The 66259-nt window shown below is 36.0% G+C and overlaps 13 protein-coding genes across 17 annotated transcripts; 5 read left to right on the forward strand and 8 right to left on the reverse strand.

Moving 5' to 3' along the window:
* Window positions 1–2212: 2212 nt before the first annotated feature.
* Window positions 2213–3250, reverse strand: LOC18019966 (F-box protein At2g34280). Its single transcript, XM_024157168.1, has 3 exons — window positions 2803–3250; window positions 2652–2713; window positions 2213–2224 (listed from the first exon to the last, which is right to left on the reverse strand). The coding sequence occupies exons 1-3, from the start codon at window positions 3248–3250 to the stop codon at window positions 2213–2215; spliced, it is 522 nt and encodes a 173-aa protein (XP_024012936.1).
* Window positions 3251–8569: 5319 nt separating this feature from the next.
* LOC18019967 (DNA helicase INO80) lies at window positions 8570–16595 on the reverse strand. Its single transcript, XM_024157021.1, has 23 exons — window positions 16347–16595; window positions 16015–16102; window positions 15527–15911; window positions 15003–15435; window positions 14691–14891; window positions 14460–14570; window positions 13875–14302; window positions 13685–13793; window positions 13489–13569; window positions 13243–13415; window positions 12958–13083; window positions 12594–12755; window positions 12441–12498; window positions 11802–12032; window positions 11500–11646; window positions 10841–11401; window positions 10483–10743; window positions 10288–10395; window positions 10076–10170; window positions 9833–9989; window positions 9492–9701; window positions 9216–9371; window positions 8570–8993 (listed from the first exon to the last, which is right to left on the reverse strand). The coding sequence occupies exons 1-23, from the start codon at window positions 16404–16406 to the stop codon at window positions 8778–8780; spliced, it is 4557 nt and encodes a 1518-aa protein (XP_024012789.1). The 5' UTR covers window positions 16407–16595; the 3' UTR covers window positions 8570–8777.
* Window positions 16596–16891: 296 nt separating this feature from the next.
* LOC18019969 (eukaryotic translation initiation factor 3 subunit E) lies at window positions 16892–19698 on the forward strand. Its single transcript, XM_024157058.1, has 8 exons — window positions 16892–17221; window positions 17310–17464; window positions 17549–17776; window positions 17867–17988; window positions 18466–18685; window positions 18773–18915; window positions 19110–19247; window positions 19350–19698. Exons 1-8 carry the CDS (start codon window positions 17002–17004, stop codon window positions 19447–19449), a joined length of 1326 nt encoding a protein of 441 aa, XP_024012826.1. The 5' UTR covers window positions 16892–17001; the 3' UTR covers window positions 19450–19698.
* A 38-nt stretch (window positions 19699–19736) lies between these two features.
* Window positions 19737–21930, reverse strand: LOC18019968 (protein FATTY ACID EXPORT 1, chloroplastic). Of its 2 annotated transcripts, XM_006402833.2 has the most exons (6): window positions 21714–21930; window positions 21057–21285; window positions 20531–20698; window positions 20225–20271; window positions 20103–20143; window positions 19737–20009 (listed from the first exon to the last, which is right to left on the reverse strand). In XM_006402833.2, exons 1-6 carry the CDS (start codon window positions 21810–21812, stop codon window positions 19916–19918), a joined length of 678 nt encoding a protein of 225 aa, XP_006402896.1. In that variant the 5' UTR covers window positions 21813–21930; the 3' UTR covers window positions 19737–19915. The 2 variants fall into 2 exon arrangements, with proteins under 2 accessions (XP_006402896.1, XP_024012827.1); XM_024157059.1 differs by having other exon boundaries at window positions 20103–20271.
* Window positions 21931–25054: 3124 nt separating this feature from the next.
* On the reverse strand, window positions 25055–28013 carry LOC18019970 (UDP-N-acetylglucosamine--dolichyl-phosphate N-acetylglucosaminephosphotransferase). Its single transcript, XM_006402834.2, has 11 exons — window positions 27560–28013; window positions 27188–27275; window positions 26840–26931; window positions 26643–26761; window positions 26438–26553; window positions 26204–26331; window positions 25988–26074; window positions 25796–25856; window positions 25668–25708; window positions 25426–25546; window positions 25055–25337 (listed from the first exon to the last, which is right to left on the reverse strand). The coding sequence occupies exons 1-11, from the start codon at window positions 27910–27912 to the stop codon at window positions 25278–25280; spliced, it is 1266 nt and encodes a 421-aa protein (XP_006402897.1). The 5' UTR covers window positions 27913–28013; the 3' UTR covers window positions 25055–25277.
* Window positions 28014–28484: 471 nt separating this feature from the next.
* On the reverse strand, window positions 28485–31750 carry LOC18019898 (glycosyltransferase-like At3g57200). Its single transcript, XM_006402835.2, has 11 exons — window positions 31328–31750; window positions 30909–31058; window positions 30754–30806; window positions 30339–30447; window positions 30090–30224; window positions 29961–30005; window positions 29664–29851; window positions 29304–29445; window positions 29159–29205; window positions 28992–29079; window positions 28485–28909 (listed from the first exon to the last, which is right to left on the reverse strand). Exons 1-11 carry the CDS (start codon window positions 31673–31675, stop codon window positions 28658–28660), a joined length of 1557 nt encoding a protein of 518 aa, XP_006402898.1. The 5' UTR covers window positions 31676–31750; the 3' UTR covers window positions 28485–28657.
* A 1121-nt stretch (window positions 31751–32871) lies between these two features.
* LOC18019899 (peptide chain release factor PrfB3, chloroplastic) lies at window positions 32872–34796 on the reverse strand. Its single transcript, XM_006402836.2, has 6 exons — window positions 34573–34796; window positions 34137–34354; window positions 33861–34061; window positions 33579–33785; window positions 33334–33505; window positions 32872–33259 (listed from the first exon to the last, which is right to left on the reverse strand). The coding sequence occupies exons 1-6, from the start codon at window positions 34715–34717 to the stop codon at window positions 32967–32969; spliced, it is 1236 nt and encodes a 411-aa protein (XP_006402899.1). The 5' UTR covers window positions 34718–34796; the 3' UTR covers window positions 32872–32966.
* A 113-nt stretch (window positions 34797–34909) lies between these two features.
* Window positions 34910–37629, forward strand: LOC18019900 (GTP-binding protein BRASSINAZOLE INSENSITIVE PALE GREEN 2, chloroplastic). The gene is made up of 4 exons (XM_006402837.2): window positions 34910–35228; window positions 35315–36666; window positions 36900–37067; window positions 37156–37629. The coding sequence occupies exons 1-4, from the start codon at window positions 35114–35116 to the stop codon at window positions 37504–37506; spliced, it is 1986 nt and encodes a 661-aa protein (XP_006402900.1). The 5' UTR covers window positions 34910–35113; the 3' UTR covers window positions 37507–37629.
* Window positions 37630–37940: 311 nt separating this feature from the next.
* LOC18019901 (phosphatidylinositol N-acetylglucosaminyltransferase subunit GPI1) lies at window positions 37941–41507 on the forward strand. Of its 4 annotated transcripts, none has more exons than XM_024157259.1 (9): window positions 37941–38290; window positions 38405–38740; window positions 38844–38984; window positions 39070–39176; window positions 39262–39483; window positions 39801–40295; window positions 40500–40930; window positions 41042–41130; window positions 41218–41507. In XM_024157259.1, the coding sequence occupies exons 1-9, from the start codon at window positions 38117–38119 to the stop codon at window positions 41239–41241; spliced, it is 2019 nt and encodes a 672-aa protein (XP_024013027.1). In that variant the 5' UTR covers window positions 37941–38116; the 3' UTR covers window positions 41242–41507. The 4 variants fall into 4 exon arrangements, with proteins under 4 accessions (XP_024013027.1, XP_024013026.1, XP_024013025.1 ...); XM_024157258.1 differs by having other exon boundaries at window positions 38405–38744; window positions 38851–38984; window positions 41037–41130; window positions 41218–41467; XM_024157257.1 differs by having other exon boundaries at window positions 41037–41130; window positions 41218–41467.
* Window positions 41508–42156: 649 nt separating this feature from the next.
* LOC112087206 (cysteine-rich and transmembrane domain-containing protein WIH2-like) lies at window positions 42157–43103 on the forward strand. Its single transcript, XM_024157256.1, has 3 exons — window positions 42157–42264; window positions 42432–42591; window positions 42917–43103. Exons 1-3 carry the CDS (start codon window positions 42228–42230, stop codon window positions 42960–42962), a joined length of 243 nt encoding a protein of 80 aa, XP_024013024.1. The 5' UTR covers window positions 42157–42227; the 3' UTR covers window positions 42963–43103.
* A 1091-nt stretch (window positions 43104–44194) lies between these two features.
* On the forward strand, window positions 44195–47231 carry LOC18019902 (triacylglycerol lipase SDP1L). The gene is made up of 3 exons (XM_006402839.2): window positions 44195–46003; window positions 46089–46232; window positions 46608–47231. Exons 1-3 carry the CDS (start codon window positions 44585–44587, stop codon window positions 47151–47153), a joined length of 2109 nt encoding a protein of 702 aa, XP_006402902.1. The 5' UTR covers window positions 44195–44584; the 3' UTR covers window positions 47154–47231.
* A 5768-nt stretch (window positions 47232–52999) lies between these two features.
* LOC18019903 (regulatory protein NPR6) lies at window positions 53000–54955 on the reverse strand. The gene is made up of 2 exons (XM_006402840.2): window positions 54473–54955; window positions 53000–53980 (listed from the first exon to the last, which is right to left on the reverse strand). Exons 1-2 carry the CDS (start codon window positions 54941–54943, stop codon window positions 53042–53044), a joined length of 1410 nt encoding a protein of 469 aa, XP_006402903.1. The 5' UTR covers window positions 54944–54955; the 3' UTR covers window positions 53000–53041.
* Window positions 54956–64439: 9484 nt separating this feature from the next.
* LOC18019904 (lysM domain receptor-like kinase 3) lies at window positions 64440–66124 on the reverse strand. Its single transcript, XM_006402841.2, has one exon. It carries the CDS (start codon window positions 65877–65879, stop codon window positions 64581–64583), a length of 1299 nt encoding a protein of 432 aa, XP_006402904.1. The 5' UTR covers window positions 65880–66124; the 3' UTR covers window positions 64440–64580.
* Between the last annotated feature and the right edge of the window lie 135 nt (window positions 66125–66259).

Genomic DNA, 66259 nt, shown 5'->3' on the forward strand with positions numbered 1-66259 from the left:
GGAGAAGTCACTAAGTTTTCAAGACATGAAGTTCACAACACTAAAGCTCATCGCATTTGTGACGCTTATAATTCTGTCATCTCTAGTTCCAACCAAAGCAATCTCTGATAAAGATACAGTCAAGTGTTTAAGAGAGCTCAAGTCATGTTGGCCAGCTTTTCGCGCAGGAAACCAGCCATCGGCAGATTGTTGCAGGAAGTTGAAAGAGTCGCAATGTCTTTGTGTTTATTTAAACCCCCCGTTTAATAATGTTTTTTACTCCGAAAATGTTAGTAAGCTATAGCGACTTGTGGTATTCCTCATCCTCTTTGTTAAAATCATAATATTTATAAGATACGATGATGATGATTAAAGTTTTTCATGTCATGTTTCAAACTGATTCTAGATATTGGTCGTTTTTGAAAACAAATCATGTATAACCAACGACACAAAAACAACCTTAATTAGTAGCGTGTATAAAAGAAAATATTAAGTGTTTTCTATTTTCATGCATATCTGTTGTTATCTTTGTACAAGGTTTCTCCATCAAACCTTTTCACAATTCTAGAATATAAAAATTATTAAATCTCGTTTAGCACTTGAACACTACGAAATATGATATTTAGATCGATCCAGAAACATAAAAGTTTTTAAACAACGCAATATATTATCTATAATGAATTTATGTATTGCCTGAGACAAGGACGCAAGATGTCAATATTTACCACCTAAATTTTTAACTTCAATTTTCAATGTTCGGATTTGAATATTGGCAAATAGTTTTCGTTTCATATTCTTTTTTCTTTTTCTGTTTTCTATCGTAATGTAGGTTCAAAAAAATTCAGTTGAGTTGTTCCTTTTGTTTCAATACTTTCCGAAACCTTGTATTTTATATTTTATTGCTGCTGTCCAAAAAGATAAAGAAGACATAATTGCAAAGATTTCAGCTCTCCCTTTGATATCATCAAATTTGTAAAGGAAGTAATATGGTCAAAATCCATACATAGTATTGTTTTGATTTAAATGTTTTCAAGGAACTAAATACGCGTAATTGTTAATTCTTCGGTTTAGTTGGTTCAGGCTTGGATTTTGGTTTAGTTTTTAAGTTAGCTCGGATTAGTCTCAGGTTCTTTGCTGGGCTTATTTCATTTAAAGCCCAATGGAATTAGTTGAGACTTGGACAAAGTTCGTTGATGAATATAGATGGTTCTAATTTTTTTTTTTTTGTCATCTATGGATTTTTATTAATCAAATCTTGAAACTTACAAAGCCAGCAAGGATAAATATTTTTGGAGACTAAGCCGACGAACTCTCCGAAATTAAAGCCCTATGAGAGGGAGCCAACTTGGAATACATAAAACCTAGAGACCAAACACAAAGCCAAATTAGGAAACACAAACACAACTAGAAGAAATGCGTAAATTAGACCCCATATAAAAAAAGGGAGGAACAATGGAAAAAAGCTAATGAACCATAATCAGTAAGGCTGAATATAGTAGAATATATATATATATAATAGTTGGTGAACGTCATAACATTCGATTAGAATATGATAATATGCAATGTTCATCCAATAAAGAAGAAAACGTTCCACACTAAAACAAAAACTTTAACCCGTTGAAAAAAGAAAAACAACTTATAAACAAGGATCATCGGTAAAAAAAAAATGGTTTTGCTTAGATTGACACTCTTACGAGTATGAAGCTTGAAACACAAGAAATAGCTTGATAAGTTCTGTAATATGAAGATAGAAATATAGAATGAACCCATTCTTCCAAACTCCATCTATATATAATAGCTTTACCATATCCCTGAAAACTCTAAAACCAAAATCTCAAATAATCTTTGAGAGTTGAAATTGGAGAAGTCATCACTAAGGTTTCAAGCCATGAAGTTCACAACGTAAATGCTCAACTTAATAGAGAGCAAGCTCGGAATATAAGAAAATGCTAATTTGAAATGAGAACGAGTGAAAAATATAAGAGAATTAGAATATGTTTTACATTAGAAAGAGAAGTTTAATTGGTTGGAAAAAAAATAAAAAGCAACGTTACAATCTTCAACTAAATCGAGATCAAGCTTGGAACAAATGAAATGGCTTGTTCTAAACCATAAGTTCTGTAATATGAAGAATAAAATGAACCTATTCTAGTATCTTGTACCAATAAGGAATGATAGGTGGCCACCGGGTAAAGAAATAGTAACTCTGTTTTGTTGAAAAGTGTGATGGGTGTTATTGGAAAACCTGTGTCACCGAAAAAGCGACAAGTAAAGTTTAGATTTAAGCTGTAAGTCTTCTCCCATACCTTCTGTGAACTCAATGACCATATATCTTGACTGTTGATATTATTCTCCGATACGCAAAGACGATTATTCAGACTGCACATGATAATGCGATAAGGAGATGCATGGGCGATTGGAGTCTCCGGCATAACTTGGAAAACCTCTGTGTGAAGATCGAAATATATTATCATTGTTTCTCCATTGACTTGGACAGTACTAAACCAATAAAGTGATCCATCTAAATATACCGGCCGAGATTTGAAAACATCACAGCAGATCCGATGTGGAGAGCCAATCACATGTCTCCAAACATTAGTGGTAAACTCGAAAACCTCACATCTAATTTGATGACCATCTAGACCTAGTTCTAAAGAGTTATATAACCATACCATCTTGTATTTGTTTGTCACAGTGTCTTTACCGAATCCTAGACAATTTCGTGCGTAACAGCCTACAGTATATAGAGAAAAACAAGACAATTAGTATGTACTGTGAGCAAATTAATTAAGTAAAATAATACTGAGAAACGACTTTACGTACCAGTTAGATTTTCTCTAATGCGGTTAATTTGTTGAAAATTAGCTCGAGGAAGAGATCGACACCATCTCGTCGCTGGATTGATGACATAAATCTTTATTTGAAAATCGTAGACGCAAACAAGACCATCACAGCTTCCGGTCATTGCAAGACATGTTTTTGGTTTTGGAATAGTATGGATCTTTTTCGAGATTAGACATCCTAATTCCAATGTCCTTAGATAAGAATATGATGCTGAACGAGGAGATTCATACAACGAGCAACCGCCTAGTAGGATATCCGGATTCCGTGACTGCGCTCTGATTAGATGTGTCGACGCAAAGTACGTTGATTTGATCATCGAGTTCCATTGCTTCGAAACACATGTGAATCTTACAAGTGATTTTACACCAAGTCTCTCTAAGATCTCTTCTATAAGAACATCGGGTATTTTTTCCATACCATTACTCATCTTTTTGTGAGTCTCTCTTTCTCTTACTCATTTAAAAAAAAAAAATTTTGCGTCGTCTCTTTCTTTAATTTATATAAGACTTAGGGTTTCTCTTTTGCGTGCTTAATAAAAAGTTTTAAGGGGGTTTTCTCTGAACAATTATTCGGTTCACCTTTTATGGGGTGAACCTCTTTATTCACCCATTTATTTAGTAACCAATCAAAACATGCCACTTAATTTAAAATAAAAATCAATACTATTTTAAATAAAATCAATAATATTGATTTTTATTTTAAATTAAATAGCATATTTTGATTGGTTACTAAACAAGGAGTGAATAAAGAGGTTCATCCCTAAGGGTGAACTCAATTTTCGTTTTCTATTTCGTATATTTAAATTTCTTGTTCTTATCGGATGCGTCAATTTAGGTAACTATATTGTTTCCTAAACCCTATCAACAATATTGGTTTTTTTTACAGAAATAAATAAAAATAAAAATTTTCTATTTTTAAAAATGACAGTGGTCAGTGGTACATACAGTATTTTGTTTGTTTTGGTCTCAAGACTGCAATTATGTACGAGTATATTAAGAGGTTAAAGACGAGAATATATAGGATGATAGATGCTTAATCCAACAACATTTTACAATATTCTACTACATGTACAGTATATAGACACTCATCGGAGAAGAGGACTATATATATATACATATGTTCCATGTTACAAGCCTGATGATTAGTTCTCTAGAGAAGATGACAAAATATAGATGTTCCATTCTATCGTAATGTAAAATTAAGCTAGATTGGAACATGGTTCGAAGTAAGAGAGCTGTACATTGTCCCTGAAACCAGGAAATCGCTGCCAACTCCAAAGATCCGTGACCAGTGATAGATGCACTAATATCACCACAACCATTGTGAGTTATATACTCCGAAGAAAGAACAAACTCTACATACGAATTGGTTCGTACAAACCAATTATTGATCTATAATCCACACCTTTAATGAAATCTGGAAGCTCTGTGGTATTAAGATGAATGTCAATGAACGATAGATAATGAAAGTTTCACGGTTTATATTCTCAGTAACGAATGACAAAATACTGATGAATATTCCTAAGTTGCTTTGTTTTGTGACTATGTCCTGGAACCGAATCGGAGAAATATTTCAATGCGTACCTATATTCAGCAGAATCAAAGTTTTTGCTAAGGCGAACCATTTTACAAAAGAAGTGTTTAAATCTTGTTTACGCTTTAAGCTGACCCATTTCTTCTCTAATTTCAGCAAAACAACATCAAAACTCGTAAAAATACTAAACGATCTCTCAAATAAGAGGGTATCAATGAGTTTCACTGATAAATGCGTTTGGCGTTTCTCCATTTTCCCACATAACATCTTTAGGCGGAATCTGCAATCGGTTTGAGAAATCAGATGTTTCAGCTTATGTCTGATATATATATATAGAGTGTTGATTTGATGAAAGTAGATAATAATAACATATAACAGTTAGTGATTTACTTACCGCACTGAGATCCACCCAGAGTAACACTTCATCCGGGCATACGCTCTCTACGAGAGATAATTTCTACAGATATATATATATATATATATATATATATAAGTTGATTTCTGATGGAACAAATTAGCGTAAGAAACAAGTAAAATGGTTTTACTCACCTTTTTCGAGTCATACGCTCTGATGACGTATTCTTTCAATGGAGAATCATCAGAGCTTTTTATACAGAGATATTCAGCAGCGTTTTTTATACGGAGAAATTTTCCGACAAGAGCCGAGCTTAAGACAGATGCAAGAACAGAAGTTGGACTCAGAGTTGCATTTTTAAACAAGCTAGACAGAGATCACATCGTGGAAGTTGAAAGTAAAAGAGAAAAAAGCTTTTGATTATAGGACAAACCTTCGTTTTTGAGCCAGATCTTCTGGTTTAATCTTGTCTTCAAAGGAGAAGTCAGCTTCAGTGGCAATGTTCAACTCCTTCCCAAGGCTTTTCATGAACTGACACCTCTCCTTCACGTACTGAGACCCCTTCTAAACAAGACAAGACACCAGATAATGATAGATTCATCAGAGAATTGACAAAGAATATCTTAAACAAGGACAAGTAGTGAGTACAGGTGACAAGTGTTACGTCTGCTCCTATTAGGTTGATTTCTGTTTTGAAAGCCTCGCGGACAGAGAAGTAAGCTTGTGCTTTTATTTCTTGGAGTAGTTTCGTTGGATCTTCTGCAAGACGAGGAGGAACAGAATCAGTAAAAGCAGAAGAATCTGACACCATGAAATATATATATATATATATATATATATATAAACCCTAGCTACTCATGCAAGAACCCTAATCATCGGAGGTTGTGGGGACAAATTAACATACCATCTATAAGATGTTGTTGCATATCATTACTCATCTCTATTGAGTCTCTCTTTCTCTTACTCTTTTTTTTCGTCGTCTTTCTCTTTTCTCCTTAATTTATATGACTTAGGGTTTCTCTTTTGTGTGCTTAAAAAAAAAAGGGGGGGGGGGTTTCTCTCGTATTATTAATTTCTTGTTCTTATCGGATGCATCAATTTAGCTAATATTGTTTCCTAAAGAACCCTATCGACATTGTGTTTTTTTAATAAATAAATAAAAATAAAAAATTACAATTTTCTATTTTAAAATATAACAATTGTACATACGTTGTTTGTTTTGGTCTCAAGACTTTAATTATAAGTTTATTAAAGGAAATATGTAACTTTATCATTTTGATTGCTATAGCAAATTTCCATTTTTGATTATATATAGAACATTAAAAATGGAAGTGAAATCAGAAAAAGTGAGAATGTACATATATATTCTACTACATGTACAGTATATAGACACTCATCGGAGAAGAGGACTATATATATATATATATATATGTTCCATGTTACAAGCCTGATGATTAGTTCTCTAGAGAAGATGACAAAATATAGATGTTCCATTCTATCGTAATGTAAAATTAAGCTAGATTGGAACATGGTTCGAAGTAAGAGAGCTGTACATTGTCCCTGAAACCAGGAAATCGCTGCCAATTAATTCAAAGAAAAAAACCCTAGCAGCAGCCTTTAAAAGAGACGTGCATGGGAATAAATGAAGCTAACGTTATTAGTTATTACAATGCTTAACTATCTTCTAGAGGATCACGAATCTGCTAAAAAACAAGCTTTTGGAGGCAGCCATAAGCAACGAATCAGAATTTTGTTTACAAAGAGTGTGCAGCCAAAAAAAAAAAAAAAAGATTGGTGATTCTATATCAATCCTGCTTCTTCTTCGTCTTCTCTTGTGCAGCTTCGTAAGCCCTTCTTAACATGATCAGTATAGTTGCAGCAGCTGTGACTTCATCATCAGCGACTCCTTCCACAATATTCTTACCACACCTCCGTTCATGACGTGTTAAGTTGCATTGTGACTCGAAAAGTTGACCGCATCGTACGCATGATAGAGTCCGGTGATCTATATCCACGAAACCGTTCCGGTTTGTTTCGGACTCGACGCAATCGGCCTGAACTTTCTTCGGTGGTGTGCCTTAAACAGGTTTTGAGATGACTCGTGAGGTTGCTTTGTCTCTCAAAGCGTTGACCGCAACCCACGCAGGAGAGGTTCCGGTGATCAATATCTCCAGACCGTTCCGGGTTGTTCCACCGGACTCGACACGCTCTGCTGGGTCTGTCACCAGCAACAATCTGATCCTCAGAGGTTTGCAGAAAAGAGTTCCTGAAAAAACAGAGCAAAGCACTTTATAGACTACCGTAAACACTTTCGAAAGGAGAGATAAAGAAAAGATCACAACATTTCTTGGATTGGATTACAGGTTACCTTAAACGTTGGATTTGACTATCAGCTTGAAGCTCCTCCATATATCCGTCATGAATCTCCTGTGGAATGTTTAACCTGTTTTGCAGGTCATTAAGAATCCTGATTCTTTCCTGCAAAATAAGACATGACCAATCGTTAAGGGTAACCTAAAACTATTGAAATATTTGGACAATCTAACTAATCTTACGCTGGAAAGTGAAGCAGAGTTTATCAAGAAAGACTTGATAATCTTGTAGTAAGCATCGTAGGTACACTCTCTTACAAGATCACCACCCGAGTCTTCTTGAAGGAATCACGAGGTTATATCCGATTAGTCAATTGGATGAGAGAAAGAGAGAATAAAACAGAAGAAACCCTAATAGTTTTGAAGATGATTTACCATTGTTACGATCTGCCGATTCATCTTTCTTTTCCTTTTCCGACGACATTGGTGCAATGCGACTTTAATTTCTTCTTTCTTGTCCACCACTTGCCCGATGTCTTCCTTTAATTTCTTCTTTCTAACTTAATTTCTTCTTTCTCAAGTTTTAAAGAAACCCTAGAATTTGAATGAAGAAGAAAGTATAAGAGAGAGAAGAGAGACACACGCTTAGAGAGAGAGAAGAGAGACACACGCTTAGAGAGAGAAGAGAGACGATGAGAGAAAGTTTACGAAAGAGCCGTTAAATATACGCGATCTCTCTCTGTTACGAAAAGTTTAATAGCCATGTTCAGGTTGGGCCGGACTTTATAGGGTCGATATGTTTTTGGGCTGGACCGAGCTGGCCTCAAATATATAAAAACTTTATGGGTTCCGGCCGGGCTGGGCTAGCTCGATTGACATCCCTAAGACAGTAAAAGGCTTAGCAAATTTCAAACAGTTTCTTTCTGTGTGATCCATTCTAGAGACTGTCTATAGACCTCGATAAAGTATTGTAGTATTCAAATGCTATAAACTTAAGTTTCCATCTTCAGTTCAAGAAAACGATTGCTGATGCTGCTAAAATTGCTCCGAATGTTATAAAGAAAGTTAACAGAATTGCTCCACGTCAAGAAAGTCTACGAAATGTTTAAAGAAACAAAGTTATTTGGACTTAGTATTGGTTGAGTCTGATGGAACAAATTAGCATGAGAAATGGTTCACTGGCCTTTTTCGAGTCATACGCTCTCTGATGACGAATTCTAACAATGCCGCTTCATCAATTTTTTTTTCTAATTTTTTTTATACAGAGATTTATCAGCAGCGATTTTTCTAAGGACATATTTTCCAATAAGAGCCGAGCTTGAGCCAGGAACACAAGTTGGACTCAGAATTGCCAATTGTACATACTGTATATTGTTTGTTTTGGTTTTCAAAACTGCAATTACAAATGTATTATTAAAGGAAAATGTAACTTTCTCATTTTGATTGCTATAACAAATTTCAATTTTTCAATTGAAATTAAGAAATGGATATGAAATCAGAAAAAGGGAGATTACATTTTTTTTTTGAAGAAAAATGTAAATATTTGATAATATAAGAGGATGATTAATAATACTTGACGTTTATCGTTCAATCGACAATAATATTTATACATGATTATAAATATGTACCATTAGACCGATGTACGTTAAAAGAGTAAAACTTGAATAAAATCTGTACACTTGGCTCAAAATCTAGGAACCATTTACTAAAACCTGCCTAGAGTTAACATCTCTAAAGTTTTAGCCATCTTCGGGTTAGTTAGCATCTGCCTTGGAGCTACTTGGATCGAATTCTCCATTCGTTGAAGTAACTGATGCAGAGAAGACAGGTTCAAGACTCTCGTTTATGCTCTTTGTTTGTCTCTTTACCCTTTTTGTTCTTTGAGGCTGAAGAGGAGCATCTCCTTCACCATTAGCTTCTTCCTTTGCTTTCTGGGAAACTCTAGGTTTCGGAGTTGAAGCAGCTTTCCTCTGCAAATCACCACACGTAAACATATGCTTTTTTAGCAAATACTCAAACCGGAAGTTATCTATTAAACACTAAAACAAACTGCAGTAGTAGAGCAACTCATGTTTCATCATAATTTTCATTTGCCACTAAGCCCTGTAGTACAAGAACCCAACGAAATGAATCGGAAAATGATGGTCATGAGAAACGTGAGCGAAAGAGTCAAGAGTTTTGTAAGCATATACCTTTTTGTTAGTGGATTTTGTCTTTTCCGGTTCTTGGGAAGGTTCCTCTCCATTATCCTGTCGTTCAGCCTCTTCTAACTCTTCCAAAGTCGCATCTCCTTCAGCATCTATTCTTATACATTTCGTTGGCTGTTTTTTTTTCTGCCTGTCCTTTACCTGGAAGATAAACTGAACTTATGAGTGGCGGAAATCACAATCAGTTTTAAGTTACCCCCTCAGCTTCTTTTTAATTGTAGAGTTGCGAAATATTAGATGTAATAAGAAGGCTGTCCCCACCTGCAATGGTAGTTCTCTGAATTTCTGCTCCAGTTGTGCTGCCTCTGCATCATCCATAAGCAACGATACCACATCCGCAGGTCCAAAAACATCATCACCTTGAACATGACCTCCAGTCATAACAAGCTGCTGAACTGTATTTTTCTGACTTGCCCTGTGCAAAATTTTCTCTTCCACCGTTTCCTTGCAGATGAGCCGATAAACAGTAACCTAAGAGAAGTTTTAGTTTCAGAAAAAGAGATCAGGCGAGACAGAAAATCATCCCACTGGCAGATGCTTTCACTTGCATGAAGTTTTGGGGGTGTGAAAGAGATAAGAATAAAAGACAGAGAATCACTAACATCTTTTGTCTGGCCCAGACGATGAGCTCTGTCCATAGCTTGTAAATCCAAGGTGGGATTCCAATCACTTTCATAGAAAATGACAGTGTCTGCAGCCGTCAAGTTGATTCCAAGTCCTCCAGCTCTGGTGCTCAACAAGAAGACAAAAATATCGCTCCTGCAAGCATGTAAGGTTTACAATTGTGCACATATAGCCTCACCAATAAAAAACGAAAAGAAAGGCTTCAGAAAGTTATATCCTACCTATGCTGAAAATCCCTAACCATATCTCGGCGATCCATGATGGTGGAGGATCCATCAAGCCTGAGGTACTTGTACTTTCTATAGTTCATGTAGTCCTGCATAACCATGAAACTGAAAATGTAAAGGGAAGGTGTAATAGTGGATATTTGTAACTATTTAACACCACAAATTCATTCGCACAGTGAGGTTAAAGGCTTGTGTCTAGATACTACCTCGAGAATATTCAGCATCTTTGTCATTTGTGCAAACAGGAGCACCCTGTGATTTCCAGCACGAAGCCGCTTCAATAATATATCAAGTGTCTGCAGCTTCCCAGAGTCCTACAGTTCCAATTTTTATAGTAAGAAATAAGAGCTCATATCAAAGCCATTAAATGTAAAAGGAAGCTGCAGCAGAGCAGAAACTACCGTGAGCAACTTTGCTGGGTCAAAACTTTGCATTGGTGGGCAAGAACCAAATATTCTGTGCGTCAGTTGAAGAGCAGGTTGCACAACTGGAAGTTCTGAATCAATTTCTTGGATTAGAGGATGTGGAAGGCTGTTCGGCTTCCTAGGTCCATTAGCTTCTGACGTTCGTGCAAAACCAATTAATAGTCTCTTAAGCCATGGTTGATGTAATTCTTCTGTAGTTCTGTATGCAGAATTTCTGTCCGAGCAATGGACGCTTACCTGAAAAATGCAAGTTCAAATAAAGCATGTTTGAGAAGACTTGGTAAGGAACTACCAGGTTAATAGTTGGCAACTTCATGATTCATAGAAATCATACCGGTGGAGCTCTGGCTTTTGGGATAAAAGTATATGCAGAATGTAGGAGTTTGATATTTGAAAGAAGCCTATCCTGATGTGAGATCACTAGAGATTCAAATGAGTCACGGATTGGCCCAGTGCCTAGTCTCCCTTTCAGCAAACTCATTTCAACTTTTGATGGCATCAACAACATTCTTGTGACAGCTCTGGTTCTAACTCTTTTGATGTTATCTCCACTAAGATCATCATCCATGGATTCCATAGAAGATTCTAATATTTCATCCAAGAATTGCCGCTCCCATTTCAGCATAGAGAATAATAGCCTTTCCATGACGGAACACAAAGCCAGATATCCAAATTCTGATGGTGATAAATCCATCAAGCGCGAAAAGCCAAATGCTCCACTTCCACTAACCGCTTGATTTATCCTACTCTCAGATGGGAATATTGACCTAAGAATATACTCAGGTGAATATATATTAAAATTCTTCAGAAAGGATTCTCTTGATATGCCCCGCCCGATAGAAGAGCAAAATGTTTCAGAATTTTGGAGAACCTCTCTCTGTAGGAGTTTAGGTATCTGAAAGAGAATTAAAAGATCGAAACTAAAGTCAGGATTCAGTCAGATACTACAAGGAATTGTCGACCTCGGAACTTATTTAAGGTATTGAATTGCACCTTGTATGTTATGGGATTTTGACCACCCGAATAATGTACATCTTCGAGCTCACCAAAGGGAGGGGGCAAAAGAGAATTGGACATCACTCCAAAGTATAGATACGAGCTCCCTTCATTCCTCTCGAACAACTCTGGATGGTTGCAAACCTGACAACAGAGACAAATATATTACCACAAGCCACAGTCTTGCACCTATATTGTTTGAGAGATAGATACAACTTCGTGTTGAATAATGTATGAAAAGCAGGACAAGATGTTATAAGAAAGCAGGGAAGTAAAACTGGCTTGACAAGAGAGCTTGCCTTCCGAAGCTGAATGACGATATTCATTAAATTCAAAACTTTCTTTTCATTTAGATGCCCACGGTTGCTATCAAACAACTCAGCCAGAGAAATTTTGTTCTTAATAGCCTGATAAAAAGCTTGTTGTCGAGAACTGAGCTTGCAGTGTACTGTAACTTCTGTCTTTGTAGTTAGCTCAGAAACCACATCCTTTTTGACACGCCGGAGCATGAATGGCTTTAATATTGCATGCTGTTTGGGAAAAGAAACAAAATGTGAGTGACTCGATAACTTTAAAAGGTAAAAAGATGCATCCGGTGTGCAAACTTGAAGAATTGGAGAACCAAGAATCGCTAACTGGAATTAACAGAACCTTCTATTGGCAAAGCAAGGGACAGAAAGTTGACTGTCAGAAACAGAAAACAAGAACCAGAAGCTTTCCCGTTCATGACAAATGCATACACATCAGTGTCGTATTTCTAAATTTCTCGAGAGGAATAAAAACGAAAAGGAATAATTTCATGACTCGGAAATCAAAGCGGAACCCTAGTGTGAGAACCTACTCAAGGAGCCTAGCAAACTAAAAATAAGAAGCAGAAAAAACTAATAGAACTTGAGGTGTCACCATACTAATGCTGCAAACAGAAAGTGAAACCTCACCAGTCTGCTAAGCTGGTGCTCATTTAAAGTGCCTCCATGTTCAGCATGATTCTCGATTCTGTTATTCAATATGGATCATGTATTAGAAAGAATTTCCTAGATTGTTCACTATATACTTTTACATGACCATCAAACCAGAGGAATAGTACATACCCTTTTGAGAACCACTCATTAAATTGATCATGGCTGTCAAACAACATTGGCATAATGAAGTGCAGCAGGGCCCATAACTCTGCCATGTTATTCTGAATTGGAGTACCAGTCAGAAGCAATCGGTTCCGACAGTTGAAACTAAGAAGGGTCTTCCATCTTATACTGTCAAAGAAATAGGGAAAATGAAACTTGCATGAGATAACTAAGGAAAAGTAACATTCTCATGCATGGCAACGAAATCGCACAAGAATGACTATCAAGCACAGGGAATTCAACGTACAAAGGGGTAAAAAAGAGTTAAAGAGTGAAATCCTTGCGAGCACAAGCAACCCTGATTCAACTGACTCGAGGGAAAAGTAAGAACCTGGTGGAACTTTTAATTGCTTGGGCCTCATCTAGAACCATATATTGCCACTTCACCCGGCGAAAATACTTTTCATCGGTTACTAATAGCTGATAGCTGGTAATCAAAATATGAAAACCAGCATCCCTGAAAAAGAGAGGGGAGTCAACAGAGAAACTTTAGAAAAGAGCAAAAAAGATTTATTGATAGCGAAGCCTTTGAGAGAATAAGCAGAGCTTGCACGCAAACCATCTAGAGGAACAATAATAAAAAAAACTAACCTAAAAGATATCACATAATCGTTACCTTCGGTACATACGCTTGGGATTGATATTCTTTCTTAAAATCGTCCGCTCTTGTAATCCTCCCCAATATGGAAGAGTTTTCAAGTCAGGACAGAAACGACTAATTTCATCAGCCCAATTGTTAAGAACAGAAGCAGGGGCAACAACCAGAAATGGACCCCAAATGTTTTTTTCCTGTGTGAGAGGATAGATGAGTTTTAACATAGCCAAACCACAACAGACAAAAAGGACCAACAATTCGATTTACCTCAGCCAAATGTGCCAAGAACGCCATAGCTTGAATAGTCTTACCCAAGCCCATTTCATCAGCAAGAATGCCATTCAAACCCTGGAACATATAAAAACTTACCTTAGTATATACCCTATCTGAAAGAGGATTCTTTAGGGGAAGAATTCCCTCTATAAAGTCCAAAAAAAAAAATACAAATAGATGTTGAGCCAACCTGCTCATAACAATTGACGAGCCACTGAAGGCCTTTCATTTGGTATTCTTTAAGGGTTCCTTTAAACAACTCTGGAGTCTGAACTGTCGATGTAACAGGCATTGTAGATCTGAAAGTAGAGAGTTTTAATTGGCTTGATATTCTAAAATCAAGAAGATAAAATGTGGCAATAACAAGAACACAAACTCACGGGTTATGCAAGTCTATATTGCCGGAGCCACAGACTGAGACATCATTTGATGGTCCTTCCACGTCAGAAGTTTGCCGTAGCTTTATATATTCAGTGTCAAATGCATCTGTTATTTTTTTCTGCTTAGACACTGCATCTTGGGCAGCTCTCAGGACCTTTTCCTTCATTTCAGCATCTTCAGGATCCTCGACCTCAGAAGGTCCTGACGCTGAAGGTTCTGGGTGCTCTTCGTCAACCGGATTTTCATCTCCTATCGAGAAGGCTTCAGAAGGCTTTGAATCAGCCTTGTCTCGCATAAAGTGACTGTACAGCTCAGTCTGTTTAATAAGAAAATTGAGCCTCTGTTGCTGCCTTTTTGCCTCTCGGAGCTCTTGTTCACGTTTTAATGCCTCTGCAGCTTCCTTTTCCTGTTTTTTCCTCTCTTCTGCCTGTCAACATGGTCAAATTAATCCAAGCGCACCGTTAAAAGAAATCCATGCAAAAAGCATGTTTGATTAAAAAAAAGATGGCAGCAGAATGTGTAATCAGACCTAGTTGACAGCCTGAAATATGTACTAAAGAGTATTAGGAGAATGGAAAATATACCATCTGCTTGTCAAATCGCTTCCAGAATAGCAGCATGTCTCTGGATATCTTCCTGGTGCGAATTGGTGCACTCTTTGGCAATTTGTATGATCTAGCCACCTTAAATCTCACCTGTGAAACTCAAGGTAACAGCAAATGAGAGATTACTCTATAATGGCATGCAATAAAAATGGCCGCTTAGAAAAGCAAACAAAATTTAAACTAAATGAGTAGGTAAAGCCATCAGATTACCTCTCTTTGGCAACCATCTGCAAACCTCTTGGCATCAATAGATTGTTTTCGATGAAACGTGGTGAAATTCCTATGGTGTTTTGGTATATCTCTCCTAACAATGTTGATCCAGGCTTTTCTAATTTTGTCCCTTTCTGTCTTCTCAATGACTGCAGGATCATTCTTCACCTTCAGCTTCTTTGGTAGACTTCGTCTAACGATCTGAAGAAAGGATACATAAAAGAATGTCAGGAAAATAGATATTGTTGTCGGGCCATGAAGAAAACAAAACTATGAAAATTTCCGTAAAAAATACTGTCACAGGATCCAAACCTCATATGTATCTCCCTTCTCCAGAACCTTCACGTAATGGACCTGAAAAACACCACCGTCTGATAGAATTGTCCGTGCAGTACTTCCAGCAGCTCCTTCTGGAATGACAGAATTCATTGCAGCTTCTGACACCTTCAGGCTGAAGTTTGGGGTGGAATTTGACGCTGACAGGGCCTTCACTCTAGCTTGAAGAGAGTCATATTGAGGTCGTGGGTCACCCATTCCATTACGGCTCCTTGCTCCAGACCTTTTATCGCTAGCCATCAGTTCTGCTAATGATCTCAGATCCAGAGTTCCTTTCAAGTAAAAATCTTCTACATGAATATCAGAAAAGCTTGGTAACTTTAATGATGCCACTAGCTTGTCATAACTTGGGGGGATTTTGTAGATAACACCATCACCGATATCCAAATACGAAGGTTCATATGCTATTCTGCAAATGATGCAAAATACGATGTGTCAATTAGATAACTAAAGGGTTTACACATGGTTACACGTCCTCCATAGAACATGAAAAAACATACTTGGGGGTAATGTCTGAATCACGATGGTTTCCTCGCCTTGGTGGGATCGCATCAGATGCAAAATTTGACGAGGTGTCCATGTCATAGAATCTCCCATGGTGACCGTTCCCTAGTTTCCTACCTCTGTAATTGCCTACATTGCTCTTTGGCACCGGAACACCCATAAGGTGTGTGTGATTCGCTCGAGACTCCTTGGACTTATTTTTGAATTTTTGAATATGCTCCCCAAGCATTGATCGGTAGTGTTCCTCAGTAACATGTTGATTGTAGAGGTCATCATCATCCTCTGCATCATCATCATCATCTTCTGTCCACCGCTTTCTCTTCTTGGTGCTATGATTCATTCCCGGTTTAAGGCCATTGCCGTAGTTTGCCACTACCCGACCTTTGACCATCACCAACGATTTAGACACGGAGGATAAAAGTCACTCTAAGAGTGTAACAGTTGGTGACAAAAGTAGTACCATAAAGCCAAATAAAATTACTACCTTGATTGCTTCTAGTTTCATCTTGGCTACTACTCCCATAATAATCTAACTCATCATCAGGTTTCGGAATTCGGAAGTTCATCAACGGCTGCAAGAGTGAAAACTTAGTCAGAAACAAAAGAAAAATCCAGAGAAACCCCCACTGAATTTTGACAGAAAATTAAAAAAACCCACAATAGGAACATGGAGAAACTATAGAATTGCAAAATTTTCAATTACCAAAACTACATTCATCAGTGTGACATGATCATCCAACATGTACAAATCATCAGAGAACACAGCGTAAAGTTAAAATTTAAAGGAAACCCCAAAACAGTTGAGGCCGTACAGACCTCGAGATCGAATAGATTTGCGTAACGCGAGTCCTTGGGTTGTCTCTTTGAAGGATCCATGAGAGACAGAAGAGAGGACACGGCCTCAAAATTCGGAGAGCCTAACCCTTAAAAGCTGCTAATAGTACGGAAACGTTCGTCACGAAAAAGAGGAAGAGTTCGTCTTGAGGAAGAACCCTAATCCCAGTATGATAGAGAAGAGGAAGAAAGGTAAAAGAAGATATGCGCAAGATAGTGGACTCAGCCGGTAAGGGAAGAAGACGAGACTATTAACATACGCCATTCGAATGAAGCTTCTTACCGTGCGCCCCTCCTCCACAAAAATCATTTAATTTCCTTTTTTTTAAATAATTAATTTGTGCTTCAAAAACCCTCTGATACCGGCCGGTCAGATAACGACGGAGACGATAAAGATCCCTCGGGAAAAAGGGTCATTTTGAAAACAATTAACTTTCGGGGGGTTAAAATTGAATACATAATAAATATATGGGCAAACTTAGAATATTAATAAACTCTCATTCGAGAGAACCCTAATTTCAATATACAAGATTTACCTCATCGTCTCCAAAACTCCATCTCTGCCGTCTTCAGACAGAGCTCGGCGGATAGATTATATATTCCATTGATAAGCGGCAGAGATAGAGAGATTGCGACGATGGCAGAAAGCAAAGAGAACTATGACCTTACCCCTCGAGTGGCACCTAACCTGGACAGACACCTGGTGTTTCCTATACTCGAGTTCCTTCAAGAGCGTCAGCTTTATCCTGATGAGCAGATCCTGAAGTTCAAGATCGAACTTTTGAACAAGACGAACATGGTCGATTACGCCATGGATATCCACAAGAGTCTCTACCACACCGAAGAAGCTCCCCCAGGTAATCATGTGTATAAATGTCTGTGAAATGTTGCGTTTTTATCTGTAGTTGTTTGGGTGTTGAAATTTATGGGAAATTGTGGTGATAGATATGATGGAAAGGAGAGGAGAAGTTGTAGCCAGGCTCAAATCTCTGGAGGAAGCGGCTGCACCACTCGTGACTTTCCTTTTGAACCCCAACGCGGTTCAGGAGCTAAGAGCTGACAAGCAGTACAATCTCCAGATGCTGAAGGAACGTTACCAGGTTTGTGATTTACCTTGTTTTGGTACTGTTTGATTTGCTTAAGGTATCGAGGAACGCAAATCTTATATGCCATTGTTTTATCAGATTGGTCCAGACCAGATTGAGGCTTTGTATCAGTACGCCAAGTTTCAGTTTGAATGTGGGAACTATTCTGGTGCTGCTGATTATCTTTACCAGTACAGGACCCTTTGCTCTAACCTTGAGAGAAGTCTGAGCGCCTTGTGGGGAAAGCTTGCATCTGAAATATTGATGCAAAACTGGGACATTGCACTTGAAGAGCTCAACCGTCTCAAAGAAATTATTGACTCAAAGGTCTGCTTTTCCGAGTGTCATCTTGCTTTTGTAACCTTTGAGATCCCCGTTGATGTGAGTAGATATACTAACTAGCATTTTGTATTTCAGAGTTTTGCATCGCCGCTAAACCAGGTGCAGAACAGGATTTGGCTGATGCATTGGGGTCTCTATATATTTTTTAACCATGATAACGGAAGGACACAAATCATTGATCTCTTTAACCAAGACAAGTAAGTTTAAACCTTTCTGTCACCTGCATCTCTGGCTATTCCTTTTTACAGTTTAAAGTAGCAAAGTAACATCTTTATCTAAAAATTCATCTCTCCCTTTTTTCCATGTATATCATTTGAAACCTATCAATGCTTCCACCTTTTTCGTACTTTGCATCTAAACTAGTTTTAGCTGAATTCGACATGCAAGATTGCTTGTCTGTGCATCCCGTTTTACTCCCAGTAGAGTGTGATCTGAATGGAATGAAGTTATGCATTGGTGGTGTTTGTGTCTGAAAAATATTGTTTTGAATCAAATTTAGTCCTATGTATACTCAGTGATTTACAGTCTCCAGTTGGAGAGTCTTTTCTTTTATATTGTCTGGACCTTTTTTGCTAGGATTGTGCTTTTAGTGAGGGCATTTGCTGAAAATTGATTCTCTTTGTTTTCCATGCCGTTTATGCAGTACTGTATACTAATTTTAAATATATGTATAGGTACCTAAATGCCATACAAACTAGTGCCCCACACTTGCTACGTTACTTGGCAACTGCTTTCATTGTCAACAAAAGGAGAAGGCCTCAATTGAAAGAATTCATCAAGGTCATTCAACAAGAGCACTACTCCTACAAAGATCCTATTGTCGAGTTCCTCGCATGTGTGTTTGTCAATTATGACTTTGATGGGGCTCAAAAGAAGATGAAAGAGTGTGAAGAGGTAAATCCGTTCACATGTATTCTGTGTCTTTTGAAATGGTGCAGGATAATATTATTAACAGTCTGATAACATGTTACTATGATGTAGGTCATTGTGAATGATCCATTCCTTGGAAAGCGAGTTGAGGATGGAAACTTTTCAACTGTACCATTGAGAGATGAGTTTCTTGAAAATGCCCGCCTATTCATCTTCGAAACCTATTGCAGAATCCATCAGAGAATTGACATGGGGTAAGTTATCATGTTTGCTCAATTGTTGTATACGTTTCCACATCTCATGGAATTGCTGAGTGTTGCACTTTTTTTCATATTCCTTGTGCATCATCATTCTACTGTCCTGTCTGCTTTTGAGTAATGTAGGAATAATTAGTGCGATCTTGTAGTTTAAATTTTTATTTATACTGAGAATCTCATGACCTTGTCAGGGTGCTTGCTGAGAAATTGAATCTGAACTATGAGGAGGCCGAGAGATGGATTGTGAACCTTATCCGCACCTCAAAGCTTGATGCGAAGATTGATTCTGAGTCAGGAACCGTAATCATGGAGCCTACTCAGCCCAACGTGTAAGAAGCAACACTCTATACACAATTCTGTATCATCATTTTTATCGGATTTCATAATGTTTGAAAATTCTTCAATCTAAATTCATTTCCCACTTAATGCAGGCATGAGCAGTTAATTAACCACACCAAAGCCTTATCAGGACGGACTTACAAGTTAGTGACTCAGCTCTTAGAACACACACAGGGACAAGCGGCTCGATAATCACAATTTTGCTGTGGAACCTATCCTTCACCATTTCCTTGATAATCCTCGCTTTGCTTGACTGGAATCAATTGTTTTTTTTGCTTTGCATTTGCCTTTATTTTGGAAACATGTCTACATACTTGGTCATCTTTGTGCAAGTTGTTCTATTTAATGTTGGATTCACACTGGGAAGTTCGACAATCATATTAACTCCTCGTTTAAGCTCATTCAGATGAGTTCTTTATGACTTTTGACTTACCAACATAAGTTTCTGCCTAATATTGAGCATTTCTAATTCGATAGAGTAAAGACAATTAAAGCATGTCACCAGTAAACAAAACTTTAAACTGCAAAGAACAGGTCACAAACAATTGTATACTCGTTGCCTCTCAAAAGCATAAAATTACACCAGGAATCCAACACACCAGAGTCATCAAAAGATAGAAAACCTCCAATTTTTTAATCTAACCTATATGAAGTTTCTTCAGTATGAAGGACTAGCAGATGGCTTCAATTTCTTTGGAGGTGGGTTTCCTCCAGACAGCACCACATATGAAAAGAAACACAACATGGCAGCACTACAATGAAAAAAAAAATAAACACACGGTCAAATGAATCCATTGAATATATATTCGTCAGACCCTCTTGTGGAGCACAAAAGGATTTTTTACCTGATGACAGCAAAAAGTCCAGAGGGAAACAGCTTCTTAGTCTGCATAAGTACAACAATTAAGCAGTTGAAGTCAAGCAAGCAAAAATAAACAATCAGCAGGATCACAAAAATAACGAATACCATAGAATAAGCTGTGAAGTTCTTCCAGAAGACGATAGCTGAAAGCACTGCATTTTCAGGGTTTCGAAGAATGAGTAAGCACAAAAGCTATCATAGATGAACAAAAACATTGAGATAAACATTCATGTGAATATTAATGATCTTGGTTCAAAGACGAAAACTTTAAGTAATGCTTTTTTCGAATTTCATATATCCACTTATCATGTGTAAGATACCAACAATTTCTTGATGAAATGAATTACAGATCGAAAGTAGTGATTACAAAACACCTGTCAATTGTTCCTGTGGGCAGTTAATGAAGATTACCTGCTTGTCCTAGTATGTAAGGGAAACTAGATTTTCCCTGTCGCCAAATCTTTAAGCTCAATGTACTAAGGGCTAGAAGGCCACCACCATAGAGGACACCAGTACTTAAACTTGTAAGATTTCGTGAAAACGCAAATCCAAGAAGCCCTCCACTCATAACAAGACCACCTGATTAAATTGTCATTTATGAAGCAGAATGAGCATCCACGAGGTACACTGACAACAAATACTCTCTCAAATGGAATGAAAATGGGAAAGAAGAATTTGAGAGTTTCATAAAACTCTTAGCTACATTCGACTAGGCCAGAAGACTAGAGAGATTTGCCATAGGTATGGAACGAATTCACAACAGCTACATTCAGCAACACGTTTGTAAGACCTTACATTGCTTGTAAACTCACTATTCGTAAGAGTGTTCAAAGGTCTACAGAAAAAGGTGAGTTTTTCTAAAATACAAATTATAAACTTTAACAGGCAGGGCACTAACGCTAAGATATGAAATAAAGTTTTGAGCGTCACAAAGTACCGTAAGGAATGCCAAAACAGAAGTCGTGGATCTTTGCTGCTCTTTTTGGCTGTGTGGCAACATGTTCCTCTACTGGCTCTGTGATGATCTCTTTGTTGGTGACAGTTTCATCAGCCGTGGGATACGGTTTCGATGTTTTCTCAACAAAAGGTTTTGAAACCTCAGCTGTATAGCTTAGAGAAGCTGGTGTTTCTGAGCTATTCCCATCAACGCTTCTCACTACAAAAGACTGTACCATTTTAAGCGAATTAGCCACGAGTGACGCTATCGGTTCCAGGATATCTAGAGGATAGATAAATAGATGAACAAAGGATTCAAAGCACATAGAAGCAATCAAGAAGTGGATTCGATTGATTCAAGCTATCCAATAATTTGTAAGAAATACAAAAGGGAATACTTTTTCTTTTTTTTGCAAAAGCCAAAATCATACAACAATCCCTACCTATCAGCCAGTGAAGTGGGAATCAATTCAAGTCCCAAGCAGAACCATTTCTAGGTAACAAAAAGCTCATGTCGAGTACGACTAAAATTAATCAAGCTCGTAATAATTTTTTGACAGCAATCATGAAAGGATAACAAATACAGAACTGGGCATCATCGAAATCAAATCGAGATGATAAAATTTATATCTTTTCAGACGATACTGGAGCAGTTTACCTCGGGACGAGACCTAAGGCATGGAGAGGATCGGCTCTGGAAGTGAAATTGGCGATTGGCGGAGGAGAAACAAGCAAGGTGAGAGATTTTCGCTGCCATCGTCGAGATCTGAGACTGGAAAGCTGAAGTAGAAAGTCAAAGGAGGAAGAAATGGAGAAAAAAAGCAGAGTCGATTTTTGGGAATGGAGCGTGGTCAGCACGAGAGGGAGTGGTTGATGTTTTGACTCAGCCGGCGTTATTGACTCTCGCTGAAAAGAGATCGGACAATCTTAACCGTCCGTTCGGTTTTGAAAATCGACCGGTCAAAATGTGGCAAGAAATTACGCGCATATTTTGTTAGGACTCTTCGGTTTATGTCTTTAGTGTCATTAAATTGATACGGTTTGGAAAATGGATTTCGGTTCATTTTCTCGCAATTCATTTTCGAATTTTGGTAGATGTAAAAAACGAATCCATTTAAATTATCTGTGAATTTTGATTCTTCGGTTTAGTTGGTTTAGGATTCGATTTCGGTTTATCGTTAAAGTGGGCTCGGATTGGTTTAGGATTCGATTTGATTTCGGTTTATCGTCAAATTCTATCACATAATCCTTGATTGAACCCGTTTGTCGAATACAACACAATATCTTTCTTGGTTCTTCATCCACGGGATCCCCAAAACGAGCCCAGAAGTTTTGTTTAAAGTCATTCCAGTCTGCAAACAACTCTTGTGCTAATTTCCAGTTAAACCAACTTAATCTAGGAGGAGATTAAATCCAATTTCTGTTCATCAGCATAATCACGCAATCTGAAAAACCTCTCAGCTCTAGCAATCTAACCAAACGGTAATGTACCGTTGAAGATAGGCAAATCCACCTTGCGTAATAGAATACTAGAAAGTTCTGGATACCCTAACTGATTAACATCCGGATCAATTCCTATAATAGTAGAGAAAACCTGATGTATCATCGGTGATGTTGTGGTCAGCACGAGAGGGAGTGGTTGATGTTTTGATTCAGCCGGCGTTATGGACTTCTTGATCGGACAAGCTTAACCGTCTGTTCGGTTTTGACTTTTGAAAATCGATCGGTCAAAATGTGCGAGAAATTACGTGCATTTTATATAATTGATTATGGTTTGGATTTAGGTTATCGGTTTATGTCTTAGTATCATCAAATTGACACGGTTTAGATATAGATTTCGGTTCATTTTCGAGTTTTGGTAGATGTAAAAACGAATCCATTTAAATTATTTTGGTGAATTTTGATTCTTCGGTTTAGTTGGTTTAGGATTCGATTTCAGTTTAGCTTTTAAGTGGCTCGGATTTAATATCAAGTTCTTTATTGAGCTTATTTCGTTGAAAATCCAGTGGTACTAATTGATACTCTTACAAAGTATGCAAATTGAGAAATTGGCTTACTCATTAGTCTTTTAGTTATATTTTAACACTGGTTAAAAAAATGCATACTGAATTTTCATGTATGTTTATCAATTCTTGATTCATACTATCTAAAAAAATCATAATTATTTAATATCTATGTTATATCTTCTTTTTTGTTTTTGTTAAAGATCTACGTTACATGGTTACATCTTAAAATTTAGTGTTGATTAAAAAATATATAAGATCCTAATTCTATTGGGATAAGGATTAAAGTCGGTTTAGAGTCTATGGATTAAGTTTGATCTATATGTATATTGTATGTGAATCAATATTATGGTTTCTTAACGAAAAACATTACTCCCTCTGTTCAGAATTATTTGATGTTTAAGGTTTTTGCACACAGTTTAAGGATCCAGAGTAAATGTCATAATTGTAACCCACTCACCAAAGTTTGTGTAAATACATTGACGTTGAGAGAATCGGTTTTCAAATCGTTCTTATTTACTTTTCTACGACATATTTTTATTAATGTATTTAAGAGTTGCGATGCTCTGTATCTTATTGATTCACAAGGTAAGGTATTTATACAAATATGTAGATCCTAAACCTAGTACGAATTTCTAGAGACTAGAGTACATAACTACATGTGAGGTTTTCTCTTTCAAAACGAACACTTGGAGGAACGTGACTGCTTCTGCTTCTCGTTCTCAAGTAGTGTACCCAACATACGTAGATGGTTCATTTCATTGGTTAAGCCACGTCTACAATTCAAAAAGACATACAGTATAGTGTCTTTTGATCTTTACACTGAAACTTTTTGAAATTAATCTGAAGACATTAGTTAACACTGTTGGTCATGTTGCTATATGCAACCTTAATGACCATTTGTGTATATCAGAGAAAAAAAGGAGAGGAAGCAAGAGATACGGTCGTTGTTCAGTTCAGACAAAAAGTGGGAGAAGATAACTTTCATATGTATTCAAAATTTGAAGATAACTTCCATTTGGTGTTTTGGCAAACCGTTGGCAACACAAATAATAGCAACTTTTAAGAAAAATAAAATTCTTCTTCATACTTAGAAAAACATGGCCGTATTTTAGTGATGCATGATCCTTAACAAAATTTACTTAGAAAAACATGATTCTTCTTCATACTTATGGTTACCTTTCAGTTCTAAGCATAGGAGGGTTTCTATTGCTTATTTCCCAAGGTTAGTCACTGTATGAGTGATGTAAGCATTAACAATGGATATAGATTCTTATTCAGTTATTCTTGTTTCAGTATTGAGCTAGCAATAAGTTTTATATGTTACTTTCATTGTGCTCTAGTTATTAAATTTACTAGGTGGCTGTAAGTTTTATATATTACTTTCATTGTGCTCTAGTTATTAAATTTATTTTTCAATCTTAAATGCTACATTGCCCTTGGTCTGTGATTTGGTTTCTTCACGTAGAATCTAAATTTGAGTACATTCAAATTCAACACTTTAGATGTTAACAACACTAGATTAATCAGAATGCACGAAATCAAAGTAATGAAGATAATCAAGCACCTCTTCAAAACCTGATGATTATAATTCTTTATCAGTTGTTGAAGGCTTGTAAGATCAATTGTTGAATTTCCAGGTGACTCTCAATTTTTCAAGTTTATTATCTATACCATTTTTATTGTATTGAGAGATAGTATGAGAGTATTTGAAACTGATAAATTTTTTGTTCATATAGAAATTAAATACATGTCATATTAACTAAATCATTATCATCTTGCATTTCTAGAAACTAAAACTATTATTACTTCCTTGTTTTGGGACCAAAACCAAATTATATCCGAGCAGAGTGTTTTCGACCTAGACTTTCTGAAATCTGAACTATTTTTACTTGGCTTTGGGTGTCGTAAAGCTCTTAACCTTTAACGGTGGTGTGGACTAATAAATAGTGATTGGTCACTAATGTGTAACAACATTTCAAGACAGATGATTCAGTCGCTCTATAAATTAGATGAAAAATATGCTACAATATGAAATCTTGATATTGTTGAAATTCACTCGCCTTGATCTCGTTTAAGGATGGAAACTCTCTTTGTAAGCGAACTAAAACAACGTTGCTAATAGATTGGACATGAAACAAAACTAAGTTCTGTATCTGTGATTTGTGAAGGCAGAGAGAGAGAGAGAGAAGGGAAACGAGGAACCGTTAAAAGAGTCTTCATTTGTACCAACCAGCAAGAAAATGCCGCAGCAGGAAACAGAAGGCGCAAGCTAGTGCCTGCAAAAGAAAGCAACAAAAATAAAAACCAAATTTGTGATTTCTCTCTCACAACAAGCTAGCTTGTATTAGAGAATGGGCATTTTACCTGGAAAACAAGAAGATGGATACAAAGATACTTTTCTGATTTCCTACCAAAAATTCTCAAGTAGACGTTAATGAGTGTCCCATCTTTGGTTCCCGTTAATAATCCGGTAGCAGGATCAAACCTGGTTCAAGAGGGAGGAAGAGTCAAGTCTTGCTGGCTTTGCTTTTTATGTAACAAGACAACAAAATTTAGCTTACTTTTTTTTTTTTTTTTTATAATAATATTATATTAATTTAGCTTACTTTGGGAGGCGATGTCGTGGACATTTTACAATGCCAGCAAGCTGAAGAGTTACACTATAGCAAGTTAGATGCTTAATAAGAAACTTGAAAAGTAGAAGAAAGTGTGAGAGGGAGAAAGGCGATCAAACCTGCGGAAGCGACAACAGAAAGTTCAACACTTGAGGAAGAAAAAAGATTAGGAGGGTTTCACTGCAAAAGTGAATTTAACGAAGATGGAGTTGGTTGGTTGAAGGCACACAAATTAGTTAAATGCAAAACTGCAAATGATGAAACTGAGCACAGGCCACAGGGGTATAAGAATGATATGGCTGGAAATATACCTGAAGTGACCCAGAATGCCAACAACTGCCATAGTCATTCCAGCGAAGACTGTGTAAGTGTCTCCAACAAAAACTGTAGAAGGGTACCTAACAACACCAAAGAGAGGACATGAATGTGGTTAGAGAAAGCATTAGTTCTTTTTTTTTTTTTTACCTGAGAGACTTAAGAGAAAGCTTTACTCAAAGTATTCAAGAAAAAAGACTTGAAAGTAATACCAATTGTAAGCAAGCATTGCCAAGGATGTTGCCATCAATGGCTGAGTAAGATATATGGAGAAGGCATGAGCTTGACGAAGCTCAGTATCAACAGATGCTCCGATTTGCATGACGTTATGTATCAAAATCTACAAGTAACTGAGATGCATCAATCTTTACTTAAGAGAAACCAACTAAAGGGAAAATGGGACGAAAGAATGAAGAATTCCAACGCATTTTGACTGCAGAACTTACAGCTGCTGCAATAACTACTGTTTGACCGATTTCAAGGCCATTCAGACCAGCGTGAATGTTTATTGAATTTGTGCAAAAGACAGCCAGTAGCGCCATATATAACTTATATATCCGTCCTGCCACGATAAAAATACAACTACGGAAATCAATTTAAAAAATAGTTGCTGCACGATATATAACACTATATAAAAGAAGATTATTGTACCTAGATCAAGTATTTCCAAGCCAACATAAGAAACCAGAGGTTTTGGTATAACGATAGTTGTATGTCCAGCATAAGCCATCAGAAGAGGAAGGGTTGCAAAAGATGGCAGGAGAAGTTTCCTGCAAATTGAAAAGGATTAAAAGTGTGAACAAAGTTCACGTATGAGCTCAATCAAACAAAATAAGAACTGCGCCTACACTCTCCAAGGCACATCAAGGACGTCATCTACAAATCCAAGCAAAATCATGAAGCAAATAGATGCCAGTGCTGCATTGTACTCCACAAGCCACTGCACAGAGTCATTCAGCCACATTGATGAAATGTGTTGAAAGCAATGAATGAGCCAAGAGCTAGCAACTTCATAGTTGACATCCATTTAGCAGAAAAATATTCCATTTTACAAAAAACAACAACAGGGTTTGTCACATATGCGAAACAGGGGAAACAAAGGGAGAATTATAACGTGGGCTTTCCATATACAATGACCCATTCAGCCAAAAGAAATGAATGATCAAGCTTATAGCTTTTGAGATAAACACACTTACCAAGGAATCTTCTGTGAAATTAAAGAACTGAAATATTATCGCCACGACCAAGAAGACAATACCGACAACTATTCCCAATGACTCAGGCCTACACAAAGAAAAGAGATGAGAGAAAGAAAAAAAGTGAGATGCAAAATAAAATCAGCAAATCAAAACTCTTCAGGCCAACCACACACGCAGAAAGTCAGATGTCCCAGCAGATCAAATCAAGCCAAAACTTCAATATAACATCAATTAGAAAATGAGATTCCTCCCCATAAAAATCAAATCTTTAGAAACATCCATTTCAAGAAAAAACGATGAACACTAATAACACTGAATATAAAGCTAAACAACTACATAATGAGACAAATCTAAGAGGGAAAAACTTACACTTTAACTTCTCCTTGAGGAGTGCCTCTTTTGTTGATATCAAAACCAAACATGTTACGCCTCAGGACATATGTAGCAGCCACAGGTATCAATTTGAGTGTAACAAAGAACCCCACCAAGCTAAGCCCAGCATTGATGAGGATCGGTCGCTTGAGCTCATTATCAACATTGTAATGAAAACAGAGAAGATAGAGGTAGAGCGAACACAGAAGCGAAGAGATCACGAGAATCACGCCCAATTTCGGCGGTGCGAGACGGAAATCATCTCCGGAAGCAATAATCTTACGCTCCGCCGGCGCCGGTGCCGGTTTTTCCGAATTAGTCACTGAAGAAGTTCTCTTACGAGCAGTCATGGCGGATCCGTTGGGTTCTTCGGTTCCCCGCCTCTGGATTTTTGCTTTCTCGACTTTTCGCTAAAGCTCAAAAGTCCGTAGCAATTTTCAAAGCACCGCACGCGTCACAAGCACCCAAACTAGAAATTGCCAATATGACGCCGTATCTAGAGTATAAGAAATCTGAATTTGTTGTTAAAAAAGGCCAAAATGTGAAGAAAAAATTAAAGGAAAGGGATGAAGAGAAGTTTAGAAATACAAAAATGAAGAGTAAATCATACGTATAAACTGATTAGATCCAACATACAAGGTAATGTTTTTTTATTGTTTTTATGTAAACTCTGAAACATCATCATCTCATAGATGAAATCATAACCTGAGAACATGCGAAACTTTCTCATGCTGGTGATGAGAAGAAACTCAATGCCAAACAAAAAGACACGAGCTGTAATCAAATCTTGTCAGAAACCATACAGAACAATTCAGGAAAGCCCCTCAATGTGGAAGTTGAAAAAAGAGAACAGAAGTGAACCAGGTGGATCAGAAAGTTGATGAATTTTGTATTTGAAGTAATAAAAATCAATATGATCAGGTATTTCTGAATGTTACATAAGATAGAACTATAGAAGCCTGCCAATCTTCTAATTCCTATTCATCTGTAATTCTGTAGAACCATCTGTATAACCTAAACGAAAATACTTTTCGAAATGTACACCAGAGCTCATAAAATCTTTCTAAAAAAAATCCCACTCTTTGTAAAACAGCACTATTCAGATGATGGTTCCCTCTGGGTTGCTTCCAATCTTGGAGGCGATTGCGGTGGTATTGCTGATGCTTGAGATTCATTGTCAAGATCAAGATGGGCTTCCAAAACCCTCCTCCTACCAGTTGCCTGAGATGATTCTCGGGTAGAGCTTAATGTGCTTGAAGAGTTGTTCCCATCTTTTGAGAGAGACATGTGAGCTGAGGTTACCACCGAGCTGAAAACACCCGCCTCTCTTAACTCTTGGATTATTACCTGTGAAAGATGATAGCTTGTGGAAAACCAAACATTTGATGGATCAAGTCAAAATAAAGAACAAGGGTTTGTGGTGACTAACCATTGGGGCATAAATTCTGGTCAGAATCCCCTTCCTAAGGAGTTTCAGTTTCAGTTTTTCATCCGTCCACACAACATGTTCTCTGTACCTGTATTGGTGGAGCTTGTTAGAATGCAGCAAAAATGGGATGAAGAGAGTAGTGATTATTATTGAGTCGACATTGATACCATTGAAGCATTTCCTCTGAACTCGCGGTTGAAGCAATGATAAATGCCTGCACACCGAAGAAAACGATGGCCAAGGGCAATGACTTGTATACTTCAGAATAGTAAGCAGGAAATAGAAAGGAAAAATGTATCGATTCCCACTCACAGCTCTGTCAAACTCCAACATGAAACATCTCTTAACATCCACCTTAGTGGGCTTGCAACCACAACGATCACGCCTTGAAGTAAGATCTGAAAATCTGGGATAAGTGTAGTGCAGCACGGCAGCTTCTTCTAGTTTGACCTCACTGTCAAAAAGATGCCATTTATCAGCCACAAAATAGACAGCTCCCAAACAATTGAAATCGACAGGCTCAGGCACGTCCATGTCGCATTACAAAGCAAAAGCATGCAAAAGTAGCTTCTATTGAATAAATCGCACTAGAATCTATCATACTAGATACAGGGGAAAGCGATGCCAAATACAAAGAGTCACATGATAGAACCAAACGAGAAAAGAGCATACTTTGGACTCTTCCTGTAGTTGTGCCATCGATGAGCACCATTGGGACGAAGATGGTCCTGAACACGGGCAGCAGCTTTTCCATTTCCATAGGTTAGGAAATAGTTTGGATTTCCACGAGTGGCCTCTTTATAGCTTCCAAAGTAAACATCTCTCGGAAGATGGTCATAATTCTTCTTGAACATTGATACCTACAATATAATGGAAGTAACAACAAAAGAAAATTGTAGTATTAGATCTATGGAGATGACATGTATTCAGTTTCTCATGGTGGCATAATAGCTTGAGATGGTTCTTTACCTCGCTGAAAGGTTCCTTGATATCATCTCGTTCAACGCTGCTCTCCTGAAACAGGGACCAGGAAAATGAAAAAATGAAGCCAAAAGAAGCTTTTTCAGTATAAAATTGAAAGTCCTATGTAAGACTCACATAATTTGGAAAGATAACTATATCCACATCTGCAGAGATATTTCCCAGCAATTTCCGTAAGGAATATTCATGAGTTCCAGAAGGATGTATAAGCTCGTCGGTGTCAAGATGAATTATCCACTCCATACCAGCATCCTAAATACAACGCATAACAGAAACTTGTGCCATGTAAGAGGTTGGGAAAATTTTTTATTTTATCAAGTGGCTAATACCACACGCCGTATTCAAGTATGGAAAATGTACAGATACCTTAGCCATGGTGATTGCCATTTCCATATTCAAGGACTGTTTCACGAATAACTCGTAGTTACACGGTTTGTAAAAGAAGCTCGACAACCAAGTCTCATTCCATATCCGGCTGTAAACCAAAAGGAAATGAAATAGCACATTAGCGGATTTGTACATCTAAAGTAATGGAGCTAAATCCCAAGTTTTAGAAGTGACATTACAGTCACAAGGAAAGCACATCATACATCACCATTCTTTTCAAACTAAACAATTTGATGTCATTCCAAGAAAGTCAAATCCTCCAAGTTTTCTAGACCGATCTTACTCATAAAATCAGAACTTCCCTACATTCTATTTAGTTTCTGCGATAAAAGAACTTATTCCCTACCATTTCATCAAACACAAAATCCACAAAGATGCAACAAACCATACATACCTTTTAGCCTGCTGTTCTTCCAATTCTTTTGTCCTGTGTATAACTTTTACACCCTGCAAAAGAAATCGCATTGGCAATAAGAGGAGGCGCAAAACAAAACTAATAAACCGTGAGAAAACAAATTTAATGGATCAGGCAAAAGCTCCAAAGCTTACGGGAATTGTCTCCAAAACTCGAGACACATTTGGGGATGCAGCCTTTCCCTCAACAAATAGATAAAATGTTGAAACTCCAATAACTTTGTGAAAGAAAATCCATGGAAGTGTTTGCTCTAAGCCAGCGGAAGTGCTTGTTGTAATGCATATCTAACATGAGAAAATCGCAAAAACGAAACACACATTTGCAGAAAGTCAGAATCTTTTTAACCAATTTCATAAAACCCAAAATTAAAAATCACAACTTTTCCCTGAGGACACAAATCAAATCCCAGGGCAGAGACAAACACCATCACAAAACAAGGATCAACAATACATGGCAATCAAATATATGAACAAGAACGCGTCTACATCAAATCAAATGATACCAAATTCACCATTAGATTGGATTACAGATTCACAGGGGCGTCATCACTCACCCTAGGTTTCAGATCCGAATGGTAATCAAATTTCCAGTCTCGGAAATAGGGAAACGAAGGGGCACGACTCTGACCTAGAAGATCAACGCAGCCCGAATCAGAACCTGAACGTCGCAAGGACCGTTTCTCGTGGATTGTGGCCATTCCGGGGAACTCGTGATGATCGGTGGACCAATGAGTAACCGGGTCGTCGAGTCCGCCACGCCATTGAAGAACGAAGGCGAAACAGGCGAGGGAGAGAGGAAGAAGGGTTACGAGCAATAACAGACGCGAGGAAGATGGTGATGATGTTGAAGAATAAGAAGAAGACACAGTGGGTTTTGAGGAAGAGTTCAAGAGACCCGCCATGGAAGTATGCTATCAGGAAAACGCCAGAGGCAGAGGCATAGAAGAAGATATACAAATACGAATATATGTGAGGGTGTGTATCACTGTATATAGAGATGCTGGGAGGGAGACGAAGTTGAAACTGAAAGCATTTGAACGGAAAAATTGTCAGTTGGCCTTTCTTCTTATTTTCTTCCTATAATATCAAAAATAAACATTGACTATTTTATTTACATAGTCGAAGTAAACAAATATATATATTTTTTTACACGGCAAAAAATACAAATAAATACTCCATATCTACATTCAAAAATGAAACAACATGATAATATAGCTTAATTTTTTAAAATAAATGATATAGTCAAGCCATCAAATATTTTATAAATTATTTTTTCCCAAATAAATCTGATTTCAGTAATTTCAGTGTAAGTAATTCAAATATTGCAAAATAAAAAGCCAACAAATCTGGCTAAAACTTTAACATGGTTAGTAATAATATTATTAAATCCAAAATACTTAAATGCCCGTAGAAAATTTTGATAACTAATAAATTAGATTTATTACCATTTATGCACGAGCTTTTGAGTTGTTGCTGAAAGGATATGGGTGAGGAATTGAGTTAAATTAAAGTGCAAACTGACGAAATAATCGGTCTTTGTTAACGTGAATAAATTAAGTTGCTAATCTACTAGGAGAGAATTGATAATTAAAGTTTCTGCCAAACTCTACTACATATATTGAAATTCTTCTGCCAAACCTCAATTAATTTACTACTTATAACAATGGGTAATGGGCTAATCAATAACTTCAGAATGTAAGTATGTAACCAACGAGACCCCGACAGTATTGCATCAGCTATGTCTTTATATGACGAATTCGAATATGACCACTAAAAATGTATACAAAATAAAGAATGGCAAAAACAAGAAACATACAAAACAAGAGTTTAGTGGTTGTGGTTTAATTCGGAAACCTGTTTCCAAAAGAAATCAAAGTTTCCACTGTGATATCGTAGAATGACAATTTTATAGTTAAGTCCTATAAAAAAAAATGTCAAACCCGTAGCAAATTGGACAAGAGTCAATTTTGGCGCGTTAATTTATGTCATAAACCGATATAAATACCAAACCATATGATATCGAACCAGATTTGACCACTTTGCATAGTCACCAATTCTTCTTAACTTTCATACTGTTAGAATCAGATTATAGTGCTTATCAACAAAAAACAAAATTGTAAACTATACACGAGTAACCATTGGTTGCTTTGGATACATTAAACAACAAAGGTACGAACTAATTAAGAGTTAAGACTAAATTGCATCAATTGATCTTCTCAAGCCAATATGAGCTCCAAGGAATGGTCCAATGTTTCCATCCAAAACTGATTTTAGGTCCAGAATCTCTAAACCGGTTTTCTTATCAACCACCATCTTCTGACCCTTAGAGACATATCTCCTTGTTTCATCTATTTTCCATGGTTCCACAATGTTTTTGCTGTTGATTTTATTTACATCTGAAATATTTTGCTCTTTTGCTATCACAAGCAACTTCGCCTTTAACCGGTTTAGGGCTTTGATCCTATTTGCAAACCGGTTTCTTTCTCCTGCATCAAGAATCTCTAATATTATAATCTGCATAAGATGCAATAAACCAAAGTGTAATACAACTCAAGAATACCTGAAGATTCTACGGTTATGCCACTCGGAAGATGTTGAATACGAACCATATGCTCAGCTAATTTATGATTATCTTTTGCAGGATACGATACAATCAAATCGTCGTCCTTTACTTCAAAATCAGGAGACGCTCTCAAGAATAACGGTATGATTTCTACAGAGGCTGAACATACCTAACGAAAATAAAACATCTTTTAGTTCTTTACAGGGGGCAAGAAAATGGACAATGAAGTGATTAGTGTATACCTCATTAGAAGTGGAACTTGTGATAAGGCGGTGCATGCCTCGCTCACCTAAGAGATAACCGTAAGCAAACTCGAATTCAAACTCTATTGTGGCTGAATTTAAGCCATTTTTATTGCTCATGAAGCTGCATTTCTCAGCCACTCTTGCATTTTGGCCTAGCTTTTCTGCCCATTTGATGTACATGCTTACAACTTGCTCTGTCCATATCTGCAAATCCTAAAAATGTTATAACAACATAAAAGAAAGTAAGACACTTAGCGTCTTGAGAATGGTGAAATTGACCTGAGATTTTGTGTCTTGAGATCCAGATTTGATAACCATACAAGCGCCTTCAGTGTCATATTGATCCCTAAGAAGCTTAGACATCTCATAGTGATGCAAAGATCTGCTTACATCGAGGGATGAATCGTAAGCTTGCTCAAAGAGACTGTAATCTATAGCATCCATCTCACCCAATTGTATGATTAGCTTAGCTTCTTCCGCCTAATCAATAAACACATTCAAAACTAAGTATCTACCGAAACAAAAAGCCAAAAAGATTTGTTTTGAGTAAACAACCTTGTATTTGAGGTCTTTGAGAGAATCAACTGCTTTGGCACGATCAGCTAATTTGAGAAGAATCTCATCGGATTTGGCTGGATCATCCCATAAGTCATAGCAACGCATTGTTTCTTCTTGCTTTATCCATTGCTCTTCTTCGAGTTCAAGAGCGTTCGGTGTTAACATCTCGGCCTTAAGAACAACATCTTTTATCTTCTTCTTTAATGAAAACAGTCCTGAGGCAAAAGTAAAACAAGATATTACACAAATACCAGCAAACCAAAGCAAAACTCACAATAAAAAGAACTTAAAGCTCCCAACTTTATCCAAATAAAGAACAAATTCCTAGAACCCAGTTCCAAGTTTATTAATTTTTCTTGGCTAAAAACTCATCAGCTTCAATGAGTCAATGACTATCTATCTCTAGATGGATACGAGAGAGAAAGAGAGATACCCAATTGCTTATATACGGCGTCCATGTCATCCATTGAATGAGAGGATCGAGCAGAGAAGAGAAGAAACCGAGATGTTGTTCTCTTGTTCAAATTTCTTGAAAAGCGCCGCCATGAACAGCCTCCGCATGTAATCTTTGCCGCCATTTTTGTTCGCCAGAGTTCCGACTAAAAATATCAAATGGGGTTTAAGCTCAGTTCTTGTCCGCGTGATGGGTCTCCACAACCTTATCTTTAGGCTCTGTTTTAAAATTTGAGTCTTTTATGTCTTCCACGTATATAGTTCTGGCAACTAAATTTGATACAATTCTACGAGTATCAAAACAAAGGAAGGCATTTGATAGTTTGAAGGGTATTTACGTAATTATCTGCAGGGTTTAGGCTTCTGAGTGAAGATTTTCGAGCTAATACGCTGCGTTTTGATTCTCTCCGACTCTGAGGATGAGTCTGAGTCTCTGACTATCCTCCTTTCGACGGAGTTGCTTATCCCGTCAATTTTCCGCGCGATTGCATCCAATCCCGTAGTGATAATTTTCAAACGAAATGGTGGTTTTGATTTCAAGTACAGTGGCTATTTGCAGTGTAAAACCAAAGCTTGAAGACGGAAGCTTTCGCGTCAACCGGTTTAGACCCAGACCCGAAGTTCCATTTTTCTCAGGTAATTTTCTATCTTTTTGTTGAAAGTCGGAAGAATTTTCTCGTTTTAGTGATGTGATTCTGAGGAAAAACTGAAATTTTCAATAGGGTTAAGTGAGACGAAGAAGAAGAAATGTGACGTTTTGGTTAAGTGTTTAGCTGTGAAGAAAGAACAAGTTGTTCAAAGCGTGGAGAGAGCTAAAGGGACAATTTTTCCAAAGAAAGCGAAAAATATCATCATGAGCGAAGGGAGAGATGAAGATGAGGAGTATGGGAAACTTATTTGTCCAGGTTGTGGGATTTTTATGCAGGACAATGACCCAGATTCACCCGGATATTATCAGAAGAGAAAGATCACTGCAAAGAACTTGGAAGAGGAGGAAGACGAGACTGAAGATGAGCTTGAAGGGTTTGAAATGGTTGATGATGGTGATGATGATGAGGAGGAGGATGATGATGAAGATGATGAAATGGATGATGATATCACGAATGCATTAGAGGATAGCAACTCTGAGAGTGAGAATGAATTTGACTGGGAATCAGATGAGTGGGAAGAGAAGGAGAACGAGAATGATGTCGTATTGGATGGTTTTGCTCCGGCTGGTGTTGGATATGGTAATGTCACTGAGGAGATAGAGAAGAAGAAACGGGTTTCGAAATCAGAGAGGAAGAAGATAGCTAGAGAGGAGGCAAACAAAGACAAGGATAATGATGTGACGGTGTGTGCACGTTGCCACTCTCTGAGAAACTATGGCCAAGTGAAGAATCAGACTGCTGAAAACCTCTTGCCAGATTTCGATTTCGATAGGATGATATCAACCAGACTGATAAAACCGATGAGTAATAAATCGAGTACTACGGTTGTAGTCATGGTTGTTGACTGTGTAGACTTTGATGGTTCGTTTCCCAAACGAGCAGCCAAGTCCTTGTTCAAGGCGCTTCAGAAGGCTGAAAATGATCCAAAGGTTAGCAAAAACCTCCCAAAACTTGTGCTTGTTGCAACAAAAGTAGACTTACTTCCCACACAGATTTCACCAGCTCGGTTAGACCGGTGGGTACGCCACCGTGCCAAGGCGGGAGGAGCGCCTAAGCTGAGTGGGGTTTATATGGTTAGTGCTAGGAAAGATCTCGGTATCAAGAATCTATTAGCTTACATCAAAGAATTGGCTGGTCCACGAGGAAATGTGTGGGTTATTGGAGCCCAAAATGCTGGGAAATCTACTTTGATTAATGCCTTCTCTAAGAAAGATGGTGCCAAGGTTACAAGGCTCACGGAAGCTCCAGTTCCTGGAACAACTCTTGGAATATTGAGAATTGGTGGAGTATTGTCTGCAAAGGCGAAGATGTATGACACCCCAGGCCTTTTGCATCCTTACATTATGTCGCTGAGATTGAATTTAGAGGAGCGGAAAATGGTAGAGATAAGGAAAGAGCTTCAACCTCGGTCTTACAGAGTCAAGGCAAGCCCTCTCATTACTCAATATCTCAAAAGTTTTCTCTAAGCTTTTGTTTTGGAAATTGATGACGTTAATTTCTGATGTTCTAAATCAAGTAGAATACTTGTTCCATAAATTGTTCCAAGAAGAATTGACTTGACTTAAACTGTTCCAAGAAGAATTGACTTGAACTGTTTAATAGCTTCAAGTAGAATACTTGTTCCATAAATTAAGCTGTTCTGTCGAATTATTTGCAGGCAGGACAATCTGTTCATATTGGTGGCTTGGTCAGGTTAGACCTCGTTCGTGCATCGGTCGAAACGATATACATAACGGTATGGGCATCGCATAGCGTTTCATTGCATCTTGGAAAAACAGAGAACGCCGAAGAAATATTCAGAGGGCATTCAGGTTTACGCTTGCAGGTGAGTGTAAGCTTGTTTTCTCGCACATTAACTCATTTCAACGACATTAGAAATGTAAGAGAAACTCTCTTTTTCGTCTCTTAAATAGCCACCGATTGGAGAGAACAGAGCGTCTGAGTTGGGACAATGGGAAGAGAAGGAGATTCAGGTGACGGGAAGTAGTTGGGAGGTGAAAAGCATTGACGTTGCAGTGGCTGGTCTTGGCTGGTTTTCGCTTGGTCTCAAAGGTGAAGCGACATTAGCATTGTGGACTTATCAGGGCATTGATGTAACATTGAGAGAGCCATTAGTCATTGATCGAGCACCATTTCTTGAACGGCCTGGCTTCTGGTTGCCAAAAGCCATCACGGAAGCGCTTGGAACCTATTCTAGTAAGCTTGATGATGCTCGTAGGAAGAAGAAGCAACAAGACAGCACAGATTTTCTCTCTGATGACTAAGTAACAGAGCTTACGATCTAGTGCTGCTGATACTAGTTATAGAGATTAGCTTATATCAGTGTGTAGTCACCAGTGGAAATAGAAGAAAATTTTCATTTTTTGAAATCAAGTTAACATTTTGGATTTGTGTATTTTAAGCCATTTTTCAAAACGACATAAAAGTAGAAATCTATAAACTGAAATCAAGTGAAATCGTGTCTTCCATTAAGATCAAGAACTATGAAAAAGGAAAGAAATAGTAAAATATTTAAGATGAATTTGCAAGAAATATACGGTAAAACAACCGTAAATAAGTGGAAGATACGACTTTCACGCGAATAGTCTGATACGATTTTACTTAATCGTGCATATACTCAAGTTATATCTATTGAAAAAAAAAGATAAAAAAAGAGAGATCTTTCATTTACACTTGCTTCTTCATCTTCTTAAAGGTTTCTCTTTTTCTGGATCCCTGCATTTTCCTTGTGCTTTGTTGTATGCGTGACCTAACTCCCCAAATTCTTGTGATTTTGTTGGATTGTTCTCGGTAGTATCGATCAAAGATTAGGATTTGGTAGGGTTTTGGAATTTGGTTGTGTGTTTTGGGAATTGTGGGCAAGAGAGCTGAATAATGAAGAGAAATTGTAGGATTTGGTTCCCTAAGCTGCTTCCATCAACTGATGATTCGACACACAGTCGTATGTTATTTGGGTGGTTCGTATCACATTCCTCTTCTTGTCTTGACGTTGTTGTGGCATTCATCTCTGATGAAATCTCCTTGTGCAATGGCGGATCTAGGCTCCAAGTAAATTTCTCCACTTCAAAATTTCTTCTTTTTTTCGTTCCATCTTATTTTCACGAATTTGTACATAACACTAAACAGTGTATTCGACATTTTTCTTTTCGTGATCTCTAACAGGACCTACTCCATGAAACAAATGAGAAGATGCCATCAAATCTGCGGGAGAAGACGACATTTACGCTTCTTGGTCGTTATGATATATGCCTTAATGCAAATGGAATCTCATCCAAGATTACAACAGACAAAGATAGTTTTTGCAGATATAGTAGCCTAAGCTGTGGCTGTCATAAAGTTGATGGCTTATTAGAGGGTTTCAGGAAAGATTCTGTGAGTAGTCACTGGATTCATATTGTGCACGATTCTTCGGAGCGTAGAATTATGGAATTCGATTCAAGTTCTAGATTGCATCATATTCATTGGAATGGGGATATTGTATCTCAATGTGATGTACACGTATGTAAGTCATGATGTCTTTCTCCTATATTATTCTTTCTCTCTCTTTTTTTTGGTAATCTATGTACTGCCGTACTTGACTCTATAAGCATGGACATGTCAGGTTATAGTCTATGACGCTCCAGTGTTTGGTTCTCACCATTTCTCGTTAAGCTTTTGGAATTCTTCTCCTCAGTCAAAAGCTCCTGTTAAGAAACCCAATTGGGTTATTGATCTTCACAAGAGGCAACCTTTGAATGAAATGGTTGAGTAGTTTCCAAATGGTTTCTCTTTGTTTTGCTGTTAATTTCTCGACTTGTTGCTAATATTATCTATTCTTATGTAAGTAGGAGACTGTGATTCTTTCTATAAATTGCGCCTCAGCTGCCAAGATTGCCTATAAGAAGCTATTCACGCAGCTGGAGACTTCTTCACGGAACTTTTCTATTAGTTACTTGTAAGCTCTCGTGAGATTTTACTTGTTCTGTTCTTCCTTTGTCTTTGTTGTTAGTTGTTCTAACTCCCTGCATCCTACTTTTCAGGATATCTTCTTTGACATGGTGGTTACTCGCCACAATTTTAAGCTCTTCATCAAGTCTATATTATAGCCTTATCCAGTTATTCTATGTACTTTCAAGTTTCCCGATTTTCTCATGGGTACATATAGCATCAAGGAGAATACTCAAGAATACATGGATCAACTTCAGAGTACGCAGTTGTCAGATCTTATATTGGCCAATATTCCTTCAAGAGAATGACATGACGTAAGTTCAATCAGAAACCCAAATTTGCTTCTTTAGCTTCATAAAACTTTTTTTGTTTGCTCTTGGCTCAAAATTGCATTTTTACACTTTTCGACTGCATACTACTTATCTCTGGAAAACAAAAGCTTAATTCCCAGATACCATCATGCAATGCATTCCTCATTTTCCTGACTAGTTTCACACAATTGTATTGCTAAAAATTGTTTAGCTTTTTGGCACACGTCCTAACATAGATCATTGAATTTTGTGTCTCTGATTTGGTCATGGTTTTGTGTATGTGCTTATCGATTTATGACAATTCTTCTGGGTTTCACAAGGTCCATATCCTGTGTGGAACATGCAGAGAAAGCTGCTCTGCAAAGACATTCTACATGGTCGGCCATGGCTGTTGATCTTGTTTTGGGGAACTTGATTGGTCTAGGACTATTGTTTAACACCGGATCTGTCTGCTCGTGGATTTTCAACTTTGCAAAGGAGTTTACTAATGATATCTTGCGATCCGGTTGTCTGTGGTTGATGGGAGTCCCAGCGGGTTTTAAGCTAAACACAGAATTGGCTGGAGTTTTAGGCATGGTATCTCTTAATGTAATCCAGATATGGTCTACTCTCTGGTTCTTCATGGCTTCTTTCATCTTTTATTTGATAAGAGCAATAGCGATCATGGGAATTACCTTTGGTGCAACAGTATCTGCTGCCTTTGTCATAGATGCTATTACTTTTGCAACACTTCATATAACTGCTCTTCATTGGGCAATCACACTTGTGTACTCTCACCAAATTCAAGCTTTGGCGGCTTTATGGAGACTTTTCAGGTAATCTTTTGATTATAGACTTAGCTGAGTTCATGCTGATAATTAGGAATCTGGTGAATTGGTATCTTGGGTTCTTAAATGTATAACCAGGAAAGATGCAATTATTTCTCTGTTTTCCTTTGAAAATTTTTGAATCCGAGGGAAATTCTAAGCATTTTTCTCATTTCCTTAAACCTTATCTTGAATTATTCTTTGTTATTTCAGAGGAAGAAAATTGAATCCTCTGCGTCAAAGGTTGGACAGCTATGGTTACACTGTGAAGCAACATGTGGTGGGCTCTCTTCTGTTCACTCCTCTTCTGCTTCTCTTGCCAACAACTTCAGTTTTCTACATCTTTTTCACCATTACGAGCACTACAATCAACTCCATATGTATGTTGATTGAATTCACCATCTCTATCATCCATGCAACACCGTATGCCGAGATTATGATGTGGCTTTTTAGGCGTAAAAGATTCCCGTCTGGTGTTTGGTTTGAAATTGAACACTATGGAAAGAATGTCCTCAATTCCTCGAATGATGATTTTGAAGACAGAAGCAATACAGCATCCAATAGTCGACGAGAAGAACATAACATTCCTGAGAAGAAACCATTTCTAATGGTTTCCAATCTCCGCAGCAATTTTTTAAGCATAGGTGAGATTCTTGATGTTTTTTCAAGTCAGTGGAAAGTTCATCTGAATGCTCTGTTATGCTTCTGTTTATGGTTAATATGTGCTGACATTATATGAAAATATTGCAGGACAGATTCTTTTGCCTCACTATACAACAATGTTTTCAGGAATATCAGCTTCTTCTCTGACTACATCAGCTCGTGGAGTCCTCAGTGGGAAAAGGTGAATTGAAATTATCTTTACCACAGATTTTAGCCTCACTGTTTCTCTCCCTGTTTTTAAGTTATTTACCTTTTGTCGTCTTTCCAGAATGCCATCAAAACTGGGGCTTGATCTCCCTCCTTCAAGACCATGGATGCACATGCCATTGAGACAGTACTGGATCCTATGCCATGATTCCATCATCTCATCCGCGGGAAACGGTTAATTTCCCAAGTAATCATTGGAAAATATGGAGTCCTTTATAAATGTTGGGGTCTTATATCTTGATTTTGTTAAGCAGTAAAGTAATAGTTATTACATCTATGAACTTGGTATATCAGCTTTATTTCAGGTTTAACTATGTATTGTTTCTGTTTGATATTATATTGCGCGTCTAACAAAGAATAATTCAAGATAAGGTTTAAGGAAATGAGATGATAAAACAAAATAATACTAGCGACCTTCTTTAGTCTTTACTCTTTACTAAACAAACAGTAAGGACAGACCCACCTTCCTATCCAGTCAGAAGTTGTTGCCCGAATTACGTGTCTTGCCGAGATGATTGTTTTCATATTACTTTTATTGCAGTTCAATTGTTTTTTTTTTTATAAAACGCAATGCAAAAACATTAATGGAAAATCTCTTTAAAATTATATAGCAAATAAAATTGGGTTGCATGTCCAAAATATATATTAAATAATTAAAATGTATCAAGCATAAAAGTTACAAATTGTGATGAGTTCTCTCATTCCCATTGATAATTTTAAATTGTAAAGATTTGTTTTTGGTCAACCAAGGAAAGAGATTTGATATATTTTACTCAATAAGATTTTGGTTACAACACATTTAATCAATAAGATTTTGGTTACAATACATTTAAGTATTAAAGATGATGAATTTATCTACTTATGATATTTCTTCTAATATAAGGGAAAGAAATTTAATTTTATAGATTTCTTTTTGAATTTCTTTTTGAAAAATTAACCTAATACGTGAGTAACTTAGCATACAAATAAGAGATTTCTCTTGCGTCTTGTCTGTTGCATTTTCAAAGAGAAAAAAAAAAAAGAAAAGAGGTATTGAAGAATATAAGAAAGAAGAAGGAGAAAGTAACAAGGATGAGTCAACCTCCAGTTGGTGTTCCTCCTCCTCAAGGTACCTCCCGATCACTCTTGTGATCTCAGCAGTTCTCTCTCTCTCTCTCCGTTTATAGATTAAGAGAATGTTGTTGTTAGATCTGTTTTGTTGTATGATTTTGACTCCTAATTAATCGTCTTTTCTTCTGATGTATTTACATCTAATCTCTGATTATTTTTGAATAGGTTACCCGTCGGATGGACATTATAAGCAGGAAGGTTATGGAGGAAACCCACCAGAAGGTTATCCTCAGGCGCAGGGATATCCTCAGCAAGGTTATCCTCCTCCCTATGCTCCTCAATACCCACCGCATCAGCAGCACACTCCTGGTATGCTTGAAGGATGGTATGTCATTGCTCCATTAAAACCTCATCCAGCTACTTCTATTTCCATTTCATTAATTGATTGGTAATATCTAATAAAAAAAAAACAAGATGTGTCCTGTCTCGTTTTGGTTATCTTTCTCTCTTTTTGTGGAGTACTTGGAATTATTTAGTACTCTAATTTGCAATGCTTTATGTGATAATTGTTTGGTTTTATTTAATTTGCAACTCTATAGCAATTTGAGTATGCGATTATATATATTTCTGTTGTACGTTGAATATGAGCTTTTGTAATTTTTATATATTTAACTATTGATATATTGTGATGCTTTTTTGCTGTTTTGCAGTCTCGCTGCTCTGTGCTGTTGCTGTGTCTTTGATGCTTGCTTCTGATCACAAGTCTCTGCTTTAAGCTGCGGAATTTGGATTTGTTTGTTGGTTTATGATCTTTAGATATTGTATCATCTTATCTTCTTCGTTTTATGCATTTTTCAGCTAAATAATAAATTAATTAATTACTGCTATCGACTTTCTTCTGCCTAATGGAAGTGTAAATGTTTTTGGGAAACATTTCAGATATTCTCGATTATTTGATTTTACTTGAAATTGCGTATTCTCTTTTACTTTTCCGTATTTTAACAACAACAACAAAAAAAACGTATACAATAACTTTCCTCTAAAATCCATGAAGTCAAGTTATTTGTGAACTATTTAGAAATTTATGTACTAATGAAATTTTTTAAACTTATATTGAGAGGAAAAAAGCATTTTAATATTAGAAACCTCAAATTCATTAGAATTGATGAAATTTGAATTTCATTTGTATGCTAACATATTTAAATCGCAAGGTAGCAAAAGGATAGAAAATAAAAATAAAAACACAAAGCTACGACGTTGAATTTACAAGAGAAGAGAGTCCACACAAAGACACATATTAAAATTCTATTATTTAGTTTAGGTCAGAGCTCTAAACAACAGCCAATTCGGATACCCTTGATGAAAACTAACCACTCTTGGCATCCATGAGACTCAAAACCGATATCTATATATATATATATATATATATATATATAAAAAAGAATAGAGATCATGACTTTATTGATGTATCATGTATCACAACAAACGAAGCAAGACTGAAAGGAGATATGTATCGTAATTATAAAGCTATATATAAAAAAAAAATCTATCAAATATATCGCAAGTCATTTTCAATCAAAGGTAGCTTCTTCTTAAACTTCCATGTTTTGTGTATCGAAACGTAACTGATTATTCGTCTTTTCATGTATAAATAGAGACAAAGCACGAGTTTCATCGATCACCACCAAGTCACCAACCCATCTCTCTTTCAAGTTGTTAGTGTTTTCTCTTTGTTAGTTTTAGGTTTAAGGAAAAGTGTTTCTTTGTTACGTACGACTTACGAAACTATTAATTGGAAATAAGATAAAACACTAAAAACACTCTAGACTATATAATTGGGCCGTTACGAGAAGTCTCTCCGTTATTTCCGCTGCGTCAGAGAGAGATAATATATGTTTGAATTCAACGAATGCATTGTTCGTCGCGACTCGGGAGTTTTGAAAACAGAGACTACTTGTGAAAAAAGAAACTAATATTTCTTCTTTTTCAATTTGTCGTGTTCAGTAATTTTGTTGGTTCCTAAAATTAAAAAGTCCAAAAGATTAGCACGAGTCTTAGATCGCCATTTTTTTCTCTTAGCAAATGAAATCTGAAAATTCGATTAAATTAATTTCCTCTGTTCTTCCCCTCAAGCAGAATCTTTTACCGTAGATCCCAAAGCCTCCCAACACTTGATGTTGCGTTAGAACCTCGATGGATTTCCGATCTCTCTTTCTGTTCTTGATGGGTTTTTTTTATCTGTCAGAAAAATCTGATCTTTTGATTTATCTTTCCATTTCAAATATCAATCTCTCTGACTGGTCTTGCAGACGTTTCATTGCTTTGTCTCAATTGTAAATACCGAAGAACAGATCCTCCTCGCCTTTGAGTCAGCCACAATGGATATAAGCAACGAAGCAAACGTGGATCCGTTCTCAATAGGACCCACGACTATAATCGGAAGAACAATTGCCTTTCGGATCCTGTTCTACAAATCAATGTCTAAATTCAGACACAAACTGTTCAGATTCCTCGTGTGTTTCCTCGGAGGAGCTAGGGTTCTTCTATCACCGTTTGTGTCCTGGTTACATCCAAGGAATCCACAAGGGATCTTAGCTATGGTGACGACGATGGCCTTTCTGTTGAATCGCTACACAAGCTTAAAAGCAAAGGCTGAGATGGCTTACAGGAGGAAATTCTGGAGAAATATGATGAGAGCTGCATTGACTCATGAGGAATGGTCTCACGCCGCGAAGATGCTCGATAAAGAGACTCCCAAAATGAACGAGACAGATCTTTTCGATGTGGAGCTAGTGAGGAACAAGCTTGAGGAGCTTAGGCACAGACGTCACGAGGGGTCTCTAAAAGACATTATCTTCTTTATGAGAGCTGATCTTGTGAGAAATCTTGGTAACATGTGTAACCCTGAGCTTCACAAGGGAAGGCTTCAAGTGCCAAGACTCATCAAAGAGTATATCGATGAGGTATCTACCCAGCTTAGGATGGTTTGTGATACAGACACTGAGGAGCTTCCTCTGGAGGAGAAACTCTCTTTTATGCACGAGACGAGGCACGCTTTTGGAAGAACGGCTCTGCTTCTAAGTGGAGGAGCTTCTCTTGGTGCTTTCCATCTCGGTGTGGTTAAGACCCTTGTGGAACATAAGCTCTTGCCGAGGATTATAGCCGGTTCAAGCGTGGGGTCTGTGATGTGTGCGGTTGTGGGGACAAGAACATGGCCGGAGTTACAGAGTTTCTTTGAAGGCTCTTGGCACGCTTTGCAGTTCTTTGATCAGATGGGAGGGATTTTCACTACTGTGAAACGGGTAATGACTCAAGGTGCGGTCCATGAGATCCGACAGTTGCAATGGAAGTTGAGGAATCTCACCAACAATCTCACATTCCAAGAAGCTTATGACATGACAGGACGGATTCTAGGGATAACAGTTTGTTCCTCAAGGAGACACGAGCCTCCTAGATGTCTCAATTATCTGACTTCGCCTCATGTCGTGATATGGAGTGCAGTGACTGCATCTTGTGCTTTCCCAGGTCTCTTTGAGGCTCAAGAACTCATGGCCAAAGATAGAACCGGAGAGATTGTTCCTTATCACCCACCTTTCAATTTAGATCCTGAACAGAGCTTAAGAGCATCGGCTAGGCGATGGAGGGACGGTAGTTTGGAGATGGACTTACCAATGATACAACTCAAAGAGCTTTTTAATGTTAACCATTTCATTGTGAGTCAAGCCAACCCTCACATCGCACCTTTCTTGAGGATGAAGGAGTTTGTGAGAGCTTGTGGAGGCCGATTTGCAGCAAAGGTATATGGTTCACATTTTACTTGATCCACAAGTAATAAAACAAGCCCTTTAATTCATTGCGTAATAATCTCTTCATCTTTCAAAGCTCGCTCAACTTTTGGAGATGGAAGTAAAGCATAGATGTAATCAAGTACTAGAACTCGGGCTTCCTCTTAGAGAAGTAGCGAAGCTATTTGCTCAAGAATGGGAAGGCGACGTCACTATCGTCATGCCCGCTACTGTTTCTCAAGTAAGCAAAAGCCCATTGATCTTTGCAAAAACGTTATAAGAGCATCCCAATGGTAGTCTCTCACATGAGTTCTCATAATTAAAAAAATAGAGAAAATTAAAAAAGATGAGAGAATGAGAACATGGTATCTAAAGTCTCTCATTTGAGAACCTCTAAAAAAGATTTTGAGAGACTCTCATAAGATGTGTTACCATTTTATTGGTGTAATTTGTTTTTATAATTTAAAGTTTAACTAATTAATTAAATTACATAAAAATAATAGTATTATATTGGATGAGATACTCTTAAGAGTTTCTCACCATTGGAGGTGGTCTAATGGTTCCTTCTTGAACATGAGTGAGAAATCATTAATCTTTGGTGTTTCTTGCTCTTTAGTACTTGAAGATCATACAAAACCCATCAAATGTAGAGATTCAAAAGGCGGCAAACCAAGGAAGGAGATGCACTTGGGAGAAACTCGCAGTCATCAAAGCAAACTTCGGGATAGAACTCTCCCTCGACGAGTGCGTGGCCGTCCTCAACCACATGCGGCGCCTAAAACGCACCGCTCGAAGGGTCTCTGCCTTATCTCAACAACAACATCCGTTGACCGGAACCACCAGGTTCAACGCCTCCAGAAGAATCCCGTCCTGGAACTGCATCGCGCGTCAGAACTCATCTGGATCCGTGGACGATGATGTGCTCGCAGAAGCTTCGACCTTGTACCAGCAAATCGTGGTTGGGTCCGGGAGGAATAACAGAGCCAGCAATCAGCACGAAGTAGGAAGCGAAGGAGATTCCACGGAAGATTGGACGAGGTCTGGTGGACCATTGATGAGGACAACGTCTGCTCAAATGTTCACGGACTACGTTCAGAATCTTGATGCCGTTGATCCCAAACAGACAGCCACTAGAGGACTAAGTTGCAAATCGTTACAATGACTTTGCAATTTTGTAGAAGAAAATATCATTTTATCCATAACTCTTCGTAAGTATTAGATTTCACCCAAAGAAGGATTAATGACGTATTTAAGTTTCTTTCTCAAAAAAAAATTATTTATGCTATTTTGAAATATATATATATTTATTTCTTGATTAATCGCTGAAACGATAAAAGAGATACTGTAAGTAAATAATAAATGTAAATGGTAAGTTGCTAACCTTCTACATAACCATTCACAAGAGCAATATGTAAATTGCTATATCACAAATCTATTTGTGTATCGCTATTTTTTTTTTTAATCATTTTCTCTCCCTTTTCCTAATTATTTTGTTATTAGATTTGATTGGTGATATAAAACAGTAAACAATAACAAAATAGTTATAAAAGATAAGAATGGATGGTGAAAAAACATGGTAAACAAAAATAGTAAAAAGTAGTAATTAATACAAGCAGTATAGTGATATCGTTTTTAATTAGTACCACTTTGTATTGGTAATCATAGTAGCAGTATACTTTTTATCACAATTGTCAAGAGTTTATCAATCACACACACTCATTATTTTTCTTATTTTTGTCAAACACCTGTTAAATAAAGACCCCAAACAAAAATATCGATCACTATAGCAAAAAATACACATCTATGCAAATTGCAAGCATAAACATATCACACTGACTACAAAATTATAAACTCTGATCATCTGTCCTTTTATTTAGAATACACTCATGTTAAATCGAGCCTTGATGTCAATATTGTGTGTTGTGACATTAACACTTCCATAAAAATTGGTTTTTTTTCATTTTTTTCTTTGTTATTTTGTGCCTTCTTTTTCCTCAGATTTAACAGATTAGAAGCAAGTAAAAATATTATCGTGCACAAATTGGTCAAAAAATTTTGATCATTCATCTAATTTTAGTAAACTATATAATATAATAGTGTGATTTAATAGAATAGTGAGATTTAATTCCAAATATGGATAATACGATTTTTAAGCATTTTTGTCGATTTAATGCATTTTTATTTGATTATTTAGTGTAATGCCATGTTTTCTTACTCTCAGGAAAAGAAATGAACGAGTAAACCGACTTATAGAGTAAACAAACTTGAAAAAAGAAACAAAAGAAAAAGTAAGAGCCTATGATCAAAGAGAGTAAACGTCTTAAGCAAAAAAAAAACAAACTTACGCTGCATGAGCCTACGGAGGAGCCCCAAACGCATCATCTTCAATCCTTCAATGAAAAACTCTTAAAGTGAGAGAGAGAGAGGGAGAAAATGAGTTAGATAGAGAGAAACAGAAAGAGATTTAAAATTTTTTGCAGGACCCAAACTCAACACCTAACTATATATAACAGTTCGAACAAATTCTTGGCCTTCAAGATATTTAAAATTTACATTTGGAATTCGTAAACGCTCATACCAGATGCGTTATATACCATACGCACCTTATCTGTTGTTATCTTCTTCTTTTTTAATATATATATATGTTCCTGCAACAAAGCATGTTCTGTTTGTTGCCATTATTGATCTTTATGTAAAAAAACTCGTAATTATGGTTTTGGAAGGAGGAAGATTCACCAAAATGGAAGTATTATGGAATATCGAGAAAATACGCGTATATCACTTATTTGCATTTCATATTTAAATATGGCTCTCCTTCGCTACGTGCTGATTCATAATGCACAACAAGCAAAGCATATTTTGAAAATTTCTTTCACCACCAAAAAATATACTAGCTAGTTAGTAATCACTGTATTCATGCATCAATAGTATACTAACCGAAAGTATTGGTCTGCTTTACATATCCAGATATCAAAATACTGGTTCGTAACATCTAATGTATTTCCCAACTTGAATAAAAAGTAATAACCCAATACGTACTCATGACAACGTCTCAAACTTCAGATTCAAATTTACGACAAATCTATTCTTACATGAAATTAAAGATCCCAAACAAAACTATCGACCACCATGGTAAAAAGTACACATCTAAGCAAATTGCAAACATAAACATATCACACACTGACTACAAAATTATAAACTCTTATCATTTGTCCTCTTACTTAAAATATACATGTTAAATGGAATATTGTGGTGATGACATTAACACTTCCATAAAAATTGGTTATTTTCATTTTTTATTTGTTCTTTTGTGCCTTCTTTTTCCTAAAATTTAAAAGATTATAAGCAAGAAAAAATATAATCGTATACACATTGGTCAAAAACTTTTGATCATTCATCTAATTTCAGTAAACTATATAATATAATATATAAAAACATTGACTTTAAAATATAATCACGCAACTTCATAATCATAGAAAAAAATTTTCTTTTAGACGGAAAAAACACACAACAGTGGAAATTGTTAAACAAAAATTTGTTATGTGTTTTTTCCCCCTAAAAGAAATTTTCATTCTATAACTGTGATGTTGCATGATTGTATTTTAAAATCATTGTTTTGAACTATCTCTTTCTCTGTTTTGGTTTTTTATTTTTGTCGACTTATTGTGCGACGGCAGTTTGCAAGATATTAAACTTTGAGACTTATTGGATCAAAGTTGATAACTCTCTTTATTTTAATTTAATATGTGTCTTATTTTGGCCTAGTTTTAGAATTCTCTCTGTGTGTTTTATGTTTGAACTCTTTCTCTTTGGTTCGAAGCTGCAAAGAAAGCAAGTAAAGAGAGAGAAAAAGAAAGAGAGTTTAGAAAAAAAATTACAATCCTTTTCTAGAGAGTAGGATCCTTAAGGAGAAGGCAGAGAAATTGAAATCTCTAAACACTTTTCAAAAGGAGATGAAAATTGAGTTCATGGATCAGTCTACAAAGCTAAAGGTAATCTTTGTATATTACAAAATCATATAAAGATAGAAAGCACGTTGGGTTCGATGTTAATGTGATTTTACTAATTTGATCATGTGATTTTTTTATAATGCAAACAAAATAAGCTATCAATCTTTATGACAGTTGGATTTTGAAAATCAAGAGGATTCACTTGTGCCCTCCATTTTATTTTCTTTGGAATGGGTTAAGTCAATCTCTTTTTGAATATTTCTTTCTCTGTTTTAAAAACTAGGGTTTCATATTTTCTAATTATTTTGTTTTTGGATTTGATTGGGGATATAAAACAGTAAAAAATAACAAATAGTTTTAAAGGATAAGAATGGTTGGTGAAAAAAAGTGGTAAACAAAATTGGTAAAAAGTAGCAATAATACATGTAGTATAATGATATTATTTTTAATTGATACCAGTTTTGTATTGGTAATTCATATTAGCATTCTTTATCACAACTGTTAAGAGTTATCAATCACCTACACCATATAATCCTATAAGTGTGCAAAAATTAGTCATAAAATTTTGATGATTCATCTAATTTTACTAAATTATATAACATAATATATGAAAACATTGGTTTTCTAATACAATCACACAACATCACGATCATGGAGTGAGTTATGGAGCATCAAGATAAATTGAAGACCAACAATTTGTGAATCTTAAAGTAGCGCGGAAGATAACCACTCTATAGCTAATTGTCTAATCTCAGAAAAAATTGAGATTGTAAAGGTAAGTAAACTCATTTTCAATCACAAGAATAAACACAGATGGTAAACTAAGTGTTTTGTTGTTGTTGACTTCACAGGTAATCCAAAATAGAGATGGTGACTTCAGGTTTCACACACTGAGTACTTGTGATGATGCTGTGAAAGTTGGGAGATATATAGATGTGAAGAAGGAAGATGTGAAGAAGGAAGTTGAATTGGCTGATGATTACTCTTTCATTTTCCTTTTCATCGCATACAAGGCTTGGATTTTGAAAATCCAAAGGATCAATTTGTGGTTTCATCTTTCTCTCTTCATAGCCTCGTCTGATAATCACTAATTTCTAATAGGAAAAAAGATTTCACATCACCTTCATTTATTTTAATTTAGTTGTCACCAGCTTAAAGCTATTGTTAATGTCCTAGCAACTTTAATTGTTATACTACATCACAAGATCAAGCGAAAAGTTTTCAGTATAACACCTAATCCCTAAAATAAATTACCGATAAATCACCTTTTTCTTTAAATTTATTTAAAGACATTCTGCTTATATTCAATGCTTTTTCGTGATCAATATATAAATGTTGTAAATAAACAACTGAAACTACTCGCTTAGCTAATTTTTTTTTTTCATTTAGCTAACTTAATTAACACTGTACTTGTTTTATAAACTTTACTGTTCTTAAACAGTTATAATAACTAACGAATGGGTATATGATCAAGTAAACAATATGGACATGTCCTTCTTTGAATGTATTACTTGTTTCACACACGTCACACATGTTCATATTGATTCATAACTCATGCTATTATGTATCGTATTCTCATTTTATTCAATTATATTAGTAGTAGTTCCTTTTGTTTTTTAAGTTCATTATTTTACTTAACCACTTGTAAACGGTGTAAACCAAAAAAAAACCACTTGTATACAGAAAAGGTAAACTTAATGGAGATTATGAATATAAGTCATTAGAAATTTTAGCATTTTGCATATCATATTATTCGTCGTGGTTCTGTTTGTTATAGAAAAAACTATTTATCACCAGAATCAAATATTGTAGAACAGTGTATTTGTTTTTGTTAAAATATTTTAACATTGATTAAACCATTTAGTAAACAATATAAACTATGTATGGTAATTATCAATTTCAATCGAACTGATTGATGTCATCTCTTAGACCGTTTCAACCGCATCGCTTTCTTAGAAACGACTTAAATTAACCTCAGTTATATAGTCAAAATATTGCTGGCCAACTATATGTATCATAAGCAATGTAATTGTATCCCCTAGCATTGTTGTAGACATAATGCTTTCTAGGCTTAGGAAGGTAAAAGGTGTAATGGTTCGAACAAGATGTATTTGAGCTGCCTTGAATTTACATCAATTAACTCCAATTGTGTTTATTTGAAAAATCACGGCCCACATATACGCGTCGTTGTGTGTAAGTGTGTGTATGTATCTTAGGATCTACTATACTATCTATGTGTATGCAAGTGTTTGTATGTATTTTCTCCACTTAGATGACGGCTTTAAGGGCTTCATGAAGATGACTTTACTGAGGTAGATCATTGTCAAAACTTTTTTTTGGTAAGATTGTCAAAACTTTCTCCACGGATAAGTTCTTCTAGTCAAAAAGTCATCTTCATGAAACTCATGAAATTGAGAAAATAAAGCAATATATACCAAATCATAAAGTGGTCATATTATAGGGAGAGTGTAAGGATGTTAACGTTTCGTTATTACAATTCCAGACGAAAAAAGAAAGAGGGATTTAATTTTTTTGAAATCGAAATTCTGATCATCTATAGTTTTACTTCAAATCATTTATGTCAAATCATGTATCTGAGGTCAACATTGTGGAAGTGACATTGACATCTCCATATATATTGGCTTTTTCATTTTTCATTTTTCTTTTGTGCTTTTCTTTTGTGAACCTTTCTTTATATTCTATACATATATATGGCGAAAAGTATTTTGTTTCTATCTTACACGACAATAGATTTATGTTTCAAATTCCTTAATTCACACACACCAAAGAGAAAAAGTAAGTGCAAAGGTAAAAAGCTAAGAGACCGGACAAATGCATTGTTAGATTATAATGATAATAATTGTATGTGTATATCGATTAAGCCTATATATGTCAACGTATAACCCAAGATTTTCTCCATCTATATGACCCTTTTGTTTGTGTTCTCCTTCTCTTCCCATCTCCTTCCATTCTTCTTGGAGTTAACGTTTACATGTGTTCGCATTGATATATACACAGAGAAAAAAGATCATAAAACAACAGATTAATCATACCCTGAATATGTTTGATCTTAATAACAAGATAATTTGCTAAAAAAATCCTAGTAATGGTGATGATGATGATACATCGTTGATGGGTCATGATGATGATGCAGGCTCATTCCCTCCCTTTGATTGCTATGTCCATCTCCAAGATTCCGATTTGTAGCTCCAAGATTTAGATAAACCAATCTTGAATCCAAACTACTTCCTCCATTGCTTCCGCTCGTGTGTTCGTCTTTCATCCTAGGGTAGATCACAGTGTTGTTATCGTTATTGCTATTGTTCCCTTCTTCGCGTGATATCACCAATGCCGCCGACTGGACAAGCTCGAGACAAAGCCTGAGCTTGTTTGGCTCAATGTGAGTCAATCCAGGAATTGCCCCCTTGAACAAGAAATCTGATGTTAAGGTTCTAAGGATGTCAAGAGGAGTGATACCATCCACTGTCTGAACGTTTGGATCAGCATGGTGATCGAGTAAGACAGCCACCATGTCCGGAGAGACCATCTCGGCCGCAATGTGAAGTGCGGTTTTTCCCGTGGGACCTGCAGGATAGTTCACATCGGCTGCTCCAAGCTCAAGAAGTGCCTTAACGACCTCTCTACTACAGTTCTCCACCGCGTAAATCAAAGCTAAGGACTCGTCTAGATTGAGTCCTTCTCCCATAACCATTAGCTTCACGAGCTCAACATCTGAGGAGTCCAATGCTCGTCTCATCCTCCTGATCTTCTGGTCCTCTAGGTCTAGAGCCGAGGTTAGGTCATGTTGGTGAGGCATTAGGGAACGAAGAGGCATGGAAGATTTGAGACGAAGCTCCTCAACCTTGGCTACGAGTTCGATTGGGAGATGTTTGGCTAGAATCTCCGTAGGAAGACCGGATTTGGCGACTAGGTAAGAGCAAGTGGTCCATAATTGATGCATGTCTTGCTTTCTTGAAGCTATTAGCACTTTCATGACATCTTCAACGGAGGCTTTCTCCACCATGCTTGTCAAATGTTTCTGTGATTAATTAAAAGGGAAATAATAAAGTTAAGACAACATGTTCAATTTATAGACACCATCCATGATGCACCACTTATTTTTCATTTGGATCAATATGCATGTTCATTGAAAAGGACTATACTCAAAAGAAACTACGTTTCACCAAGGGTTTTCATTAATCCAAATAGTCAAAAGTACTATTTTCAAATTAAGATAGAAAATACGTTTCACCAAAGATAAATTCTATAAAGGGTTTGGGTATTGGAAGATATAGAAAACGATAAAAAATCGGAAATGTTGCAGTACGTGCACTATCATGCAAGCAATCTTTAAGCTTAGTTACACATGAAATCAAGACAAGAACAACTCTTATCTATATTCATCTACGTGTAGCATCAATAGGGTTTCAAAATTCATACTCAACCAAACCAAATCGGAATAGTACGTTACCAAGATCAAAGAACAAGAATCATTAATTAACCTAAAGAGACTTTCATAATTAATCAGAACCTGAGTAAGCAACGCGAGCTGCTCGACGCCAAAATAACGAGCGGCGGCTAAGATATCTAAAGAGAGATCAACGGCTGCAGTGCAATGCGTGTGCCAACATCCTCTATCTCCACAATTCGATCTTGGCTCGTGCTTATGCGGTACGATCGAGACTTGACCACTGTATAAGAACTGAAGTAGAAGTAAGAAAACTTCGTAACCAACCGAGTTAACCGGTATGACTCCTCCCACTACGGCTGCTCTGGCTCCTGATCCGGTTTGGTGAGCCGTTTCGGCTCCGGTTTGTGAAGGATCAGATCCGCAGAAGAATTTGCGGAAGAAGAGGCTACGAGCGGCGAGGATGCAACGGTGAGCGTGGACTAGACGGCCTTCGACGCTGAAAGTGACGTCAGAGAAAGCTTGACCGTTGATTAAGAGGTTTAGGTAATCCAACGACAGAGATTTCAGAGTTTCCTCGATTGAACTACTCATCGCTCCTTGCTGATTCTTTTCGATAAATAAAAAATTAGGGTTTTCAGAGGAACTACAAAAAAGAGTGTTCTCCTTTGACTTGGTAAGCTATAGAAGATGAAGAAAATAGTTTTTAGAAGATGAAGAAAATAGTTTTTGTTCTTTAAAAAAATTTCTTAGTGAAAAAAGGGTCAAGCTATTATCTTTAGAAGCTCATGGAGAGGATGAAGAAGATATGAAGAAAGAGAGAGATTGAAAGAGTCTATGGTGCTTGAAAGATTGGTTTGTGTGTATAGATATAGAGAGAGAAAGAGACAGAGATCTGAATGGGCGGACCGGGGGGTCTCCAATCCATTTATTTATTATAATGAAAGACGATAAAAATGATTAATGTCGACGTCTGCGCTCTTTTTTATTGGCTAGGAGCAAATTGGAGTTTTGTATCCTTTTTTTTTGTCATCAGAAGCAAATCAGCAATTAAATTTAAGAGAAATATTAGCGATATCTGTTGTTACTATAATAGGCAGATGACAAAGTGAGAAACGGGTTTGCCTAACATAGGAATACAGGACGAATCCATATGGGGTAATGCAAAATGGAAAGAAGACAAATGATTAGTTTTGTAAACATAAAAAAATTAAAAAGAAAGAGAGAGAAACTAACTATAAAATATGATTAGATTAGATAAGTAAATACTAAATATTATGAGCCACTGATTAATGTGTCACGTAAACACTTTAGTTGCAGACACAATCATGTATTATTGATTAGCTGCAAGGAAAATAAAACCAACAATAAATCTTTGGCACCTGTCTTTTTGGCTTGGTTCACGATAGATGTGATGATACTCAATCACAAACCATAATGTTATATAAGAAAATTATATACATGGAGTTTATGCGTTACCTAATGCTAATAAAATGAAGGTTTTCGATGCAAGAGAAGAAATGTTTAGAAAATGCCAAATACTATGGCCTTCAAAATATGGATACATGTCGCGATACAAAATATGAGAAAAATCAATAATAATACTTTTTATATATAAGTAATTTGTGGTAATACTTTAGTTCGACAATCTAATAATAGATAACAAAGTGTATATAAATTGATATATTCCGAATGTTTCTATTCATATATTCCGAATGTTTGTAGTTATACCTAAACTTGCTAAATAAAATTGGTTGGTTGCATTCAATATATATGGTGATGCAGTCAAGAGATTTAAACGGTAAACTAAAATGGTAGACGAAACTAAAAAATTTATTTCAAGCAAATTTTCTTAACATTAAAACTGATATAGTTATATGGAAATGGAACAATGTATGTGTCGCGTTTAGATTTGTGCCGCTTAACGTTACACGTATATGAAACTTAAAATATATATATATATATATATATATTAAAGCATCTACCTCATTAATCGCAGAAGAAACAGACCAACCATGATCAACATGAGAACCCATATGCATGCGTGTAAAATTGTTAATATGTAAGGTAAGGATGGGAAAAAATGGTAAACTGGACAGGACGGTGATGGATAAGAACATTGGCCTAATTCGTTAAGGCAAAACCACCAAAAGTCTCGACTGTACTTAGTAAAAATGTGATTTGATTGTTTGGCGTTTGACCGTTGGTCCATTTCTGACCCTCTCTTCTCTTGCTTCCCCCACTTTTTATTCCACATAATAATCTTTTTTCTTTTTACAAGATGACAAATTAGGATTGATAAAACGTAAATGATGGGGTGACGTGAATTTAAATGAACTGATTCAAAGTCTTTATTCATTATTCATTAGACGTGTTTATAACCGGAAAAACAAACAAAAATTCTTCATGTATATGATGATATATGGTTATTAGTCAAAATTTCATTAATTAAGGTTTTTAGTCTAAAATATCATACTTTTTGTTGTTATTTTTTTATGTTTCGGGATACTTATGTTCTAACATTGATTTCTTATGCGAATCTAACAAGATTCGTGACTGACAGATATAAAAATAAAGTAATTACAATGTAGATTATAGCTAAACTAAATTCGTTTTCGCATATTATTTCAGCCATTCCGTTTTTACAGTTCATATAATTCTGTTTATTCTTTTTCCATGAATTTTCTTTATTCCATAGATTAATTGGCGCCTATATAAAAGACAAGAAAAAAAAAAAGCTTGCTTAGTAATTAGATCACTTTCGTCCGAAGCGGAATGTGCTTAAATCAGCTATATAAGCGTGGTAGAGATTGAACTTAAAAAAACACAAAAGTAATAACAATAAAGTAACGTAAATTTTAAGAAATTTGTGGTGGATAGTTGAGGAGCATGACTATGCGTGTCGGCCGGTCCGATCAGGTTCTTCTGTCGGGCCACTATAATATTTCTAAGTAATCTATTTTTATTTTTGACTGATTCTTGTTGAAAACATTATTCAAGAATACAAAACATCACATATAATTTAAAGTTTTACTTTACACTCTAATAAAAGTAGTAGTTATAAGAAAGTTAAAGATGATTAAACTCTTGAGCCTGTTCCCATCGTTGTACGCAGAAATTATTATGTAATCACTAATTTATATTTATGAAAATAATGATCATATATGAATTTACGGCTTAAAAATGAATCCAACATATTGAAAAATATCAATTAATATATTTTTTTTTTTGCATCAATACTATTGTATTGTAGATAATTACATCACAAATTGTTGTTTTATGATATACATATAATCAAAGGCAAACCAATGAAAACATATGGGGTGTCAGATGATCCGATTTAAATATTGAAATTTATTTAGTTGTATACAACTGTTAAAGAAATTTAGTAGCACAAGAAGTAATTCTATGCTTAATGAGTAATGACACTCAGATTCGAAACTTATATATATTGCTCTTTAAATCTACTTTTATTTTTAGTTATGTATAAAACCCTAAGAAATATTTTTTACATAATTAAAAATAAAAATAAGTTTATTTTTATTTTTAATAAACTTACTATGTAAACATAGTAAACATATGTAAACATATACATTTAATCATCTATAATTGTTACTTTAAATTTACATCTTACTGATTTTGGTAGATATAGGGGCAAATTAATTAAAATTGTTTGAAATGTGTGCTGAAAATGACATCCGTTTTTAATTTTTGTTTTATCACATGCAGATGTCTCATAACTTAATTTTCTTTGTTTGTTTTTCTTAGGGTATTGAAACTTAAATATTGTTAAGATGGTTTTCCCATCAGACAGACCGTTAATCTAGTCCCTTCTGGAATGAATTATATACTTCAAATGGTACACTATGAAGTCAGTCAGGACCACACGTGTGGGTTGATAAATATTTCCTTTTGGTTTCCGTATTTTGCTTTGACAGGAAAAATAAAGAAAGAAAGAAACTGTTCTTTTTTCCAAATGTATCTAGCTTTTTAATATTGTAATATTTTTAATATTGTAATATTATATACATATATTGGTTTTAATTTGTGTTATGGTTGCGAAAAAGTGGAATATATATTGTCAGAAGGATGACAACACAAGAAGGGCACTGGCAGTCGTATGATAAGATAGAGATCCGATTTGACGTTTGTCTTGTCTTTTCACTCTCTTTCTCAGTGAAAGAAAAAAAAACCTATATTAAACTCTCCGTTAAAAATTAAAATATAAATGTTTTTCCATGCAGAAATTTAAAAATATTAAAAGATTATATCTTTTCTATATATTAATATGTCAAAATCACACATATATAATTATATAATTTAATTTCTTTTATTACGATATGGATTTTACTTTCAGTGGGTCCTCGCTTAACCGGATCCTAGGGTTTTGCTTTTTGATATATTTATGATTTTAGATCTCTTTTTTCCTTTAATATATTTATATATGATGTATAGCTTTGCGAATTTTGTGTCAATAGAGAGCATCATCTCGAAGTACTGATGTCATTCGTAAATGATGGTCTTCAGATATAAGTGAGGTGACCTTTTTAAACATTGAAATTTTAGACGATTTTCTTAACAATTTGATCCATCAGTACGGAAATCTATAAAATAAAATATTCCTACTACAGATATTTATTAATCAAATCAATGATTGATTTTAAGTAAATGAAAAAATAATCAGAACATTCGAATTAGTTACTCAGTGCCATATCTCAAATTACGTGTCTTACCGACATGATTGTTTTCATACATGATATTTTTTTCCAGTTCAAACTTTTTTTTTCTTTGATAAAACGCAAGTCAAATACATCAACCGAAAATCTCCTTTAAAAATTAAACTAATATCTACTATCCACAGCAAGCCGTAGTAACTAAGGACTAAAAAGAGAATATGTCCAACAAAAGCGATCATTAGGGATCCCGGTAGACATATCTCGGCCGACAAAAACAATGATTCCTGAACTAACGCAACTTAAACAAAAACCATAAGAAAATTTGAATTAAGTTTTGCCATTTTTGAAAAACTGCAAAAATAATGAACTGATTCTAGAAATCACGGCACCCGTTTTTTATGTTTTGTTACCAGTCAAACGATATGGAAGTTAGTTGATCTATATTATTTTGTTAGGATTTTGGAAACAAATGACTTAATTACATTTAAACTTCTTCAAATTTGGAGGCAAAATTAATGTTTCAGCTGGCTTCTCTTCATAGCTGCTTCTGATAATCACTTACTGATAGGCAAGAAAATTTTACTTTTATTTATTTTAATTTAGTTGTCAGCAGCTTAAATTTTTTGTCAAATTTGTAGCAAAGTTAAAAGTATAACACCTAATCCCTATAATAACCGATATTGCTGTGTAGCAATATCTTTTTCATTAAATTATATACATTCCGTTAGTATCCAATCCTTTTTGGTAATCAATATATATATGTTGTAAATGAACAACTAAAACTATTCACTTAGCTAATGTAATTAACACTGTACTTGTTTTGAAAACTTTACTGTTCCTAAACAGTTAATAACTAACGAATATGAACAAGTAAACAATATGGACATGTCCTTCTTTGAATGTATTACTTGTTTCACACACGCTTCATAACTCATATAACTCATGCTGTTATGTATCGTATTTTCATTTTATTCAATTAATTTAGTAGTAGTGCCTTTTATTATTTATTTTCATTCTTTACTATTGTAACTGCTTGTAAACAGCGAAAGTAAGCTTATTGGAGATTATGAATATAACTCATGAGCAATTTCAGCGCTTTGCATATAAAATCGTCGATCGTAGTTATGTTTGTTATGGATAAATTATCTATCAGCTGAATTCTATATAATATATATGCATAGATCGGATCTGTTTAAAAAAAACATAGATTTTTAACATTTAGTAAATTATTTCAAAATAATATAAACTATATAATTGAACCGTTTGATGTCATCTCTTAGATAATTTAAACCGCATCACTTTCTTATAAACCACTTAAATTAACCCTAGTTATACAGTCAAAATATTCCTTACCATCTATATCTATCGTAAGCAAAGTAAATTATTGCCCTAGCATTGTTGTAGACATAATGCTTTCTAGGCTCAAAAAGGTTAAAAAAACATGTAATGGTTTGAACAAGAAGTATTTGAGCTGCCTTGAATTTCCATCAACTAACGCCGAATTTGTTATTTGAAAAATCATGGCCCACAAATACGCGTCGTTGTGTGTGCACTACTCTACTAGCGATATGTATGTACTGTAAGGTGTCTGTATGTATTTTCTACATTTAGATGAAAGTTTTTTTTTTGCTATGAAAATACCATGAATAAGATAAGTTATACTAGTCAAACTCAAAGGGGTCTTCATAAAACTCCTGAAATTGAGAAATTAAGGCAATATATACCAAATCAAAAATTTATGATATTATAGGGAGAGTGTAAGGATCCTTTCTTTTTTGGTCAACGGGTGGACGGATCTTAAGGTTTCAATATTACAATTCCAGTCGAAAAGAAAATAGGGAGAGTGTATGCGTGCGTATTGGCGCGCCCAATATATCGAGTTTGATCAGCTCATTGGCCAAGGTCTAAGTGTCTAAAATATTCACCATTTATTATGTGAATACGCACGCACCTAGGTTCAATTAGGTGGAATTCGATTGATTTTCTTTTTCCCTATGATATTTCGAACGTTGAGGAATAATCTTCGCTCACTGGAAATTTAACCTCCACTAAAAATCGAGCTGATTTGTACTTTGAAATCCTTGAACTCAAATTGTTTTGAACAGATAATTGTGAATAGGAAAATATACCATGCGTATCCTATAATTTCTTGAAGATAAATGATCACTTTCTTAATGACATATAAACAAATCACAAGTTGATATGTTAGCTCGTTTTTTATTATAATTAAAAGTGATAATCATTTCCTTCTTAAAATTACAAATCCTACATAATGATGATCCTATCAAACTACATATGTATACTTAGATTTTCCGTATGCTTAGATCAAATTATTTTGTATTAGACAAATAACTTGTCGTGCGGCCGTGCGGGTAGTATCAAATTTACAGTGCATTATAAAATAGTTTGATTATTAATTTAAATGTATATAATCATATAATATCTGAAAAATCTCACGCTACCATATATTCCGAGTATTGCATGTTAAACGAAAAGATTATATAAGCTTTTAATTTTGATAAGAATTTGTCATCTCATGCCATAATGCAATTTGGGGTAGAAGGGATGGGAGACTAATTTTGTTTGTTTTGGTCAACCATTTGGGCCATATATGGTCCACGCGATTCGATAATTGCATATTTGATAATATATTAATAATTATTAAACTATCAATAATTATATATATATATAATACTAATATTTACAAAAGTATCTGAATAGAAAGAAAGAGACAAGAAAAGCTGGAGTCTCCAGTTCTGTTGCTAAGTATTGTGGCATAAGACAGAAGAAGTGTTTGTTAAGGATTGAATATGGATAAGTTAATGTAAATGTAAGATTTAAAAAAAAAAAAAAACAGATGGTGAAACAGTAAATCTCAGCTGCTTTTTGTTTGGAGAACGAAGATTTTACTTCAAGAGTTAAAGTTAAGACTGAAACAAGATCTTTTGGTGTGGTCATACACTCATATAGGATAATGTTCTTGTTTCCAAAGGCTGTTATTGCCCTATCTGCCACCCATGGCACCTACTTTCTCGACCAAAGCTTCTCAACTTTCTAATCAATTGCATGCAAAAACAAATATGTGAACATGAGTAATTTTAGATATATATATTAGTCTATTTGTCTATATTAGATTTTTGAATACCATTGACCGATTTTCAAAGTCTTGCCTCATTTATGAAGAGAAGATCTATCATTGAATACTATCTCAAACGGTTGTTTTAAAAAAGAATATAGAATGTACGCAACGGTATTGTTTTACCACCGATTCACCAGGCAAAACTTAATTTATCCACAGAATTGCGAACCATCGTCCGACTATTGCTTAAATGTTGTATTTCAACAGCAACTACCTCAATAAATACTAAATCGATTCTTATGATTATTGTCTTCAATCTAATATAGTAAACGATTGATTTATCATTGCAATGGTTGAGACGACCTATCTGTAATAGATAAATATAAATATAAGTTTATATTTTCTTTATTTTTTTTTTTTCTTTCAACTTTCCTGTTTCTTCAAATCAAACTTCAAGGTAATTAAACGCTTCCCCCGAAATGTGTGTAAAAGTGCAATGTATTATTAGAGTTTCAAACTATTTTGGTAGGTCGCATTATATTTTGATATTTATACACGCTAAAGTACATGGTTGTTTTCCACAAAACAATATAATTTGTTGCAAAATACAGTAGTGTTATATTGTTAAATCACATGTTTTTGTCCAAATCATTATACAATATATATAAAAAATTTCTATAAAAAAAAAATGTTTACATTTCCATGTTCTGATGTTCTCCTAAAAACGCATCTCCAATACCACCGCACTCATTACAAATCTGAAAAAGTTATTCTAAAGCTGTATTCAAAATGTTATGTTATTAATTTACACCACGAAAAATACCTTCTAAACCAAGTGGTTGTAATCATGCGGTTAATTATAGTAGTAAAAGTATTATATATAAGTTGAGGTCATGATTGAAATCTCATTAACGCCTTGTCTCTACTGTTGACCATCCACTTGAATATTATAGACATTTTCATTTGATAATAATAACCAATTTTCTACATATTTGGCTATTACTCTAGGTTTGGCCATGATCTACCTCGGAATAAAAAAGAATAAAAATACATCATTTATTAAATAGCTCTAAAGGAGCACTTATTTCATGTATATGTTTGTGTATCAGTGTATGTATATGTATAGGAGTTAGATTTTGTCGAGATGCAAAATGATTTGACAAGACAAGGCATTGGTATGCTTTTGCGTGTGTGAAGTGATGTGATGTGGACTTCTTTTGACTTGACCTCTCATTCTCTTCTCCTTTCCTCTTATATTCATGAATTTAATCCTCTTTTTTATCTATCCTTTTATAATCTGCTTAATTGGTAGTTACTATTTGACCGTTAATCTAAGAAATTCCACCTTTGATGCTCTGTCACTATTTGACCTCAGATAGTAATGAGTAATGACATATGGTCTTTTAAGAAAAATAATATATAATATATTGGTTATGAGAACTTTTGTTTGTAGAGCATACAATTGTTTGTAGGAGGATGCATCATAGAATCTTCATTATTCAACCAAAATATCCCTTTGGATCACGTTTTTCCTTTTAAGATGCAGCTGACAACATGTATTTATTAATCAATCATGTATATTAAAACAAAAACGGTCTACATATGAAAGAACATATGAAAACTTTTAAACCTTATAATTATAAATGGTGTATATATGAAAAACATGAAAACTTTTAAATCGTATAAATATTTAAAAAATAATTTATAACTAGAATAGGCATTAATCAATAATATAAAATAATTTTACCTAGTTGAAATAAACCAAACTTTGTGTTACTCGTTTAAGCTCAATGCTTGCAGTAGATAAACAGTAAAAAGCCATTGGGCTATGATGTAAAATAAGCCCAATATTAAGACCTATGCAAAAGCCCATGTCGTGAAAGTAACCTCGCAACTGTTTCATAGTAGGAGAACTGAAGAAGTGTAAGCTTAGACATGATTCTGAAGTAAATAGAAAGCAAATTGACTTCTGAAACATTTATAGTGTGGACGAGATAACATTTGCACTTTTTTATTAGTCAGAAAATTTCTTTGTTTACAAAAGCATTAATGTGAGATTGGTCCCTCATAACTCATAGGTCTTGACTTAAAACCTCATCCACACCACACGACTCTAAAACCTCATAACTCGTACGTCTTCTTCATCGTTTTGACTTTTGATTTTATTGCACAAATCCTTTTACATAAAAAAAAACTAACCTCTACCTAACTGACAACATACTTTCCCAAACAACGTTTGGAAAAGGATGTGAATTAACACAAGTTCTTTATATTGTTCATGCCCCACGAACACAATTCCATTTACTTGTAATGTAAACAAACCAAAATTGTGAAGTATTACTCTTTAACAAACTTCATAACGTAATTACAACCAAATCATCAACAATTAATCTAGAAAAAAAAAAGCCTACCCACGAATACGAATATACAAATTATGAAAGGACGAAAGAAAAAGAAAATTGAATATTTGATTCCATCATCTGGGAGCGTAGGAGACGGTGATATCTGTTGGCCGTTTCATATTCGTTGACCATTTTTCCGATTCCAAATAAAGTTGAGATATTTTCCCGGCGACTCTTCCCATCTCCGGCCGATTCACCGGATCATCCTGCACGCATTCCAACGCTAACCGCGTTAATTTCTCCACCACCGTCACAGGAAATGAATCCCCCAATCTCCGATCCATCCACCTCCTCAACCGCCCCTCTACGTCGCTATCTTCGGCGTCGATTGAAGCTTTCGCGGTTTCTATCACCGACGTCCGCTCGAAATCTCCGGTGTGTTTATCGTACCTGTATTTCAACGGCTCCTCGCCGGAAAGAAGCTCCAGCATCATCACTCCGAAGGCGAACACGTCTGATTTCTGAGTGGCGATTCCCGAAGACTGAAACTCCGGCGACATGTAGCCTCTCACTCCTTCGAATCTGAGAGCTCTGCTATCTGATCGCCTGGAACTTCTCGATCCGTCTCTCTCCGGTGACGTTTCGTCTGTTTCCCCGCAGAGTTGCGCGGTGCCGAAGTGGCAGATCTTGGCGTTGAAATTCGGCTCCGTCACGATCACTGCCGAGCTCTTGATGTGATTGTGGACGAGGTTTTCGATCTTCAATCCAGTCTTATTGTGGATGTAATCGAGCCCGTGAGCGAGATCCGTCGCGATTTGGATCCGAGAGGTCCAATTCGATAAAACGGTGAAATTAGGGTTCTTAGGGTTTCTCAAGCAATCGGCGAGGGATGCTCCGTTGACATACTCGTAGACTAGATAGATGTGATCGCCTCCTCCTCCTCCTCCGCCGGAGACAGAGGCGCCGAGTAGATTGATGATGCTTCCGTGGTGGCTCCGGCAGATATCGGAAAGGCGATCCCTAAGCTCATCCTTGGCGATTCTCCGCCTGAACTTCCTCTGGAACACAACAACCTCTCTCCCTCGCAAATTGCAGCGCCACGAGGCTTTAGAGGAGGAGGAAGATAGACGGTGAGCAAGGAAATTGTTGGTGGCGGCACGGATTTCGGCGACGTCGTATATGTGAGGATTCTCCGGTAAGGATTCTCGGAGACTAGCGAGAGATGTTCGGCTTGCGGCTGAAGAAGAAGCACCGGTGGAGGAGGAAACACCAGTTTTGTTGGAATTCGAGGTCGTTGTGGTTGTCGTACCGGTGATGCTCGTTGACGGAGACCGTGTCGGCGGAGCCCGGTGGTGTCTCCCCTGAGATTGACTCGGCCGCGATCGCGTTCGGGTTGGCTCTGAAGCATTGACGCCCATTTTCGTTTTGCACATACAGACAAATTTTTGTGGTTTTAATAACTGAAAAGGAAATTCTATAAAATCAGAGAGAGGTTACGACGAAGAAAAGCGAAGACGGAGACATGCGCATTATAGTCGACGCGGAGACACGCGCATTTTAGCGGATGATGGAAAGTCTGAATTCTCTGGGTTTGCTTTTGTCAGCGCCGATTTATAGAGAAAGAGGTCTCTGATTTTCCAGGTCGAATCTATTGAGAAAATGCGAAGACTTCTCTTTTTAAAAATTAATAAAAGAAAGCTCTTCTAAGTACACACACAAATAATGGTGATGCTAGATCAAACTGTTCACATAATTAGATTCTAGTACTTTTTAACCAATAAAAATCTATTTGTGTTTAGATTGGTTAAAAACT

Source organism: Eutrema salsugineum, unplaced genomic scaffold, assembly GCF_000478725.1.
Source record: "Eutrema salsugineum unplaced genomic scaffold, Eutsalg1_0 scaffold_19, whole genome shotgun sequence".
NCBI classification, from domain to species: domain Eukaryota; kingdom Viridiplantae; phylum Streptophyta; class Magnoliopsida; order Brassicales; family Brassicaceae; genus Eutrema; species Eutrema salsugineum.

What these genes read in the sequence shown, in the direction of transcription:
- LOC18019904 (XM_006402841.2), bottom strand. Translation starts at nt 65,879, where the DNA reads ATGTGCAAAACGAAAATGGGCGTCAATGCTTCAGAGCCAACCCGAACG.
- LOC18019903 (XM_006402840.2), bottom strand. Translation starts at nt 54,943, where the DNA reads ATGAGTAGTTCAATCGAGGAAACTCTGAAATCTCTGTCGTTGGATTAC. An exon ending in AGCTCGCGTTGCTTACTCAG is followed by an intron (nt 53,981 to 54,472) that starts GTTCTGATTAAT and finishes AATTAATCACAG; the next exon opens with AAACATTTGACAAGCATGGT.
- LOC112087206 (XM_024157256.1), top strand. Translation starts at nt 42,228, where the DNA reads ATGAGTCAACCTCCAGTTGGTGTTCCTCCTCCTCAAG. An exon ending in TGGTGTTCCTCCTCCTCAAG is followed by an intron (nt 42,265 to 42,431) that starts GTACCTCCCGAT and finishes ATTTTTGAATAG; the next exon opens with GTTACCCGTCGGATGGACAT. An exon ending in CCTGGTATGCTTGAAGGATG is followed by an intron (nt 42,592 to 42,916) that starts GTATGTCATTGC and finishes GCTGTTTTGCAG; the next exon opens with TCTCGCTGCTCTGTGCTGTT.
- LOC18019966 (XM_024157168.1), bottom strand. Translation starts at nt 3,250, where the DNA reads ATGAGTAATGGTATGGAAAAAATACCCGATGTTCTTATAGAAGAGATC. An exon ending in CATTAGAGAAAATCTAACTG is followed by an intron (nt 2,714 to 2,802) that starts GTACGTAAAGTC and finishes TATATACTGTAG; the next exon opens with GCTGTTACGCACGAAATTGT.
- LOC18019969 (XM_024157058.1), top strand. Translation starts at nt 17,002, where the DNA reads ATGGCAGAAAGCAAAGAGAACTATGACCTTACCCCTCGAGTGGCACCT. An exon ending in CACCGAAGAAGCTCCCCCAG is followed by an intron (nt 17,222 to 17,309) that starts GTAATCATGTGT and finishes TTGTGGTGATAG; the next exon opens with ATATGATGGAAAGGAGAGGA. An exon ending in GAGCCTACTCAGCCCAACGT is followed by an intron (nt 19,248 to 19,349) that starts GTAAGAAGCAAC and finishes CACTTAATGCAG; the next exon opens with GCATGAGCAGTTAATTAACC.
- LOC18019968 (XM_024157059.1), bottom strand. Translation starts at nt 21,812, where the DNA reads ATGGCAGCGAAAATCTCTCACCTTGCTTGTTTCTCCTCCGCCAATCGC. An exon ending in GCCTTAGGTCTCGTCCCGAG is followed by an intron (nt 21,286 to 21,713) that starts GTAAACTGCTCC and finishes AAAATGGTACAG; the next exon opens with TCTTTTGTAGTGAGAAGCGT. An exon ending in CTGTTTTGGCATTCCTTACG is followed by an intron (nt 20,699 to 21,056) that starts GTACTTTGTGAC and finishes CAATTTAATCAG; the next exon opens with GTGGTCTTGTTATGAGTGGA.
- LOC18019899 (XM_006402836.2), bottom strand. Translation starts at nt 34,717, where the DNA reads ATGGCGGCAAAGATTACATGCGGAGGCTGTTCATGGCGGCGCTTTTCA. An exon ending in CTCAAGACACAAAATCTCAG is followed by an intron (nt 33,786 to 33,860) that starts GTCAATTTCACC and finishes TAGGATTTGCAG; the next exon opens with ATATGGACAGAGCAAGTTGT. An exon ending in CATAACCGTAGAATCTTCAG is followed by an intron (nt 33,260 to 33,333) that starts GTATTCTTGAGT and finishes TTCTTGATGCAG; the next exon opens with GAGAAAGAAACCGGTTTGCA.
- LOC18019970 (XM_006402834.2), bottom strand. Translation starts at nt 27,912, where the DNA reads ATGACTGCTCGTAAGAGAACTTCTTCAGTGACTAATTCGGAAAAACCG. An exon ending in GCAATGCTTGCTTACAATTG is followed by an intron (nt 26,075 to 26,203) that starts GTATTACTTTCA and finishes TGGTGTTGTTAG; the next exon opens with GTACCCTTCTACAGTTTTTG. An exon ending in TTCTGTTGTCGCTTCCGCAG is followed by an intron (nt 25,709 to 25,795) that starts GTTTGATCGCCT and finishes GTAACTCTTCAG; the next exon opens with CTTGCTGGCATTGTAAAATG.
- LOC18019967 (XM_024157021.1), bottom strand. Translation starts at nt 16,406, where the DNA reads ATGGATCCTTCAAAGAGACAACCCAAGGACTCGCGTTACGCAAATCTA. An exon ending in GCAATTAAAAGTTCCACCAG is followed by an intron (nt 12,756 to 12,957) that starts GTTCTTACTTTT and finishes TTTCTTTGACAG; the next exon opens with TATAAGATGGAAGACCCTTC. An exon ending in AGCACCAGCTTAGCAGACTG is followed by an intron (nt 12,033 to 12,440) that starts GTGAGGTTTCAC and finishes TTTCCCAAACAG; the next exon opens with CATGCAATATTAAAGCCATT.
- LOC18019902 (XM_006402839.2), top strand. Translation starts at nt 44,585, where the DNA reads ATGGATATAAGCAACGAAGCAAACGTGGATCCGTTCTCAATAGGACCC. An exon ending in GAGGCCGATTTGCAGCAAAG is followed by an intron (nt 46,004 to 46,088) that starts GTATATGGTTCA and finishes CATCTTTCAAAG; the next exon opens with CTCGCTCAACTTTTGGAGAT. An exon ending in TGCCCGCTACTGTTTCTCAA is followed by an intron (nt 46,233 to 46,607) that starts GTAAGCAAAAGC and finishes CTTGCTCTTTAG; the next exon opens with TACTTGAAGATCATACAAAA.
- LOC18019900 (XM_006402837.2), top strand. Translation starts at nt 35,114, where the DNA reads ATGGTGGTTTTGATTTCAAGTACAGTGGCTATTTGCAGTGTAAAACCA. An exon ending in CTCGGTCTTACAGAGTCAAG is followed by an intron (nt 36,667 to 36,899) that starts GCAAGCCCTCTC and finishes AATTATTTGCAG; the next exon opens with GCAGGACAATCTGTTCATAT. An exon ending in ATTCAGGTTTACGCTTGCAG is followed by an intron (nt 37,068 to 37,155) that starts GTGAGTGTAAGC and finishes TCTCTTAAATAG; the next exon opens with CCACCGATTGGAGAGAACAG.
- LOC18019898 (XM_006402835.2), bottom strand. Translation starts at nt 31,675, where the DNA reads ATGGCGGGTCTCTTGAACTCTTCCTCAAAACCCACTGTGTCTTCTTCT. An exon ending in ATTCGGATCTGAAACCTAGG is followed by an intron (nt 31,059 to 31,327) that starts GTGAGTGATGAC and finishes TTCTCATGTTAG; the next exon opens with ATATGCATTACAACAAGCAC. An exon ending in CCAGAATTTATGCCCCAATG is followed by an intron (nt 28,910 to 28,991) that starts GTTAGTCACCAC and finishes CATCTTTCACAG; the next exon opens with GTAATAATCCAAGAGTTAAG.
- LOC18019901 (XM_024157257.1), top strand. Translation starts at nt 38,117, where the DNA reads ATGAAGAGAAATTGTAGGATTTGGTTCCCTAAGCTGCTTCCATCAACT. An exon ending in CTTCAAGAGAATGACATGAC is followed by an intron (nt 39,484 to 39,800) that starts GTAAGTTCAATC and finishes GGGTTTCACAAG; the next exon opens with GTCCATATCCTGTGTGGAAC. An exon ending in CAGCAATTTTTTAAGCATAG is followed by an intron (nt 40,931 to 41,036) that starts GTGAGATTCTTG and finishes AAAATATTGCAG; the next exon opens with GACAGATTCTTTTGCCTCAC.